The sequence below is a fragment of the Spea bombifrons genome, chromosome 5 (genome assembly GCF_027358695.1).
Source record: "Spea bombifrons isolate aSpeBom1 chromosome 5, aSpeBom1.2.pri, whole genome shotgun sequence".
Classification (NCBI taxonomy): domain Eukaryota; kingdom Metazoa; phylum Chordata; class Amphibia; order Anura; family Pelobatidae; genus Spea; species Spea bombifrons.
Window position 1 is genome coordinate 85849009 of NC_071091.1, and position 72089 is coordinate 85921097.

At 37.7% G+C, this 72089-nt stretch overlaps 1 protein-coding gene and 1 long non-coding RNA gene across 2 annotated transcripts; both read left to right on the forward strand.

The window, feature by feature from the left end:
- Positions 1-3470: 3470 nt before the first annotated feature.
- Positions 3471-44655, forward strand: LOC128496966 (uncharacterized). The gene is made up of 3 exons (XR_008354270.1): positions 3471-3663; positions 21904-22029; positions 44133-44655. It is a non-coding gene; the product is annotated as an uncharacterized LOC128496966 (long non-coding RNA).
- Positions 44656-59194: 14539 nt separating this feature from the next.
- FAM110B (family with sequence similarity 110 member B) lies at positions 59195-61870 on the forward strand. Its single transcript, XM_053467183.1, has one exon. It carries the CDS (start codon positions 59473-59475, stop codon positions 60583-60585), a length of 1113 nt encoding a protein of 370 aa, XP_053323158.1. The 5' UTR covers positions 59195-59472; the 3' UTR covers positions 60586-61870.
- Positions 61871-72089: the final 10219 nt, after the last annotated feature.

A 72089-nucleotide genomic window follows, 5' to 3' on the forward strand; every position in this document is an offset into this window, starting at 1 on the left:
ACATTTGTCATAAAATATGGGCTGATCTTCATCTAAGTTAGAATAATGAACAAAACATTTTTTTAACTTATAACACACGAATGATTTTATTGTATTTGTCCATATTGAATATATCATTCAAACATTGACAGTGTGGGTTGAAAAAAGTTTGTGAACCCCTAGGCTAATGACTTCAACAAAAGCTAATTGGAGTCAGGAGTTAGCAAACCTGAGGTCTAATCAATGAAATGAGATTCAAACATTTAGAGTTTGCTATTCACAAGGAATATCAGGTGATGTGAACCATGTCTTGCAAAAAAGAAATCTCAGAAGACCTACGATCAAGCATTGTATATTTACATAAAGCTGCAAAAAATTTAATAAAAAAGAAAATCTGCCTTTTGGAGTAGCCCAGTCAGAACCAAGACCTTAACCCATTAGAGATGCTGTGGAATTGCCTTGAGAGCTGTTCACACCAGACATCCTAACTATATGCCCAAGTTTCAGCAGTTCTGTAGCACTGTGAATATTTACTGGGTGTGTAAATAAAGGCATGAAAGATTTTAATTGTTTGTGTTTTATTAGCTTAAGCACATGTCTGTCTATACTTGTGCCTTAGATGTAGATTGGATCACATTTTATGGACAATTAATGCAGGAACCCAGGTAATTCCACCGTGTTCATTTACTTTTTCTTGTCACAGTATGATTTATTATACAGAAACAGCTGATAGAAAACTGCATTGTCAGGGATATACTGTCTACTTCAATTAATCTCTTTTTATATATGTCTCTTTTTTGCAGTCTGTGTGTGTTTTATTCCACCAGCTAAAGCGTCATCCTTGACATAAATACTGGGTTGCTCTAAAGCTTGTACAAAAGTATATTCCTTGGAATTGTCTGTGTCTTAGAATGCGGAACTGTATGTTTACATTACAGTATTTTTTTTTAATTGCCACAATGCTACATAGTAAGTGATACTATGTTAACTCTGCTTGCCAGTGGCGTTATAACCCATCTTGATCGTTTTTTAGCCATAAATGTTTAACACTTGATGCCTAACTCACTGCCAGAGAGACAGTAGTAATATGACTTTCAATTTCAGGGCTATAAATCAAGTTCCACCATACTTGTACATTCCTTTTATGATTTCATTAATATATATGAACCTAATACTCTTCCTTTAAAGAAATGGTGTGTGCATGTAAAAACCTGGTATCGTGTTTAAGCAAGGCTATCATAGTTCACTGGAAACCCCTAATAATTTACAATAAAAAAAAATTCTCCTGCAGAGTGCTTGTGCAAGCCCATCAGCGTGACCCCCTGGTGTCCCACTGCACAATGGCTCACTCACAATCGACATCTTTGATGTCCCCAACTGTTTTATTTATGCTACGGAGGCTCCATAGATGGCATTAAAAGGTGACTCTGATTTCCCACTTTCAGTTTTGTGTCAATCAAGATTGGCCTCCATAATATTAATTTTCATGATAATATATGTTTAACTTGTGTTAACAAAAAACTTTTCTAGATTATATTATCAAATACCTACATCATTTATCTTAAAATGGAAATACACATATTATTAAACAAAGGGGTCACCAAATGTCCCCACATTCAGGGACCATACCCTGATTGAACCTTTTCTTCCCTGTTACTATTTGTTCCCAGAAGTGTCATCAGAAATCCTATGAAGCCGAATGCCTAAACTATATTTCATACTGATCATAAAATTCTGTACCATAGTCAACAATATTAAATGTATATATCATAATGAATCATTCAACAAACAATATATAGAATTGAATATCACCCTTAAATACTGTATTTATTATATGTATTTTACAAAAAATTCATATTTAAGAAAATGCATTCACATTCTGTTTTAAGGTCCAGGACAGATTGTTGGTAAGTATGAAGGGGTGGGTGAAGTAGTGTTGTCAGTGTGACCCAAGCCAGAACAGAGCCGGGTCCCACGCTTGGCTCAGGAAGCTGTGCACATGGAGAGTAGAAAGTGCCAGAAACAAGAGGAAAGTCATTACATACATCTCTATGGACACTGTGGACCACCAAAACATGACCAGACGGGGAGTTTCAGATGACTCAGTCTGAGCCAACATAGAGTTGCATAAGAGTGTCCTTGGATTTTGTCTTCAAGTCACCTTAATTAAAACACATCATACACTGCTCTGTTTTTCAATTTTTAAAAGATCCGAAAAAACAGTGCAAATGAACGTTTCAAACATATATTAGAGAAAGTTTTTTTAAATGTTGCTATTCCTAGTATACCCTTGTATCAAACTGAGATAACAATAATATATATACCTGTTGTTTCTGTAAGTCAAGTTGTTATGTTACATACTACTTGTTATGTCCTGTCTACCCAGTGTACAGGGGCACGGAATATGATGGTGCAATATATATAAATAATAATAATAATAATAAATAATATGTCTTACATTGTATAAAACATGTTTAAAAGCCTATTTGTAAAGGTTATGTTAGTATTATGAAACATCAAGCTTATTTGTACTTTTTTGGCTAACCCAGCTCACCGCCACTGCTGTCCCTTTTGTGTCGGAGTCATTAATGCTGGGTGCCAGAGTATGACATCATGGTCCTCCATAGCATTTGGGGAGATCAGTGTTCTCCCGTTAACATGCATATTGAACAGTGGTGCTACAAGAGGCCTGATCGCCCAAAAAAGGTAATTGGCTCCTTGTAATTTGGCAGATGGCCGGTTGCCCTAGGCCAGAATAAGCCTCTGACTTTGGCACAAAACACATTGGCCAAATTGTTTATTGAAAATGAACATATAATTTTCAGTGCTGTTCATGAAGGGACTGGAGATGATTAAGCAGCCCTGGCACTTTAACACCACTGGCCGCTAAGTAAGCTATGTGCAGCCACCAATCGTTTTTATACAATCGCAGTAAGTGTTGCTGTGTATCCGGCCTGTAGCCGTACACTGTAGGGCCAGTGCCATGGCATCGGTAAGCATATGTCCCTATCGGCCACCAGCCCAATGGGCCCCGTGTGTAGAAGGGCATGTTGCCCATTATTGAGCGCCATTGGATCCCTACAGACATAATGAACCATATTTGTGCATAACATTTTATAACAATGTATTACTGGTTATTCCAAGAGCACATGCTGTAATTGTAATAGACAGATACTATTTCTATTTATTTTGTTAACTCTATATTTCTCTGTTCCTGTCTTAAAGTTATATTTATTTTCCAAGGCATGATCATGTAAATTCCCGCTATTCGTATAGCAGCAACTTCACAAAATGTAAGGTAGACCGAAATAATTCTATTTACAAGTCAATTTGCTACTACAATAAGTTCTCATTCATTCATTCATACGCTGTAGAGGCCACCACTAGATGGCGCTAGCAGTTTCCCAAAATCCCAATTAAAAAGCACAAAAAGAGAAGAAGCAGCAGCTGGATGTGATCCCTCCCCCTCCCCAGGAAGTGGAAGGGTTGAGTTGTTCCTGCAGGCAGAAGAAGGCAGCCGCTTTAATTCACAGTTACACTGCTCTCTATGTGAGCTCATCTCCAGGCTTTTTTGCACAAGCATAGCGCCCAATTGTGTGTGCAGTCATTCATGCTGGCGTGTGCCCCCTCTGCCCCGTCTGAAATGCATTGAAGGTGCTAAAGATGAAGGAAAGGATCAAATAGGTGGGTTTAATGATTTCTTTTTTTTAATTCATTAATGCATGTTTGTTCTACAGGAAAGCAAGCGGATAAGGTCTATATGCCTTCTTAGGTAGACAGACATGCGCATTTGGACAAGCAGCTAGTTGTGATATGCGATCGTTTAAGGGCATCTCTATTGTTATTTGAATACTAGTCCATACTTCGATCCTTTGGTAGATTCGAGCTGTGTTTAGCACGCTGCCGGACGCCCTGGTACTGAAACGGTTAATCCTCTTGTTGCTTGCCACCCTGGTACTGAAACGGTTAATCCAGTTGTTGCTTGCCAGCACTCTCAAAACCAGTCTGATAGCCCCCTCTTCTCTATTACAGTGCCAGGAAACTATTGTCATCTTCATTTTATAATAATAATAATTAAGTATACTTGCATGTCTGTTAGAAAAATTGTTAGTATATTAGTGGGATAATAGAGAGAAAGTGCTATTTGGATTATTTGTGTGAAGGCAGGCTTGAATGTTCATTGATTGTTATCTGGATGTTCTTTTTGTTTCCCCTTTCCTTTGTCATTCTTCTCTTTTTTCACTTGGTGTTACAAAGGCTTCCATAGGTGCCCTTTATTGTTGGTTTAGGGAAGGTTAATGTTTCTGAGCCACTGTTTCATTTTCTGTTGACACAATAAGTTTTTAATGTTAAATGAATAACATGTTCATAGTGATGTCATTAATATTTCCTGGTATAATCTACAAGCCGCTGTCACTGAATCCACCGTAGCTTGTCTTTGTTCTTCTAGAAATACCTGGGTTAGAATTTAGGTTGGTGATAATATTAATTATTACGTTGAATGCTTTTATGCTGGTTTGTTCTTGCTGCATGGCCGTGATTATGATGCATAAACTAAACTGAGATAGCATTTAAAAAATAATTAAAAACATCTGAAACTTAATTGTATTCTTGATTTCCATCTTTAATGCCATTTTCAGACATGTCTGTGTTTCTTGTTGAACCGATTTAATTGCATTTTTCCATTTTACTGTTTAACTTGTGTTTGGAGTGACTAAAATCTATATTGCGTGACCCCTTGGATGGAATGGGTTAATCATTAAGCTATGGATGACCTGTCGGCATTCCCTCACCCTGTGATGCATAAACTGTCCTTTATTGGCTTGTTTATTGTTGCTCATTATACGGGAAAATACAATCAAACTGCCTTCAAGATTGTAGTAAATGAAGGTTCTCCTTGGGAACCATTGTGTAAACAATGGACCTCAGCATGGTGTGGCCTCTGCTGGTCTTAAGCCAGAGCCAATACTCTTCTTTAGCTGTTCTTTGGTAAAGTAACAGTCCAGTAATATTCTTACAAATATGGGTTCTTAGATGGCAATAACTCAAATTACCCTAATCTGGTCAGCATAATTTGAAACTACAGGATATCAACCCATACTCTACGATCTCATCGTCTTCTTGAATTTAGTGGTTGTTGTCCTAGCAAATGATGTGGGTCTAGTGGTTACATAATACACTCCCCATACCTTACAGAATGAAATTTAAACTACACACCCTGACCTACAGAGCCCTTAACACATTATACCCCCTATATCTTTGCTTTTATCTCCATACTCTTCTTACCACCCTATTCATCGTTCCTACGACTTTCATTGATCTTGTAGCATCATCACCTCTTCCCACCAGTCTTTTGTGCAATTGTCCTAACATGTCATACTTGTTGTCTAATTGTACATTGTCAGTTTTGTCATTGTTCCCTGTAATATTGCTACTTTAAATAAGCAGAATGTAATTTTTGGACTTGGTGACATATGGTATTCATAAAAAAATTCACAGTGTGACTTCTCAGTTTTTATTATTTGGGGGTAGGGGCACAAGTCATAGCTGAGTTGGTTCAAACTCCTCATCTTGTTTGGGAGTTTAGTCCTTGCGAGCATTCTTTTGCTTCTGGATTAGCTCGACTCGCACGTAAATTGAGACGCTCTGCTAGCTTGCCCACCTTTACACGTTAGGATGGTGAACCAGTGGAACACCTCTTACTCTTATCATGGCTGGTATTATCAACACTTATCTCGCATCATTACTGCGTGTAAAATGTTATTGGTTAAGAGAAGCTTAAAGTTCATATATGGCCATCGCAATGAATGAAGTCGTCTGTATACAGTGTTCTTAATATTCAACTGATATAGCATCAATGTCAGCCTTAATATGTCTTCATCGCTCTCCATGTCTAGATTACTGAAGGTTCAGGTATACTCTGGCAGATACTTTCTGACCGTTTAAAGCAACAGCTGTCCATTTTTTTTGTATTTGACTTCGTTGCTCCATTTTCATAACTGCATCAGCCATCTCTTCTCCGGAGAGGTTTTAATGTGAAGGACTCAGCAGGGAGCCTCAGTTCCTCTGCTAATCGAGTGATGATCTAGCAGGCAAGTGATCCCTTGTGCTTTATGAGTGCTGGCAGGGTTTGATTTGGAACTAAGCCGAGGTTGCATTGGAGCACTCAACTAGATGCAGGAGTGATTTTGGCCAATGAGCGTTTCAGTTTACTGATTATTCATTATAAGGACCATCCGTAATGTAAAATCGGTGACGTTGAAGCGATCTCGCTGATCTACTTGTTCTAAAGGGCCAGGCCAAGGTCTTCCTTCAGTATTAGCTCACTGGCGATAACATATAGGAACACAACTCTCCTGTCAACTCTCGCTTTAGTGAATAGTCCCTGAAGAGTGGTGTTTCACACGTCTGGTCTACCACTAAACAAAGAAATTAAAACGTAATTGTGGCTTTCACCACTTTTCACACTGTTGATTTCCCTTTCCTAATTCTTCATATGTAGTATGTAGTATGCAGTAATTCTGTTTCAGAAGTGCTGTATACTGATGGCATCGACTTACAGCAGTAAAGGGCTTGCGTTGTCTTATGTCCAAATTTGCGAGCTGTAGATTTTTTTACATATGGAGTCCATTTCTTATCTTGTGTTGAAAATCTGGTGCACATCTGTCACAACAATCCGTGAAATCCACTCTGTGAGAAGGAAGTAGCTGGGGTGAAAGAGAAACATTTCTAGAGGCTAATGGATGCTGTTGCTTTAATTATAGACTTTTTGTATCTCAACAGGCTATAGGGTACTTAACAGCTGAAGTGACTTTTTTATTGTTAGAATATTAGTTTTCTAAATGGAAAGATTTATTTAATGTGTTTAAACAGAGCATTCTCTCCTATAGTTTATTTTTAAGGTTCTCCCGTGTCCTCTCAGACTTCACTCCGGTAAGTCCCAGTAACAGGAAAGCCCAGCTCTGTCACCCTTACTGGTGATCTGAACTTCTAGGTCACTTAAACTTCCTTTAGATTCAGTGAGGCCTTGGAAGTAATTGGAGACTTTTGTTTGTATCCCTACTTCCAGATTTTACCTTTTTTTCCAAATAGGATAATGTATGATACTTTTATATTAATGAGAACACAATATAACAATTTACCTGTTGGCTAGTCTCTTCACCCTTCAATATCTTTAACGTTCACATTAGAAATCTGGTAATAAAGTAATACTGCCGTTAAAGCAGACATCATAAAAGGCAGGTTTTGTGATAAGATTGCTTTTAATGTGTGATTTTATTATAAGTATTCATTAAGTCAATTCTTCATTATTCTTCACGGTTCATCAGTTGTTGGTTTGCCTATAATTTGAAATAAATGCCAAGATATCTCTGTTGTAGTCTGGTAGAAAAGTTACATTGATCCATACGTATGAGGTGACAGGTGGACAGAAAGTGGTCCTACAGGGAGAGAACTTTAGCCTGTCCATAAAGGCTTAAGAGTTAAAGAGTTTAGAGTTCTTCTAATGTGTAATCATTTGACTTGGGAACCGTTGAATTAACCAGTATGAGTATTATGTGCAGAAAACCCGGTTTCTATAAAAGAACGGAATATGACCTGTTCCTGTAGAGTAGCTTGGTGTGGACATGAGTGAATTACATCTTTATAACAGGGCTTGACGTATCACAGGAGTTAGGGAACTATAGCTCATAATGACATCTCAGCTGGTACATGATATTTTAGATAGGCCTGCTTCTGCTTTATTAAGCAACTTCTCTCCAGGCCCTGGTCAGCAAAATCTCGCTCGGCATTCATTATACCAGCATGTGGTACCACATTATTCTCCTACCTAGTAGTCATCCTATGAATGCTGTCATGTCTTGCAGTCTCTATTTGTCTCTGTTCTGTCTAAAACTGCATAGAAATATTAGATATGAAAGCAGATAAGAACTTATGCCACCCAGTCACCACATTTTTCCAATTGCTGTAAGACCTCAAACCTTACGTTGTTAGCATTGTCTCCTCTAAGCCTTACGGAGGCCTATCCCAGGCATGTGTAAGTTCTCTTGCTTTATTAACATCACTCCCCCCCTTATGCTTGAAGGCTCTTTCACATATCCACCACCCTTTTCTCTGACAAATCTGTTTCTTCCAAGCCGTTTGTCTTCCTCCATGACCTCCTATCCATTCTCTTCCTTTGCAAGCACTTGTCATGATACCAAACATGGATTATTTTAACTGTCCCACAGAAGTGATATAATATTGTGTTTCTTATAGTTTAAGGCATGTGGTAGTGAATTTGTTTCCATGTGTATTTATTAGATACTTTATACTTGGCTGTCCTTTTGTGGGAATGTGTCACATGGCATCTTTCTTGAGCCAAAACAGTTCGTATTTATGCAATTTGTATGTTGGCTCGCCAGGTCATGATAAAGCAGCTTCTCAAATTTCATATTCCCTCAAAATGCGGTGCGAGAATATATAATTTAGAGGAGAGTAATAGTATGGTTTATCGGTGTCGCCTTTGAATGAATGAGAGTAAATCATAGATTATAAAAAGTTAATATCCTAGGAGGAAGTCTATGTAAGAGAAGTGGGAAGAAAAGCAAATGCAAAAAGAAGTAAGAACGCCACAATGTATGTAAGGAAATGTTAGTGCCTTCCCCCTATTGTCAACGTACATGGCAATGTGTTAATGTCTGCATGCTTGGCAAAAACAGGTCTTGATGAGCAGATATGTCCATCAAAGGTCCATTAAAACAGCGAACCATCCAATTAAGTGAACGAGCCATTTAGTAAACTAGGTTGGAATTGGACTGCAGGTACGCTTACCTTTTAATGGAAATGTAATTTGGGGAATGAATGACAAACATAAAGGAAGAAAAGTTTATTTCAAATGAGGAGAAATGTTAGAGCAAGAGGTCTTATTCTAAAGCTAGAGGATCAGAAGCTGAGATGTAATGTAAGAATGTTTTACTTTACTGAGAGGGTGGAAGGTAAGTTGAACAGCCCCCCAGCAGAAGTGATAGGTGTTAATACAGTGCTGGAGTTTAAACATGCATGGGATAAGCATAAAGTTGTCCTGAGTCTAAGACAAGATCAAGAATCGACTGGTCTGAGCCTACATAAAAAAAGGGCAAATTAGATGAGCCGAATGGTTCTTGTCTGTCATCAAATTCTGTGTTTCTATGACTGGCTTCTTCTATGGGAGCACACGCTTGGATTATTTCACATTATGAAATGCTTCAGCAACTTTTTCAGCGTATTGGATGTTTATGGGAAGATGATTACTTTGCTCATTGATTTTTATTGATGTTTAAATAAACCATGGATGCCTGGAAGCAGTAATGTCAGATGAATATCACCCAGGCCAGCCATTGTAATGACTAGAGTTTATAAGTATGTGATATACTTTTTATAATAAACTGCGTGATCCATCGGTCAATTTTATTTACCATTAATACACATTTCTTATAGCTGAATTATTTTTCATTAATGGAATACACAAGCCAGTTGGTAAGCTCCTGATTTCCCGCTTCTTTGCTTGATAGCTCCATCTATTGACCTGGTTGGTTGGAAGGACTTGTTGCTGTAGCATCAGAAAAAGTTTACAGATTTTTGTCTGTAAATGTTTTTTGTAACCAATGTGGAAAATTAGCTACCCATTTAAAGTTTTTAAAAGTAGTATTGGCCATTTTGACAACAATATTGTTTTTTTCAATTTTTGTAAATATAGAGAAATATTTATATGTTCACGACGGGGATTAATTGCTCACAATTATTGCCTGGAGTGAATGTTTAAACATATTCTGTAAAATGTGACCACTTCAATCTTCTTTGCCTTCTTTCAGCTTCTGAACTAATCTTCTACCATTTTGGATTTGCATACAGAAAGACTGTTGAATATTTCGGCCTGTGATGTATTGAGGACATCCAGTGGAAAATCTGGATTTTGTCCAACATTGCTATGCATGTTTTCAGACTCTCTGCTTTAATGCCATTTAACACTTGGCCAGATCTCTGTAGGATGATGCCAAGATTGTATTTTCATGCTGGGCCACAAACCCCCAGTTGGCACAGTCTCTAGACCACTTGGCTTCTCTGAGTCCCCACATACATATAAATATGCTCATTGATAGTGCCGTCACGCGTACCTGACAAGTTCAGCATTGATATGAGTATAAATTGACGTTTTGGATTCCTTAACCTGTAATTAGGACCATACTAATTGTTTTACATGGAATCCGCTTGATACCAAAGCCTTTTAAAGGAACATGTTTGAAATGAAATCCCTTATAGAGATTTAATTAAAAAAAACAAAACAAAGAAAAGAAAACTGCCCTGTCCACATGAATGGTTCAGCAATTAGAAGTTGCGTGTCTCTGGGATCTGCTCCTTGATAATTCTAATATTAGAGTTGTGGTTATCGCAACCTACTATGGTTAAGTTGTGTAGGTGCAGAACATGTTAACCTGGCTCTTCATGAAGGAGAGTGCAGCATATGAAAAAACTTTTCAGAATGCTACCGAATCAATTATGCATTAACCCTCAGTTGTCAGCCCTTTATAATGCATAACGAAGTCGGGGACCTGAAATGGCCAACTCGCCTACCTGTGAATAGATCCCATTGTCTCCCTATGCTGTAAAGGGCTAGTTCTTGTGTCTTTCATTGACAAGAAGGGCTGTTTTGCGCCTATGTAATAAATAGTTTAATTAGGTTTAAGGGAATTTCACATATTTATTCTACTGGGCGTGACCAATGATAAGCTGCCGTGATTGTCCATTGAACTTACTTAGTTATGTTGGTGAGGTGGAATGTTTTATGACATCTCTGCTCACCTGGAACCCCCTATGACGGACCCTGTAGAGACGGATGGTCTCTGCCGTCAATAGTTCCAGTGGTCCCCTCGGTATACTCCAGACTTCCAGTAACCAAGTAGTTACACTCCACGATGAAGTGTCCCTTGTCCCCAAATCACAGACATGGTTTTAGGCTTGAACAAGTAAGAATCTGCTTTATTATACACCAAACACCAACTTTATACATGAGACCATCTTGATAAGAACAGGGTGAACAATACATAACTACATTAGCTTAAACACTTTAACTGGCGAGGGAGCAACCGATCACAGTGCAGGGGGTGTGGTCAGGGGCGGCCCACGTCCCTTTAACTTAGGGACCAATCAAAAGGGGAGCTAACCTCCCTACCATATATGGATATCTGGGGGTGTGGCTGTAGCGACCAATAGGGAAGGTGCCTACCTAGCAACCTTGCCACAGATGCTCCTATGACACCCCCATTTAAAGGGGGGAAATGGGCGGGCAATGGGGTGTGTCAGGACCCAGGTTCTGCGACCCTCAGGATTCTGGTGTCGAATCGGAGAAGTGGCACGTCTCCCGGAGAGTCAGGGAGAAACCTGGAAACGTCCTATGTATGCCCATGAGGTTCTTTAAAAGATCTTTAATAAAAATAAAAAAAATCCAATTCTAAAGATGCTGCAGCAGAACCCCATCTGCGCTGTGCCATTCATGACTGAAAGCTCACTGACCGGAAAGCACTTCCATGGCAATCAGTGTTAATATAAGATAATTTTTTTAGGCAGTTTACTAGCATAAACCTGTATTAATGATCTTTACCTTTAATACTTACGGCATAATATACTGCTCATTTAAATTAACCCGTATTTTCCGTGTTCATTCATTGAGTGCATAGTATTGACATCGGAGCAAAGTGCTATTGATTTGTGTTCGTTTCCTTTGTTTTTATTTTAGCAGCTTCTCTACCCATTTTGCTAATCTGCCTGGAGATGAACAAGAGCTGTAGAGTAATGCTAGTTATGGAGACCTGTGTTTATTTCTAGGTCCTACTAATTTTTGGTATACAAACTCATATTTAGTATGCGTGAGTTTTTGCTGTGCTAATCATGCAGAATAGCCCAGATTTCTTATATTTGTTATTGCGTAAGTAGCAGTCATATTAAAAGGAAAACCTAGTGTTCCAGACAGTCTCATTAAATAAGAATGTATATAAGTACTTTGTGATTTACTTTGATCCAAGGGTTGACAAATTTGGTTTAGATCCATGGACTATCTAAAAAATGTAGGAGCCAGTTTTCTTTTTTGCTAATTGTTTTTATTTTCATTTATTTTACGTTTCAGCCATAGCCCCCCTCTCCTTTCTGATGCTTTGCCATCGTAAGTCACCTTAATATACATATATATATATATATATATATATATATATATATATATATATATATATATATATATCTAATTAAGAAAAATCCTATTCTAAATATATTACATAATGTAATAAATAATAGAAAAAAGCTACATTAAATATTACATTAAACGTATTAATTATAATCCCTTTCATAAAGAATTGATAACTTAGTGGAAGCAAGTAATGCATGGGGTTTGTTGAGCCCTCCTTCAATATGCATTATTTAAAAAGTGTAAAAAATATATATATATCAATCACTTACATTTTGGTGAAGCTGCAGCTCCCTTTCTCCTAATTAGAGCGGCGATGATTTTCGCCCCTCTAATTAGCTGCTTGAAGCGGAAAGCATTCCCGTAGAAGTTAGTCCCCGACAACACCGGCCGAACCAGCGCTGGAGTTTGTTTACTTCTACCAGCTCAATTAGCAAAGGATCTGCACAAAGGTCATTATCTTTTCTCCATAACTTTACTAATATCCACAATAACTGTGCGTGGGAGTTTGGTAAGTCCGTGTTTATTTGTTTTCAAGCAATCTAATAAACAAATGTTTTGAAACCCTGTAAGTAAATAAAAGGAGAAGGTCTTTAAGCGCTATTTATTTTGTTCAGTGGGCATGCTTTACAAAAGAATTTAACCTATTTTTACAGTTGAATATAATTATCCTGCATGCATTGGTTCCCACAATCCCACATTTATAGTGTCCAGTAAATTCCTCATGCTTTGAATGCCTAGGTTAATGTAATCATAGGATCTGCCGTTGTCTCGCGTTATTAAAGTTCTTTGGGAACTGGTCCAATTGATCAACGGCTAATTGAATGAGAGCCTAGCTTTTTATTCTTTGCGTTCTTGTCAACACGAGAAATGTTTTAGATCTCTGAATGTATTCAAAGTGGAATTAGAATCGCATGTATCTTCAGATGTTTCAGCGCGGAAGAAAACGAGGCTATTCCCACTGCTGGGAGATGTATTAAGTGTAGTTTTCACAATGCAGAAAGCTTTATCAGCCACTCTATTCTGTGTAGGCTGTCCATGGAAGTCTTTTACCATTAAGAAATTCCCACGGTTCCTATGAAAATTAACATTAAACATCAAATTAGCAGGGTAGAGTTAAGTGAAATACCATGAAATCACCAAAAAATGCTTAAGAAGGTCCACTGCTGCTCCGGTTCCTCTGTAGACACAATATATGTGAAGACGGAAATACTCTTTTGGCTGCCAGCATCAACTTACCCAAATACCCAGCTTGACCTCTGACCTGTGGGGCATCAACCATATATATCAAATTACCCAAAGCAGTAGCTGGTCTAGGGGCACAGACTTATTTGCAAGGTTAACAAGACATCTGCAAGAACAGCATGTTCAATGATAGTGAAAGCTTCTGCTGGACAGCTAGTTTGTGAATTTATTTCCAGCTTATGATGTAGCTTTTTTAATTAATTGACGGGGCCTCAATTATAAGTAGAACAGTTTAGGAAAAAGCCATCGTCCTGCTAAAGTCATTTCATGAGCTCACTTCTAGAATTTGGACCTGCTGCATCCCTTAGTTCTTTTCTTTTTGGGACCTGAAAATGTTTATAGTTTCCAGTTGGCATCTTCCTACTCCCAACGTGCAACCGGTATCGATTCATTAGCAGAAGGCAAAGTTCTCTGGTGAAAAACTATCACTTGCTTGCCTTCTTAAAGGAGAACTCTCACAATGTTCTTCAGCTTTATATTAGTCATGTGTATGTGTTCTAGCTATGTTATCCTGCTAGACAAACAGTCTGACTCTTTATCGTATGTGCTTGTGATAAACTATACAATGCCTCAATGTTAATCACCCAGCTAGCTATTCTGACTAATGAAATTGTCGGAATGGACTTCATTACCATTTCCATTAGGCATCAGCGTACTTGAGAGTTGTGTAGAGAGAATGACAAAAATGACATAACTGGGAACAGTGGCAGCCTCCAGGTTTAGAGATAAAGGATCATTGGAACAAAATGAGATAAAAGCAGCTTTGTATTGACCATGCTAACCCACATTATTGTATACAGCGCTTTACGCTCAAGTTGAAGAATGTTTTCTCTGTGGGACTGCCTCTTTAAATTTGGCCTCCCTCTCATCCTCTGTTTACATCTCTCATTGCCCCATTTATTCATTTTAAAGTACTTATGGACTGGGTTTATGAGTGTAGTTTATTTATTTTTTTCTTTATCAGTGGATTTGTAATTTTTTTCCAATAAATGCTTATGTTACAGAATTTGTGGATTCTTCAAACTACAGGAAGCATTTAGCAGTAAGTGGTAAAATACATTTTTAAGCTGTTTCTTCTTACCTGCAGGTGGCAAATACTATTTCACAGTCCAGTTGTTTACTCACAGTGATAATAGCCTTTTGGTTTACGGGACTTTAATTTAGCCTTACTTTCAGCTGAACAAAGTCTTTTTTTTTTTTCTGTTACTTCAACATATAAATTTGTGCACCAATTTTTTTTAAACGTCAACTTTTTTTTTTATTTTTGCAGTTTCTGTCTAATTTTTATCTCAGGTACTACTGCATTAGTTCTAAACACAGACCTTTACAAGTCATTGGGTTTCGTTTTATTGCCTTCAAGCTCTTTAGATCTTAATTTTCTAGCATATATATCCTCAAGTAGTTCCCATATTATTTTTATGGACTATTAATGTTTAGCAGTGAAAGCACTCCCAAAGGTCTTCGTGTCTTGGAAGTTTTTGGAACTCCACTGCTCATTCCTCCACTTCCTACTGATGGAAAGTCTTGGAACTGTTGGGGGAAACTCGTTTATTTGCTGTTGTGGTCATTAAGAACACCCGTAAGCTCCCAAATGCTTTGAGATCGATCAGCCTTAGGTCATTGAATCACAAAGTCTTAGTTAGTAGAAAGTTTTAAACCCGCTCATCTTGGAAAATAATGGACAATAGCGTGGTTCCTGTAGAAGTAAGGTGGCTTCACCAGAATCGCTCTTTATAACCCTCATCGTTTCCAGGATTATTTGTTTTTCAGAGAAAATGAGACTACTTGAAAGCTGACATTTCACTCACCTGTTACCATATACCTTTATACCATAAAATATTTACCTCTACAACAATGGCAAGCCAGGGGTCCATGCCTAGAGGACATGTAGGTCATAAATATATAGATCTACTCTACTCTATCCATTAGTTGTTACATTACACCCATGGATGCTTCATCTCTTATTTTGTAGCAAGAGATTAAACAAACTTTCATGTAATTTTGGGTTGCTTTATTTCGGGGTTTTTTTTATGACATATAGAATTCCCCTATCCTGTACATGCCTTTCACCAAAATGGGATCAGAGAGGCAAACTTTACTGATGCCTAAAAAAGAATATTCTGCGTGACATCCCCCTAAAAAAAAATATTACAACGTTTAATTCACCTGTATTATTCAGACTTTTTGATTAGATATTACGTGTTGGATGAGACTTCTTCATGATGAGCATCCCGAATGAATCATACTAACTGGGTTTAGAGATGATGTGTGGGTGGAAGAAACATAGATTTTATAAAATTACTCATGTTTGAAATAGCGAAGAAGTGTATCTCCTTCTCTTCTGTGCACTTCTGACTTTTTAACAGTGGTTTAATTACAATTTCTGTAAATGTCAGGCTAGAATTATTAAGCCTCCGTCGTGTTATCTAAGTTCTTACTCATTCTGCTTCTGTTAACCCAAAAGTGGTTTGAAATACAATGAAAAGGCTAATCTTGTGTAGGTGTATATTTATATTTTGTGTTCTTGGTGAGATAAATCGGAGAAAAGAGACGGTAGGTTCTCATGTCAAATAAGAATATTTTAATGGAAATATTAGTGCACTCTAACTGGCAAAATTTAAAAATTAGATGGCTGATTTATCTTGAAACCAAGCTACACTAGAGAAGATGAACTTTGTGAAAGGAACCATCTCACCTTTTCCTCCCCAAAATATTAGTTTTGATGACTTTGAATGAATTATTATTTAATTATCAGAGCCACTGAAAATTGGATCCAGCTCTCTGAAATGTAATTCATAGTGACTTCTCATACCAGGGCATGTATAGACATAGAAGCCTGGAAAGGTTTGGGCAAATATTTGTGCCAAATACATTTTTTTTTCATTTTCATTTTTCATTCTTTGGTGCGTGTATTTGTCGACATATTCAGACCCGTTGATGGCTTGAAAAGAAAACCTTTTTATTGAGTTTATCTTATTATTTGTTCACATACAAGGCTTGGCTAGAACAATGAAGGTAAAGCTTTATACACTACTTAAATCTTTGTCATCTCCTCACTATAACTGGGTGCTTGGCTTTAATGTATACGTTGCCTGTCTTGACTTTTAAATTCCCCATCCCCCATTTTATGGAATTGTATAGGTTTTCTACAAATATTTTAGGAATTGGACACATAGAGTATAATGAAATGTAACAGCATGTTAGAAATATAGAATTTGATGGCAGATAAGAACCATTTGGTCCATCTAGTCTGCCTGTTTCTTTCCTTAATCTAAGACTCAGACCTTAAGTAGTCCTTGGTCTCATCCTAGGTTCAGGATAACCATACGTCTATTCTCTTCCTCTTCTGCCGAAGGGCTGTTTATTAAAATGGTGGTAGATAAGTAAAGTAAAACTTCTTTAGATTACAGCTATTGTAAAGCGAGCTCCGGTGATGATGATGTGGAAAGCGGACAATAGATTATTGGAAATAATTGAAGATCAAAGTATCTGATCCACTTGTCAATCTTAGTTCCCTTTTTATGATCTGACGTTTAGGTGTACTGTGGCAAAGGGTATATAGTTTGTAAATTTGTTCTTGTAGCTTGCTCATTTTTGCCTTTTCTTTAAATGTTCTTTGTGTTTAATACTGTTTGGCCAATGGCGTGCATTTTACCCAATATACAGAAAAATCAAGTGTTTAGATTTTTTTTTCTTTTCTGTAAAGGAAGCCAGCTCTGTGCATTGAGCTTATTGCGGGGAAACATACACATGTTTTACATTAGGCATGTGCAGTTTAGCTGATTAAAAGTCTGGAACAAAAACGAACTTCCTTCTCCTAACTTCTGACTGAGCAGAAATGTGATCCGATTTTCTAAATAAAGCATCAATGCCAGATATGTGACCTCAGATCAGCAGAAGAAAAGCAGATAAGGTTTGGTTACAAGTTTTCTGTTTTATGTTAATGGTCCAGGGGAAGCGCTACTATATAAGCAGAATTGGAGCTGTTTGGGTCCTCTGTTGGCCTAAGGTAGGGCTTGACACATTTTGTGAAGATGTGGTAGCCATTGGTGCTGCTCTACTACATCTGTGGAGTCAAGTGACATTGTGTTACATGACCCCAGTGACCACCTAAGAACCGGTTAGTGTGTCAAACAGGGGAACCTATATGTGTCAAGAAGCCATTCCTAGTTGCCATGGCAACCTGGAGCCCAGGGTTAGCTGGTTTAAGGAGTCTCCTCAGGCTGTGTGGGAGAAATATAATCAGATTTCTGAAACTATGTTCCTTACTTTTTGTGTAATTATTCTTTGGGTCATTTGTTTTAGAAAGGTCTCTTTTAAAAAAAAAAAAAAAAAAAAAAAAAAAAGGCCCCTAAAAACTTGGGGAATCATTTTGGAAATTGTTTTCAGTTCTCACTGATAATGTGTTTAGTTTAATTTCCGTAACTAAATTTCATTTATTGAAATTACCTATAGCTCGTGTTTCTGGTTTTGGAGATATTTGAAAGGACACCATGTGGTAGATGATATCGGTGGCTGCAGATGGCAGAGTCAGCATTAGGTAGTAATGCTTGTGTCTTGAAGGCCCTCCACCCCCCCCATCTGCTTACATGGGCTACTTGAACCAATCAACAGCAATTTACAATAGGTGACATAATTTAATGGGGAGGAATAGTCATGCAGGTCTTGATAATTCAACCATAACAATCCACTTAACGAGCCAATGACAACCATAAGAAACAAGAATTAGGATCTGACTGTTTTCATGGACACTGCTGCTACAGTCAATCTTCACAGTCGGGCTACACAAAATGAGCTTTTCTTTTTTATTAATTGCCTTTCAGTAATGACTGCACAAAACCTAGTTTTAATTATTTTTATAATAACACTTAAGCATTAAAGGAAAAAAGTGCCTCTTTAATGGGGAGTAATATTGCTCCCAATGCATGTATGTAAATATACTGTATAATATACATGTTTTTATGTGTATATACAGTATACACACACTTAATGTGTGTTTGTAAGCTTGTCCATTCAGCAGATTGCGTTTGACTTCAGACACTGGTACGGACGAAGTTGATGCCAGAAACACGATTTCTATTTTTGGGCTCATAATGATCGTGCATAATGTGAAAGGAATTTGTAGTTTTTTTTATAGTTTTGACAAAGCTTTGACAAAGCTGTTGAATCTTATCTCTGTGGTATGACACTGCTGTTTCGTAGCACGGGGGTCACGTGAGAAACAAAGCATGAATTGTTAGTCCAACAAAAAACTAAAACCACTTGTGTGTTGGGAAAACGCCATATCCATAAGCATGAAAATCAAGTACAGAAGCGGTTTTGTATGCTTTCTATACTGATGGCCCTTGTGTTGGTGAAGATCAGTCCTGCTTTAAAATAATCTGTTGCAATATTGTCAACTTTTCATTCTGCCGCGGAGTTGTAAGCCTAGCAGTATAGCATGGGGGGACTGTGGACAGTATAATAGGGGGACTGTGCCATATGCAAGCTATGGTCCAAGGTTAGGCAAAGTTTATACAGAAAGGGGAGCGTACAACCTAAAAAGCATAGAAGGCATGCATATTCAGTTTACTTACACTGACACCAGTTTAATCGACAAGGCTTATAGAAGTTATTGGTGCCAATGTGCCATTTTGGGAAAGGTCTGTTACGAAGTATGAAGGAAGAGCCACCTTCTGGGTCTGAACTGCAGAGCGTTGCATGGTGGCCGTGCTGGAGCTGCAATGATGACCTGTGCTGCAACCGCTAATCTCCCCAGCTGGCCCATAATCCTTACTGCTCATAAAAGCGGGATAGTGGAGAAGCTATTTAGGATAGTTGAGGTTGTAGTGGCGTTTTGGTGGATTGCAGCTGACTTTAAAATGCTTTATGAATTGCCAACGTCAGCAAGTGCTCAGCCATGAACAATACATAGAGATATTGGTGAGAAATATGCATTGTGCTGTGCCAGCTTTGACCTTTTTTGAAGAAGAACGTTCTCAGCCTGGCCCTCAATAATGCATTCTTTTGAAGAGCTGAAATTTTGCAAGTAACCTGGAAATTCAGTTTGACTTAATTGGCATGTGTGTGAAACACATATAATTACTTACTTCCTATGCTGAAGGGGACATACCAAGACATGTTGGACAACTTTGTGGAAACAGTTTGGGGCAGACCCTTTTTTATTCCAGCATGACTTGCCCCAATGCAGAAAGCAAGCTCCATAAGGACATGGTTGAATGAGTTTGGTGTAATAGAACCTGGATTGGCCACATAGAGCCCTGAACGCAACCCCATCGAACGCCTTTGGGATGAACTGGAAGGGAGATTTGATACAGACTTCTCGTCCAACATCAGTGACTGACAACACAGATGATCTACTGGATGAATGGGCAAAACTTCCCACAGAAACACTCAAAAATCTTGTGGAAAGCCTTCCCAGAAGAATGGAAGCTGTTATAGCTGCAAATGGGGGACAAACTACATATTAATGTCTGTGTTTAGAATGCAATGTCATAAAAGTCCCTGTTGGTGTAACAATCAGGTATCCCAATACTCTTGTCTGTAAAGTGTGTGTGTGTGTGTGTGTGTGTACATGCTTAATTTTGGGTGCAATTTGAAATCCATTCTTAAACCATAGAAATTTTGGTAACATTTTATATATAGACTATGCATTGTTGAATAAATCTTGAGCTGGGGGGGGGACGTCGACTCATGTTTAGGCCCTTATTGTAGAGGTTATTGGTTCATGAGAATGTAGGCATTTCTTCTCTCAGTTGTGTTGACATGCTCATTTAGGTCTGTGTATGTTGTTTACTATATTCTATCTATTATTTGAAGCTGAATGTGGCTAATTAGTACTTTATGACCTGCCTAAAACTGACTATCCATTTTGCCTCCAGGGCTCGTGAAAGTTTTCTTGTAATATAATCGTTTTGTTAATTCAGAAAGCTTCACAACAACATTCTTGGTGTTTTCCCTGTGGCGGTAAACAGAAATTATAGCTCATAAGTAACATTTGACAGCTATAACAACATTACTCTGTGCACTTTGATCTCCTGGAAGTGTGTGCCAGACAGCTTGATTCTGAAATTCTTCTCTAGAATATTTAATTATGCGATTATGTGTTAAATAAAGTCAATTAATTTGCTTATGGTTTGTAGTAATCATTCAGATAAAGCATTAAAAACCTGCTTTATAACCAGAAACATTTGTTGAATTATGATTTCAGGGCAGATCAAAATGTTTGGCGTGTGTAGTCTTTAGGTCTTCAGCCATTATTGTGTTCAACATAACCTTAGGCCTTTCCCATTAGAGATTACATTCCATCACTGATTATGTTCTTCCATATTAAAGGGAGATAATTTCACACAAGCTAATTCAACTCTCTTTTTCAGACTTGCCCAGAAGTAGGGGCAAGTGCGTCCACCACCATGGCTCATTTCTTAGGAGGACCCTGCAGTGCCGCTCCTCAGCTCTTTTTCCTTCTTGCTCAGGCTCATATCCCAGTAGTGCAGAGACCGTGAGGCGAGGGAGAGCAGTCTCCTTTGCCCTTTAGTAAGAACAGTGTGGCCTGCAAACATCAGGAGGCTTATATATTAACGTCAGTCCTGCTGACCCTGCGGATACAAGAACTTGTGAGAGTCTGTAAGGACGCCGAATAATAATTGAAATAGGTTGTAATGATTCCCTCCTTGGGTTTGCACTAATTCCCCTAGTCAAGTGTCTCATACTGCCCCACCAATAAAGAATGCATACTATAGTAACTTTAATATTTTTTAACAGTTTTTTACCATAATGAGCTAAAAATAAAGGTCTTTAGGAGAAGCTGCAAACACCTCCTGGTCTATTTGTCATGCTACCTTTTGGCAGCAATTGGGTGGCAGGATAATCAGTGGCTAGTGGTGGGTATATGATATACTTTATGGACCTTCAGCGCCCCCCCAGTTGCAACCTCCTCACTGTTTTAAGTTGTGCCGTGCCTTTAAGACAGAAAGGGCCTGCAAATGACATAATATCACGCTCCATGTCTTAAAGGTGCATAGCGTCTTCTAATGTACATTATAGTGTCCGTGCGGAATCGACACAGCCTCCATAATGTAAATGGGCTGGTTGAGGAGATCAAAGATCTCCCCTGTAACCAGCCAATTCAGCAGCGGCATACTAGGGGGCCTGATCGCCCTACCATGGTTTGCCACCCACTGGACTTGCTACCCTAGGCGTAGACCTAGTTGGCCTAGACCATAATTTGTCACTGACTTTACATGATACATCAACATAAATGAGGATGTTTGTGTTCTGGACTACTCCTACCAAGAAGACTGTGAAACTAATCATGATTTTTAAGTTGGCTACAACTTTCAATAATGTGTAATTTTTGTAGAGCTTACGGAAGTACAGGCTGGTTTCCCCTTAAAGGTACCCTGATCCAGCCAAACTGTTCTGTCGTCTGCGACCTGTCATTTCAGACACTATACTAATACATTTGCTTCTTTTGTCCCTTCCAGTTTGTTCCAGTGCACGCCATGCTCTAATTTGCAAATATGATGATTTAGAAAAAATACTTCGGCTTGCACCTGCTGTTACTTCAAACTCAATGGATCACAAGATTCTAGAATTCTGGATTTAAACGGGTAAACCAATGACAACCATTTATTTTTTTTATGTAATTAAATGGCATCTTAACTTTTCTTAACTTTTATGAAGTCAGTTTGTTCTGATCTGTGCTTCTTTTGCTGGTTACAAAAAAAGAAGTAGCCTCGGCTAATCTAAACGTGCTAGAAAATAATTAACCCTGTCCCAAAACATATAAGTATTATCAATCATTGGAACACAGGGCATTGCCATGTGTGCACTTTGTTTTTTTTTTCTCCTTTTTTTTTTTTTTTTTTTGAAAGAAGCTGTTACATTTTTTTGTCATTGGTGTCCAACACATCCTACATGTTCCAAACGTTCTTTTATCCGGTATTTCTGGTGTGTTACAATGGTAAAACTGTTTGAGAATCTAGGCTGGTGTTCTGAAAAAAGAAAACGGGAAAAAATAATTTGCAAACCTCAGCTGTAGAAAAGGGAACATGCGTGCGTATAAAATATATATAAAGACACATATGAACATAGCCCTCATTATTTTGCATAGTGATGCAGAATACAGTGTTGCCAGTTAAATCAATAAATCGTAAGGAAATAATCAGTTGACCAGTGTTTCTTTAATCATTTACAAAATGTTACAAATTGTCATCTTTGTATAGGTTTTTTTTTTAAACATGTTATCAAGCTAAATGGATATGAGATGTTGGTTGTTGATTCCACCGTGCAGGGGAAATTTGCCTTTTGGTTGTGGACTACTGCCAGGATCAGACTGATATGGTGATGTTCCTCCGTAATGGCACAAGTGGGGACGCATCGTAGGAAGTGGCTGTCCATTCTTGGCTGATGCGTCTCAAATTTGGTTTTGTTAATATTTCAACTCTCAATGGATCTCATTGGGCTCACCCCAAGTGTAAAGGTGAATCCTGAAATGTAGGCTGAAATGTATATCTGGGGTTTGTTGCTTACCTCGTTCAGTGCAAATTTGCCTCACCTCTCGGTTTTTGCCTGCCCTTGGGGCAGAATCGGACTGATATGATATGATTTTTTTCCGTTGTAATGGCACAAGAGAGCTAAGACTTGAGGTGCTCCCAAGTGAGGATATACCTTGAGCAGACTAAGAAGCGCCTGTCTGTTCTTGGTTGGTGCATCTCAAATTTGTTTTGTTGAACATTTTAGACTGCCATAACATTTATTTGGAAGCTGCATTTTGATTAACTTGAAAAATACAAAATGAAAACAGTTAATTAGGCATTCCAGCCTCAGAGGAATCAGTCATCCACCGATGAGTGCTTCCCAAGGTCTCTGTTATGTGAAAGGTTGAGATTGATCTATGAGTTGTATTAGTTGAAATTCTATCAAATGTAGGGATCAATAGAACTCTTCTGTTCAGTGGATGGTATGCATGCATGTGCAATAACCTAGAATACACTTTGTGGCTGTAGCGGCTAAAGCCTTAACACAAATTACAAATAAAAATGCTTACAGCAAAACAAGAGTCACCTGAACCAAAGGCAGTCAAAAAAAAAGTCGACCTTTAACATTTTAAGATAATTCAGGCTTTGCTGCTTATACAAACTCACAAACTTACATTGCATAGTCCCAATAAAAAAGGTCCTTAAGATGCAATTTGACTGTTTTTTACACATATATTAATATACTGTTTCCATTATTATATATCGTTTTCTTTTAAGAGTTAAACTGTTATACATCAAGATGCAATGAGGCAGATATTTCCTACCTAAACACGTAAGCGGGTTTGTACAAAGCTACAAAAATACCATCCATGGCACAGGCACACTTACTTGGCAGTCTGTAGTTTGCTATTTTATTATTATTATTATTTTGCATATTGTGGATTTCTTTAAACTCAAGCTGTTATACTACTAAGGGGTTCTTCTTGTCTGTCGAGGCTCGATGTGCCTTGTCTTAATGCTTTTATGAACTTCTGATTTGACTATTTGCATGCAGTGTTTTATAGTTTATTGTTATGTTTTCTGGACTCATGGCCTCCTTAAGGCATGCAAGACCAAATAGTTTATTTAAAAAATAAATAAAAGGGGTTCACTACTTCTGAAGAGCACTCACTTGTACAAATCAACACAAACCAAAAGGTACTTATCTTTTTGACAGTCTGTTCACTAAAGGGAGAGTTGTGTTTCAGCTCCCTGACTGCACTATACATTATGAAGATTCAACTCAAGTGAGCGTCTTCTACAAGAAGAGCTTGACTGGACCTGTATAATGTATAGTTACAGCAGTGAGTTACAACAGCAGCTTTAGAGCTGCTAGGAAAGCACCTACTGCCTCTTATATGACAACAGTCTACATTACATTGATTTAAATAACACCAGCAGATTCTGTAGCGCTTTCTTTAAAATGTAATTTAAAATCGCACACAATAACATAGTGGTACAAAACGAGAAGAGGGCCCTGCTCTACGTAGCACAATGAACCACATCATTCCAACTAAAGGATTTTAACAACCGTTTCCGAGTAATTTTTCAATCTAGTACCCGCATCAACACATTTCGCTAGCAAGTACCCTGTACATTTCACCTTTTGATATTCTGATATTAAATTAACCGGTTGTATAGCATGAGAGTTCATTAAGAGGCCACAAGACCCTGTTTATGTTGTGATAGTGGTGATAAAATGCCACGTGCTTGTAGGTTATAGTTCCTGTAAGACTCATCAAGCATTGTGATTTAAATTTCAATTACGATTTCAAGTTTTTAAATTCAATTTATTAAGTGAAGTCTTGGCTCTTCCCATCAAATGGAAATGCTATGCATATTTCAAAACTTGATATCTCTCCAGAACGATCGATAAGAGGAAATAACATACAATGACCTCATTTATCATTGACCCATTGTGGTTTGCTGATTCCCTTCCTTTTTTATTATCAATGCACTTGGTTTGGTACAGGATTATCCATTTTGAACATTCTTTTATACCCCTGTGCCCAGCCTTCCCTTCTAGGGTATACTGAATACTAGATTTGAGCAAATTTTGGTCGGTTTAGCAATTTATGTGAAAACTAGGACAGTCCCCCACCAGTTGGACAAATTTTTTTTCGTTGGAAATATGTGGGCCCACATTCACTATCACTCACTCTCTTACATTCTCATTCACATTTCTCTCTCATGCTCTCTAAACATTTCCCTACCTTCTCTGCTTCTTTATATCTTCTCCCTTCTCTTCTATCTTTGTCCCCATCTCCGCCATGATGGGAAGTTTCCGTCGGGTTATATCCGCAAAGATGCACATGGAGTTTGATGAAGAAGTGGTGGGAAGAGAAGTTAGGGAAATATTTAGAGAGTGTGTGAGAGAGAGTGAACGAAAATGAGTTAGTGCGAGTGAATGATGGCACAGGGCAACAAATTTCATTCCCCAAATTAAAATCTCCTGGAATTTTTGGCCGAATGGACAGGGAATTGTCTGAATCGTTTTTGGCCTATTTGCACATACACGGTTATCAACTAGTAGAATCGCACGTTACCTAGCTGGTTAAAATATTTTTACCTCCTTTACATCCCCACCTTATAAATCTTGCCTAAAACAACGTATGTTCTGGGAAGAACACTCTACCTTGCATGCCAAAAGTCTCTTCTATTTGTTGATACTAGCTTAGTTAAAGAGCTAATATACCCAGTAAAGAGTTAAACAAATCTGGCTTCTCTGGCAGAATTCAAAGTTGTTTGTCAAATTCCCCATTAGAATTCTTAGAAAACAAAGTATATCTACCGCGATAGACTTAATTTTCTGTAGCTGTCTGACTGATGCTCAATGATGCTTTCAAGGCACATCTCAGCCAGTCATCTGAGACCAGATGCTGACCATGTGACGTATTCTTACTGCTCCTGCAGTGAGGAACGCTCCTAAATGGCAGTGAGGATATATTTAAGTTTCCCCTCTGTCTGTGAAAATCACATTGTTCTTATTGTTTTATGTTATTTTTCAGATGCCTCCGAAATTTGGAGACAGCAGCTTGTACTTCAGAAGCCGCAAGCAGCCGTCTTGCAGACTGTGATTTGGTGGCTGCTCCTACATAATTCCCATAATATTGTGTTTGTATGAGTATAAGCTTGCAAGCAGGACCCTATTTACCCCAAATATCACCCTGTCTTAGTCTGTCATTTCTAGCTGTGGCGTACCCTTTTAACTTATGCCATGTAACAAGCACTTTGTAAATTGTTGGTGCTTTATAAATAAACGATAATGATGATGGCAGGCAGTGTGCGATTTTGGTGTTTTGGCTTATGAGTACCAATATGGTGGTTATAAATGAGACGCACTCCTTTTGCGTTGTCGGAGTGGTATTTGGCATTCCATAGTTAGTTACTTAGAATATTTCAGCTTTTTTCTCAGTCTGAGAAAAGCAGTTTCAAATTACACGACAGATTGGACAACATTTCATTTTCAAACCAGCTGCAAAACCTTTCTTTACATTCCCTTCACTCACGTTCTCATTTCTATACCCAGCTTTCAGTTTGTATGTGCCTCAGGAGGGTAAGATTAATAACACAGCTCGCTACAATATGCCATGTGTATTTAATACACGGTGTATTTTTACACACCTTATAGAATATGCGTGTTTGTGTATGTAGATGGAATAGATTTGTTTAGGGAACTGTGAAAACGTGCCAGACTTGATACATTAATGGATATAATCTGTTGCCTCTGATACAGGAATTGTTAGTTTATTCTATAACTGCATTTAATGGGTGATGCTAGATTCTACCAATTGATAACATTCGTATAAGTTTTATGAGAGAGGCACAGTTCCAAACGTTGTTGCGAGTGAGATCTTTGACATCCGTTCCTGAACATCTCATGTGGTCTGCATCTGGTGTTGTTTCTGCTCTGTTGATGCTTTGACACAGTCCAGAAGCGGCTTTTCCCCCCAAAGGTATTGAGAAATAGTAATTTCAATCTGCTGGATCCAATCCTTCTTGTGGGTATTTTAATAGTATTTTCCCAGTGGGGATATCTGTTTTACTTCCTTGTCCCATAAGCTGGCTGTGAAGAGAGAAGGGGGAGGCTGATCCAATTGGTGTCATGGGAAGCAATGCATATACACATCTGTTTTCACATAAGGGCAGCTTGAGTTGTTGGCCTTCTTGAATGTTAAACATACATTTGGTGGGATTTCCTTGGTAAGACTTTCCATTATTTGATACTTTTTTTTTATGTTTTTTTTTTTGAATGATGTAATGTTAGAAATGAATGGAGTTTATTCCTCTGGATATCTAGTGTGTTGCGTTATAGCTATTGTAACTTGATGGAGTGTGTCCAAAGAGTCAAATTACTTTGCTTACATTGGTGGCAAAGGTCTCATGCCCCGTGGCAGTTCACACAGCTTACAATGCTGTGTCTCGATGTAGTTGCGTCTATCTTATCGGACTAGACTAATCTTGGCCCTTTCAGTAGGATAACTAAAAGGAGGGAGACATCAATAACCTTATTGTTTTTTTTATAATTACATTTATCGTGTTTGAATCTTTATTAGTAGAGGAAATGAGAGAGAGAGTTTTGTTTTCTCTCTCTAACAATGTACAGGAGAGATGTTAATTTCGAGGGAGGAGAAATGTTAGAACAAGAGGATTAGATGTGATGTAAGGGTGGTAGATAATTAGAACAGCGTCCCAACAGTAGTGGTAGAAGTTGAGTCATTTTAGACATGCATGAAGTAGGTGCATGTCCTGAATCCGAGACAAGATCCAAGAAGGATTAACATCTTTAAAGAACAAAATACAGACAGACTAAATGGGGGGGGGGGGTTATCTGCACTCAAATTATGTGTTTCTAGTACGAAGTATTACTCAGTTTAAAGGGAGATATACACCAATCAGCCATAACGTTATGACCACTGACAGGTGAAGTGAATAACGCTGATAATCTTGTTATCATGGCACCTGTCAGTGGGTGATATTAGGCAGAAAGTGAACATTTCGTCCTCAGAGCTTGATGTGTTGAAAAATGTATAGGTGTAAGGATCTGAGGGACTTTTGTGATGGCTAGATGACTGTGTCAGAGCATCTCTAAAAATGCAGCTCTTGTGGTTAAAAGTGGTCCAAAGAAGGAAAAGCGCTGAACAGGCTCATTCAAGGAATTGTTCATTAAATCTTTATGTACATATCCATTCTCGATAAAATCCAGTTTAGCTACATTTCTGAGCACTTTCTGGTGTATGTTTGGTAACTCCAGGCTCTTTATGTGAGTGCTTGTACAGCCTGTCATAGAGAGCAAATAATTGTTTTTACATGAGAGCACAAATACTGAATTTTATTTTTAAAAAAGTTGTAAATATATATTTCATTATTTGCTACTACATTTTCTATTAAGAGCCACAAACCAAAAGTGAATCTAAGCCATTTTTGGAAAATAAAGATTATTTGAATACTTTCATGTTAAATGCACTTAATGCATGATAAGCAAAATATTGCTCTGTATGGGTCTATGAACCCAATAATGTGTCCCTAATTGGGAGTGGTATTTTTTGTTTGTTTGGCTTGTTTTACTTGGTTTTCGTAAATATAAAGTACTTACTTGGCACATTCTTGTGAGTCCTGTAGACTACATGGAGTGTCCTTGATGAATGTTATTATCTGTCTTGAATTACATATTTTTTGTACTTATTAATCCGTTTTGAAACCGCAGTAGTTCCAGCTACCGCCTGACCCCTAATATTAGGGGGCCAAGCCTCTGTATTAGAGGCTCATTGGAAGGGCAAAGCTTAACACTTAATATATTTTGGGGGGTATTGGCCTATTCCAATAGACATTGGATTGGCATTTTTTATTTTTTATTAAATACCTTAAGTCAGGTGTACTCCATTTTCATGATAATCCTAGAGGTGACCTTTTTAATATTGATCTGTGATTGGTAGAAGTCACAGTAAATGTATGCTTTATGCCAAGAATGTTAAACGTCGCTAACACGCATGCTAATATGTTACGTGACTTCCCTAAATGCATCATCCTACATGTGTGTCTTTGTATTATAGGCATACCTGGATTTTGGAACGAGCCGAGATAAAATGGCGGTTGTATGGGTATATTAATGAGATACTTCTGCTTTTGAGTGACAAACGCAAACGTTCCCAGGAGCAGCAGATAGTGTTGAAAGTTCCCATAAACGGCAACGAGAAGTATATGTTTCACAAAATTCAAATCCAAAATGCCATGCATAGATTTTCATAATCTGTATTTTTCACATGAGCTAGATAACAATGGCTCTATTGTTGCTGTTCAGAATTCCTCCCATTAGCTTTGACTGTGACACGGTAAATATAAACCTCCAAAGATTCCTATACCCCCAGATGTTCTGGATGCGTTCACACAGCTGAAAACATCTGCTTGGATTGATGAAATGTTGTGAAAAGGCAAAATGTATAATGGCAAAAAAGAAACTACTTAAGTGAATGGGTCACAGACTTTTTAAATATCGTTATTGTTTGCTTAATACTTTTCTCTACTCCCCCCGTGCCCAGTTATCCTTCTGCTCTGAGAACAATCCAAAGTTAACTGCATGAAAAGTTCATACCCTTATACCTCTTATAACTCTTCTGCCGTGTGTTCATCAACCAGTTTTTGGGGGCAGAGATGTTTAGATGACAAGATAAACGTACCCTGACTGTATTCAGCTCGTGCGTAATTGACTCTGGAGGAGTTACAAATGGCATCATTTAGAAAAATAGAAAAGGCGGTCTTGCTCCAAAGTAATGCATTTTAATCCCTCCGGTGGCAGAAACTGCAGAAAATGATTCAACAATGTGTAAATTATGCCTGCTGTTCATGTGTACACAATACAAAACTAGCTTCATGCATATCTTGTGAATAAAGTGCTTACAGGCTTTGTTAAATGACAAAAATGACAACAAGAAAAATCACCTACGTCTGTGATGTCACACAGCTGCTAGGGAACATGCGTATCTTGAGTCCCATAAAAAAAAAAAAAATGGAAGATGGTCGTTCAGATTGGTTCCATTATGAAGACACTTTGGAGTAGTTAACACTTTGCCTGTTTTCCACTGGACCCTCCAATTGTTTACTTTTTTAGGGTCAACTGGAAAAGAACCAGCTAGAACCCCAAATGACCACTTAGTATTCAAGAGAAAATGCATGCAGTAGTCAAGATGTAATTATGTAATATGATTAAGATGGCGCTTAGGAGCATATGCAGGGATTGCGCTTCTGACACCTGGCGGTTAACTGCCCTGGGGCGTATACGTAGCGGACAGGTGAATGGAACCACCACTTGAACTACGTGTTTTAATGGATTCTTAACCAGCTGCTATACAGTAGAATGATATGCAGAAAAAGTTGTTGGAACATGGTATTTTTCCTCCCCTTGAATAATATGCACTGGTAGCCCAAGCTGATGACCATTTTTATTGTAGACATTAGATTTAATTCTTATTCCGATAATCTGCTGTAAACCCCCCAAAAATATTATATATATAACCAGATTGCTGTATTCCAGGATGAGTCCCATAATAAAGTCTGCTTTCTGTTATTGTTGTCTGCAAATGTATTGTTTGGTTTTATTATTATTTATTATTATTGTTTTATATAGTGCCATCAAATTCCATAGCGCTGTACAATGGGTTAATACAATATAAAGAAAATGACAAAAAAACATGCATTTACTGATAACAATCCCTATGTTTTCTTTCTGATGCTACGGGCAAATGAATTAATAAGAAGTCATGGACCATTTATGGATTTGGTTTTGCGGCCCAGACGCACACAGATGATTTATGTCTATATTTTGATTAGTTATCTACCCCATGCCAGGAAGAGCTTGATGTCTCTTCGATGCTAATGATCTGTCTCAGAACTGTCTAGCAGTGAAACAGCACTTTATATTTAATAACTTCGTGAATAACTGTGACTAGGGTAGTCAGTACCTGCTACTCACACATCCTCCTGTTTCCACAAGATGGGTTGTGGTTGTATATATATGCTTCCTAATGGACAGATGAGCATCATCCTCGGGTTGTTAGACGCTGGAAGCAGAGTTTGCCGGGACTTGTAGTTCAGTATTAGCTAGAGCATCGCAGTTGGCTAGCCCTGATGTGAAGAGTTTTTGGTTTCATTGTGCCATTCCCCCGAGACTCTAGCAGCCTTTCTGCATGAAACACTATCCTTTTAGGTCACCACTAGGCAGCCATCTGATCTGTATAATTATTGCATAGTATGATGTCATAGCCTGGTGCTCTGCAATGTGGTGTGCAGACCACAAAGGAGGAATTGCTAGTAAGGAGGATCTAAGGGGCCGCTGCTGTGGGCCCTGAGATAATTCTGGACACAGGGCAGCTGCATCTTTTGTCATGCATAAAAGACAGCCCTATATGAAGGGAAAAAGCAAGTATTCAGCGCATACCCATCCGTCTCACTATATGGCCATATATTGCTTGGGCTGCCACATTGTCAAAGTACCCCAAGTTTGGCGAGTCCTTTTCTAATTAATGGGAGTGTATGCGCTGGGCTCCCATACCATAGAAGAATTTGAACCCCTGCCATACCCTGCTACCCACTGACCCTACACCTATCACAACACTGACTGTCCATAGGCAGTCAGTACCTGGTGATCCACAATACTAATGCCTGGTCATTTTCATTTTTTATTATTCTACAAGACCATTTAAAATGTAAATGCTAAGAAAACATGTTAATAAGACATGGATTTTGCAGCAATGATCTCCTGTGACACAGGAGCCCTCAGAGCACAGCTGTCTAATGGGAAATATTCTCCTTCTATGGCTGTAAAATATGCCTGTAATCCTGGCATTTCTGTATGGTGTTGACATCTGTCCAGTGGAAGCTGGTACAAGTCTAGTCACATCATATCTTCCAGATAGACTATAATGACTAGGAGGCAGTAATGTCTAGCAGAATTTCAACTGATCCAACATAAACGCTTGTACGTCTTGGTACCCTGCCCTCCGGTTACCTGCTTCCACCCTGCTGCCTGTCAGAAACCGCTAGCCATTGACACGAAATGCAAAACTTTCCCTGCAAGCCCAAAATAAATGATCCTATTCTCCGTTGTGTAAATGATTACTAAATAGGGAAAATAGGGAGAAAAAAGATTATTTGAATGTCTAAAGAACCAGATTAAACTCCCCAAATACTGTTTTTTTTGGCAGAGTGATTGCAGGTTAATTAATGACAAATTCTTAAGATCCTCTGAACTGGTCGTTAAACTGTATTCTCTATTGCTTGGCCATCCGCAAGTTGGCTGAGAGTGATGATCAGCAACTAGATAACAGTAGTTTCACTACCTTGGGTTAAAAAAGGCAAACATTTATTTTTATTATTATAGGGACGAGGGTGAAACGCTGCATGGCGATGTAGTTTATAAAGCACAAAGCAAATAAATTGACACTGAAGGCAGAGTTTAACATCAAGCAGGGACCTTCGTATTATCTAAAGGGTTTTACTTATTAAAATTTAATTTGCTCTTGGGCTCTGCTTCAGTAGTACGGTGCGAGCAAATGGCTATAATTAGATTAGAAGCTTGCTGAGCGGCGGTGACAGTATCGGTCTCAGAGAGCATGTGCCGATTCTCCATACGCCTTTCATTGGCTGCTGATGTTGCTGCTAGCCTCTTCCTTAGCTTTCTCACCGTAATCTTTGTGCTGCATTAGAGACGGAGAGGTATTGTATTCTTGCGAATAGAGGTGGAGGTCCCTTTTTGAAGCAAATAAAGCAGAAGGAAGACATCTCTGGCCCCTGGGGAGGAATAGTGTCCATTTCGGTCACTTGAATGCAGGCAAAGGTTATGGAAAAAAAAGCTTAGTCGCTTGGTAATTACTTTCTGATCATTATTCTTCTTATAATATACACCCATGCTCTTAACGAATACGCATTGTTTTTTGTTTTATTTTTTTTATTCTGGTTTTCCATTGATTTGATTTTTTTCTTTTTGTTTTCTAGAGAAGTCACAGCAGGGGATATCATTTTGGCAGTATAATTGCAATCTTATGCATGTTTTGTGTTAAAGCGAAGCCTTTAATTAATATGAAATTTATGTTCTATAAAAGTGTTTGTTACGACTTATTTATATACGTGCATGGAACAATTTACAGCTTCATGATTCTCTTTGCTTGGAGCGTAAGATGGAAAATATGTAGTGACTTCATGATTACTTCCCAGTACTGCTGGACCTTGCTGTGCATTTGTTTGACATCACTTGTTCCTGGCATGTTCCTTACTAGGTAGGTTGCCTTTAAATTCTAGGGAACAGATTTATTTGCAACAAATTATTAGTATGGGGCCATGAACCCTCCAATGCAGAGCTTTTTTATATATATATATATATATATATAAATAATTATATTATGTTTTGTCGTTTTATTTCTCTTTTGCAGTTGCAATGATGGAACTGTATATAGTTGGCTTCTGTAAACAATTTGTTCTGTTTTTCTGTATATGGAATACATTAACGGATAATTCTTGTTTATGCTTTAAACTTTATTTCTTTAAGTTCCTTTTTTTAATCCATGGCCATAGCACAGCTCCATTTTATCCTGTTCTCGTATAGACTTAACATGAGATGGCAGTTAAAACGGTGTTAATGCCCCTTCTTTCACCATTAACCTTTTAATTCCCGGATATGTTTAAGAAATGCTTTGCAAAGCTTTCCATATCCCATCTGACACATATTTATTTAAACAGGCATTCAGGTTGTCTACGTCTTTAAGTCACTAGGTCATACTGTTGGCCTCCTGCCATCATGCGTCTAAAGTAAGGTGACTTCCTTCAATAAAAATGAAAAATTGTTTTGTTTGTATCTTAAAGTACTTACACGCCCCTAGTGCACGAATGACATCACTTTCATTCGGAATGTAATGCTTCCATTCTGAAGTTATGTTGTCAGCTATATTTTAATGAAGCACTAAATCTTTTGTTCCAGTTTGTATTTTTATTTGTCTCTAAATATTGGTATATTATAAAGCCTCTGTTTTAATAAATTGAGTTTAATTTGCTATCACAAATATTTTGTAAATTAGATTTTTGTTTCCGAATCATGATGGTAATACTAGGTATACTTTTATACCTAGTTCTTTACAGTTTACAGAGCAATAAGGGGGTAGGTATGATAAGCGCGTATAAGAGGTATACAGGCCAATAAAGTATTTCTATGTTTACCTTTTGTATCAGGTTCTATCAAAATGATTAACTTTGATAACACAATTTGCAGCCTTTTGAGGCCATTTTCACTGTTTTTTTTTTTATTCAGATCTTGACAGTTTTTGTAAAATTTGGCATTTAGGGCAGAAGTATTGGTTCAGGAAGAATTCTGCTGTCTTTTGTATGAGCAATCAGTTTAGAAGTAAGAGGGTTTTGTAAACCTCTCCATTTAAAGGGACACACTAGCAGTTTAATGCATATGATAGCTGCATGGTCCCTTTAACTTTTTCTTGTTGTCCATTTTGAAGAGACATGGGAGAGTTCTTAAGACTGCCCCCCCCCCACATATACATTTGCTCCGTTCCACATACCCCAGCTTAATACCGTGCAGGAGATGTGAACGGCTGAACACCTCACCCTCCATGTGATTTACTCTCCTCCAGACAGCTACAGCCCTGGCTTAGTGAACGCTGAGTGCAGGGGTTTGTTTAAACCCAGTGTGAATATGTTGAAAGTGACGTCATTGATTTAAATGTGAGCACTTTACTGCCACTGATAGGCTGCTTCAAGCAGCCTATCAATGGCAAGAAGTGTCGGACCAGGGAGGAAGATGGCAGCTGCTGCAGCAGGGCTGCAACCTCTAGGTTGTATTGTTTTTGTTTTACTCACAGAGTACTTTAATATACATTCCTCTAAAGTGCAGGTGTAATGGAAATTAAACTGTTCGCTTAAGGTATTTTTTTAATTTGAGTAATCGGGGTACGAGGGCAGTGACACAGTCTACTGAAATGTCTGTAAATCATATCCCTAGCAGCTTGTCCAAGTACTTCTTAGGTCTAATAGCCAAGAGATAACAGTGGTAATCGCCACACAAGTACAGGTCCCAATTAATTGCAAAGATGATGCATGAAAAGATAATATATTTTAAAATATTACTGACTCCATGTTCATATAGAAAAGCTTGGCATTCCTCTGAGAAACACTGTGCTTTGGTCTTTAGTGCTACCTTGTGCTTGCTCTGCCATCTCTCTCATTATATGTCATCAAGCAGGAATGGGGAGTTGCAGGGTTTATTGCTGAGCTTGAGGGGAAATTGCATTGGCAGGCATGTGAGTGTACACGGATACTTGTCACGGGTTTCTCATTCAATAAGACAACTTTTGGGGTAAATAGTGGTGCTGCCTTTCTCAGAGTATCTTGCCCCCCATCTGATGCACCAGACTTTTCTTGCCCCTCACTTGCACTAGTGTATTACCAGAGACATCATATCCTTGTGCTGGTCATCATTTATGTGAGAGGTCACAGTGGTAGTAATCCTTGACCTCAAACTATGAGAATATCCTGAATGGTGTTTTACATAGAGCTTTAATCCATTCTGTCTTGAGTCTGTTGATGATATATGGTCAAAAGGGCTTCAGCTGTATAGAGCACCAGAATCTCCCCAGCCCTCCAGGTGAATAAATACTATATGCTATATATTGAAGGGGGTCATATAGTATGCTCTTGTAGTGAACTGATACGCCATCCTTGTCACAAACTGCTAGTTGTGAAGCTCTGCTTGTCTGACTACTACTAGATCCTAAACATTAACAAAAGGGCCTAAGCATCTCAAACATAATATACGGTATACTTTATATAGATTATTCATATATAGTTATGTTTTTTTTTTTATTATTGAAAATGTCCTTTTTTGTGAATAGGCTTTTGATTTTCTGCTTCCTTTTGATATGAAAGGTTTAATTGGTCAGCTTTTCAGTTCAAAACACCCACACTGGCATCTTAACAACGGATCTCTGTTGAGCTGATAATTCTTATAACAACCAATATGTTTGTGTATGAATTACTGAAGTTATGAATAGGCTCTACTATGCATTGAATTATTCGTACAGAACTGCATTATAGTAAAACACCAAGACTACTATTCATTTTATTGCTCACACGTACTCCTTTACAGCTGTGAAATCTCTCCAGGTATTTTCCAAGATAGATAGATTGTATTACTGGCTTATAAACGAGTGAAAATACATTTCATGTAGGTAACTCTTACTGTAAGCTAGCCATGTAAGACATAAGTTAATAGGTGTCAGACTGAAGTGTGAATTGAAATCTTTGCTCGTCCAGATTTATTTTCTGTTCTTTTTGCAAAACATAATACGCATCGCAGCAGACATTTCACTGCGTGTGCGCCGGTTTCGTTTTACCAGGTCAAGTCATTAGAAGTTTACAATACGGTACGGAAGAACAAGATGTTGAGTCGCATAAGCTCTTATGACCTCAAAGGTCTCATCTGTACATGTAATGAGGTCATGAAAGCTGATGTGATGTTATTGGAAATAACGGAAGCTTGCACTGTGCATGCATGTGAGGGGTCTCGTTGGACTCCCTGGAACACACTGGCGAGCCAGTTCAGCAACTGGCTAAAGGTGAGTAAATACCACGCAGTGACACGCAGGACGCATCTACCACTAGCCAAGCTATCGGAGAGCAGGGCATATTGTAGGTGCATAGTGAGATTCTGATGAATTCCTTCATGCCTTTGGAAAGACTTTTGGAAAATGTAAAGGTGAATACTCGGCTATCATAGATGACCTGAAGTGCATATGATGGCGGGAACGTTCCCTTCAACTTTGCTTCTCAACATTATTTAATATAAACTCTGTGACTTGTTTCAGTTTCATAATGTATTTTTTATATATATATATATATATAGTACCTGCTGTTAAATTACAGTGTGAATTCTGGGATTGGATATCAGGTCCATGACCCAACAAGGCAAGGAGAAGAAGCTTGGCTGAAGCTAGCTCTCTTATCCTCCTGTTAAGATAGGCTGAGCCCGACATTAGGCTTAAACCCACACCAGCTTATCCAGTTCTGGACCTGTGTATGAATCATGTGATTTACCCCAGAAACAAAGATGAAGTACCTAAGGGTTAAAGGATGTTGTTTTTAACTGGAGAGTCACATTAGTAAGTGCTGACCCGTATGTTCCGCCAGTTTATGTCAAAGTTATGCTTTGTTTAGATATGACTGTTACTGAAATCTATTGAGAATTTATAACATTTTTCAAACTGGACTGTCAGTCATTATCTAATACAAGTGTGATAACTGATGATTAAAAAATGAGCGGTTCAAGAATATTTTGTAAACTTTGTTTTGTTTACCTTTGTATTTAATACTCTGTTTTAGATTGTTTGTAGGCATTAGTAAAAGTTCTGTGTGTAGAATGTTTTAGAATGGTCCATCATCGGAATTACCGCTTCTGTGGCAGGCAAGCGTTTCATGATCGCAGCAGGGCTCAGAAACAGAATGTGATTTGCTCTATCTAGAGCTACACTTGCTTTGTAGGAATGTTATGATTTCTGAGTGTTTTAAAATTTTGTTGATTGCCACAAAATGCTAAAACCATGGTTTAAGTGTTGTGTCTAATGGAATAGGATATTAAGGTTTAGATTAGCTGGATGTTTTCCAGCAGCGCATGGTTAATGTTTCCTCATTAAAAATCTGTGCAAGTGCCTTGTGTGTCGGAGCGTATTCCTAAATGATCTGTATAGGGTATTGACCAATTTTCTTTAATTTTTGTGCTGACTTCCTACCACTTTCTTTACACAAGAAATGTATGTTTGTGCTATGTTGATGTTGATACTAATTATTAGTATCATGATTAATTTTATAATACTTTATTATTTTTATATTACTATCCCTTTTTCCCCTTCTAGATGTACCTTCCCAAACCCATCTAAAATGTTACTTTTTAATGTATATATATTTTCCATCTATGGAGTATTGTATTCAAATTACAAATACATTTCGCCCCTTTAATATACTGAACTTTTTTTTTTTGCCTGACTTTTTAGGGAAATAAGTTTTGACTGTTGGCCAAGTGTCCCTCACAGAATGGCACCAGTTGACTCACAAAATGGCACCAGTTGCAGATGTATCATTTGGTGCCATGTCCTTTGAATAATGAATTCCAGCTGAAATAGTATATTGCAAGAGCATGCCTTATAAGGAAGAAACAGTCATTTAATTTGGAGGGTCGAGGGGAAAAATAAAAAATGTACCTTACTATAGACAACCAACTAGGCAATTCTTTACAGTAGGAGAACCTGATGACCATTCCCCTACCTAATGCATTATTGGAGCAGTAAGCTGAAATTCTTCATGTCACGTGCTGCGTTTGAAGGTAAAAATGGTTTTTGAGAAGATGCAGGGGTTAGGAATCTATACAGTATATAAGTATGAAGGAAACATATTTTGCTTTATCTCCAGACTGCTTTTAAGATTCATTCATTCATTCATAAATTCTTCCTTCTTCTAGGTATCAAACTATTTTATATAGGATGTGAGTCACTCATTGACTAACAGGTGGGAAATAGTCTACTCCTGCATTCCAGGAAGTGTTGATTGCTTGTATTGAAGGTATAGTTTAACTCATAGAAGCCAGCATTATCTAACTGATTTCCCGTCTTGGCGTTTCTCCTTACCTACTCACCCAAACGCTGTATGAACCAATCTGCAATATTCAGCAATTAACCGGCAGGGCATCAATAACATAAGAATGGTCAATAACCATGTATATCATGGAAATCTATTACATAGGTTTAGTTAGTGCATAGAACTGTACATTGTTGGAGTCAGGAAAAGTGAAATTTCCTGTTTAAGTGGGGATGTTTACTTTTGCAGTTCACCCATTTTTCTTTATAAGATAAAAAGTACACTTCTTTTTGACAGATATTGAAGGTGTTAAGTATCCATGTTAAAAGGACACTCCAGCCATCATATAGAGTTAAGTTCCTAAGATAGCTGTGTTGTCCCTTACATTTTGTTGTCATTTTGCGAATGCATGGAGGAATTCTTTAGACCTCTCCCCTAAATGGCCCTTTCTCCAGCCCCTCCCCATGCAGGAGATGCATTTGGCCAAATACATCTACTTGCATGTGATGTGTTCAGCTGCAGTCAGCTCAGCACTAGCTTTTTCCAGGGGTCTCTTTAGGTTTCAATAGGAAAGCTTTCCTGCTATTGATTAACAGCTTCAAGCAGCCAAACAATGGCTAGAAATGTCAGATCGCGGAAGAAGGAAGACTTAGGCTGTAAATTCTGTGTTGGGTTATTTTATTTTGGTTTGGAAGAATCCATATTAAAGTACTCTAACGGTACTATAGTAGGGATATCAGGGACATTAGACTGTCCCTTTAAACACATAATACTAAGACATCTTTATTCATACATCTCCAAAATTCTAACAGGATGTCAAATATAATTATTTTATATATAATAGGCTACACAGACTTTGGTCATAGATAGATGATGCTATATGAGTAAAATTAGGAATCTCCCCCAGCCTTCTACTTGTGTTCCTAGAATTCTTTGTTTCTTCTTTATATGTTACCCCCTATATTCTCCATAAATTCCACATTCCGGGTTTACCTGTCTGAGCCATCTTTCTTGCTTACGAGACTACCCTTTTATATATAGATAATTACTTCCTGCTGAACATATTGATTTGAAAGATAATATAACATTGAGCAAACTGTGAAAAAAATCCAGCCTGTTAAGTAGATTTTTGATTATTTTCATTTATTGTTTAATTTATTGGGGTAATGATAATAAACAGAGGAAACACGTGCGAAAATCTATTATTCAACTTCTTCCAGGTCTTTACAGGAATTTTGCATTGCACTAACGCAAAGGCAGATGAACTTTGCCTTGCGTTTCCGTGGAGTTTCCTCAAGAAGTTGGCTGTTTTCTCTCTTGTTTTAACTTTAGGTGAAGGCTTCTCTGTGTGTGAACGCCATTCGGACAGCGTAATCATATGAACACGCCTTAATCAGTTCAATCAGTGCCTTAAAGCAGGATTTTGGCACCTGGGTGAAGGGTAGAGGTTGTGCCCCAAGCTGATGTCATGTTTGCTTCTGGAAGTGGAGTGAGTGGTTTTGCCACCATGTGGTTTAAGCAAACCCTTTACCAAATTATGCCTGAGTCAGCTACACTTCCCATCGCAGCCCTGGGAAGAGAATTGCTTGTTCCCACAGAGTGTATTATTGGAATAGTATGGAAGACTGTACGGAAGAGGCAGGGTCCCAAAAATAGACTGCGTAATCTCTAAAACATGATGTATGGAAGGGTGACAGTAGACTGGGATGAATGCCTGTGTTGTACAGGTCACAGTGGTTACAAGAAGGGCCACAGTTTGCTCTGTGTTAAAGATAAAAAATACAGGCAAAAACGTCACACTGGTATGTGTATCTGATCTGTCCCACGAAAGGACACGACCATTCCTTGTTTAAGATAGGCCATGTCCGGATCACATGTAATAGTCTTTAACTCTGATGTTGCTGCTGACCAGCTGGAAAAAGACTGGTTCAGGAAGCAGCTTGAAATCGAAGTTTAACTTAATTACCCTGGTTGGTTACTTGATCTGTATATGGCCTGTTTTACTTCTGGTGCGTTGTTTGTACCTTGTTTGTATATACTTGTAATTAGTCACCAAACTAGAAAGCTGGTTTCTCATATACAGGAAGTATAGTTCAGTCTTTTCCGATAATCGTTCCCGTTTCATGCTATTCTGCGTTTGATCATCTTGTAACATTTGTGTAATGCGAATTTATACGCTTGACCTTTTGAAATGCTTTATAACCCTATTAGTTCATTAATGCCCAGTGGCCATCTTAAATAGACATTAACATATTTCCTGTGCAGCTGAACAAATCAAATTGTGGATAGCAATGCTGTGAGTTATAAAGAGGAATGCATTTGAAATCCCACTGAGGATTTTTATTCTAGTCGTTGGTCCAAATCTGTTTAAAATTAGCTTTCCGTTAAAAACAGGCCTATAGCAGTTTGAATACTGGCCTAGAAAGGCTGGCTTCAATTGAGGTAAATCCTAAAAAAAAAGTTTTCTGGAATTCTGATTCCTTAAAAAAAAGTGAAATCCTATATTCAGTAGTTCCAGTGTTTACAGTATAGTACACAATTCTTCAAGGTAGACAGAGAAACCAAATATTAGGTTTGGAATTTACAATTCTGCACACGTGGAGTGCCGCAACCATTAAGAGGCAAAAGGGGCAGAAGTCCTTTGTCTGACCTTGACCATTCATTCGGCAACATAGTGTAATAGTGGTGCTTTTCAACTAAATTCTGTTGGAACCTGCTCCTGATTAAAGAGAACCTATAATTGAGTTTTTGGAGCCCTGTTCGGTTGATGATTAAAGTATGAAAACCTGGTCAACTAGTTGAATTGCTTTTTCTGTCAGAACAGATATTGGTGTTTTTAGTTGAACACATGCTTTAAAACGTTAGTAACTTCTAAGCTGCGTCATGGGGCAAACTGTGACCTAGAAGACATTAATTCTCTAAACAGGCTCAATGAACTAACCGGCCTTTTATTACCAATGTGCACTTGGGCTATGTCTACTCAATTCTGCATTCTCCCAGTAAAGTGGGCCCCTGGTAGAGAAACCTGGGACAGCAGGACTTGAGGTCCAAAATAAAGTGTTTTGTACCAAATAACAATTACAAGGTTTAGGAAACCCAAGCTTCATGTGTCCTTGGAGACATAAAGAATACTCCACAAGGATCTACCATTTGAGAGTAGGTTCTGCCTCTGGGTTAGTGTCAGACTTTTAATCGGATTGAGTATTTTGCCGTTCGTTTTAATCTGTGCTTTAAGATCTGAATATAGAATGAAAATCCAGATTTTAAATCTCCAAATGCTCTCGTATATCCTTTAATAACTAGTATCCCTAGCTAATTGCCTTTTAACCTTTTCCTGTTAAAGGTGTACTTCCTATAGAAATCTCTTTTATATTGCTGAATCCTGTAAAAAAATAAATAAAAAAAACGTATGGCAATACAATATTTTCAAGGTTATTTCAAAAGCTCTTGGTGCCAGCGATACTGGTTCTGACACAGTCCTTGCATCAGATTGCATACGTATTACATAATGAAGCTATGTTTTTCAATGGAGAAAGAGGGTCTGTCTAAAAACCACCTTTATCTAATGCTACATAATCTTTTTAGAACTGGGATCCGGGCCTCTTGTTGCCAAATAGGCGTTCAAGTCATTGTAAAGCGCTGCTCTCCTTTATGACACTGAAGAGATAAGTGAAAACATTACTGTGTTGTGAGTCTCAAGACACCCGCAGTGGCAGCATTACGCCTCTGAATTATACATGCAAGATCGCTAGTATCGGCTTCTCGCATTTCACTTAACCATGGATACAACTTGGCCCCTTTCAATGAGCGATTGCCCGGACCTTTTAAGGAGAACTTAATCTATCATAACTTTATTTTAAGGTGAAGCAATATTTATATTTATGGAAGTTGAGCTTTGCGGCAAAACTAGCATATTAACCCATTTGAGTGACGGTTATTTCGTGGCATATGTGGTTGGCACTATGGATCCAGGAATTCATATGTGGTGTGCTCTAGTCTACCTACAGGCAAAGCTTCTTGTGTGCATTCAAACAACGTTATACATCCGCTGATTGCTGCCCTGATGATAGATTCATGCCTGTTAACTCCTTCTCTACGTTTGAGCCATTCAGCTGCCACAAGTAGAGAGAAATAACTTGGATGAGTTTTCACCCAACAAGAAGGTATTACACGTGTGGCGTGTTTCTAAGAAGTAGATCCAGTCTTTTCTAATCTGTACACATCATTACGGTATTGAGTTAAATGTATCATTCTGAGAATGATTCAGATCCACTTTAAGCTTTGCAGAATGTTTATTCCATACCAGTAAGTTAAATACTCACACCAGACAAGTATGTACGGAAATGACAATAGCACCTTGGGTTTGCTCAAGGTTTACGTTGTATTAGAGTGTCTATCGTCTTTAAATAGACCTAAACACAAGTAAGGCTGCACTTTGTGAGATCTGTCTATGGAAATTACCACTCTGACCCCTTTTAAATTTGACCCCCCTCCCCCCAAATAGCCCCCCAAAGAGTACATATATCCAGATCCTGTTTCCTGTTTCAATTTTGTCATACCCATAATTTTATAATAGTAATTGTCCTTGACGTTTGGAGAGATGTGTATATCTATACATTTTGCTGTCCTGTTTGTAATTTACAAACACAACATTTTGTTCATATTTCGTTCTCAGTCTTTATAGCTTTACATTAAATGTATATACACATATATTTTGTGTCCAATATAAGGTATATTCTAATTATAAATGTATATTTCTTGACTTTAGCCAGTATGCATGATGGTTAATAATAAATATATAATATATATATATTATATAATTTGCTGTCCTTGCAGTGAAAAGGAAAGTGCATTAAAAAAAATATTTTTATAAGCACTTTTTTTGGCACTAAATGTACAAGAACAGTGATATTTGATATTTAACACCTATTTTATGTGGTTTTGGAATTAAAACTAGCATCTATAACTCTGATGAACAATCTCTTAGGAGAGGACAGTTCAAATTATGATCTCAGATGTATTTGGAAGAGTGATTGTGGTTGCGGCAGCCATAAATACGGTCAGCAGTTCTATAGGAAAAGTATGGTAGGGAGACGGCTCTAGCTGCGAGGTTCTCTGAAACTTTGCAGTGCCAGCTTAATATGAGAAGAGGCCTGTTCTAGCGAGATTTAACTATTAAAGAGCACTTTTCCCTGCTATCATTTTTGCATTGTTACCGCCAACCACTGCCTAAAAAATTCTAAAGGTTATCCCATTTATCGCTTTACACCACAGTTTATACAGTACATTACCTGCCACGTATCAGTCTGCAGCATCATTAGAGTGGCTGCCACCACCTATGGGGGTTTTTATGTCTATTACTATACTTTATGCCACACTGCATTAATACATACTATTTTTGTTTTCTCGTTGGTGTCCTCAACAGTTGGCATTTTGGCGTGGTTTCTCTCAAACACTTTGCCATATGCATACAGTCTCAGAAATTCTATACATGCTGGTACTGCAGAATATTATTTATGGATTTATAGTTAATTAGCATGTACAGGTACTAATTGAAAATGTTTGTCTTCCAGACCCTCAATCCTTTGAACAGCTAGACATAGAAAGACTTGATCCACCTGTGCATCGTTGGTTGAATGTGAAGATCATTTTGTATTATTACCGGTTTTCACCTGGTAAGTAAAATGAAATATGAACACATAGACTTGGATGTCTTGGATGTTCTCCTGACTTTTTTGTTTTTTTTTTCTTATATTGTACATTAATCTCTTTATATCTGGATATTCCATATCCATTATGGCTTAATATGAGGACTGTGATGTAATAGTGTGCTGATGAGGAAGATGTTTGCTGGTCCATCAACACTAGTTAACGTTGTTTTGCAGTGCTTTACATGTAATTGAATAACAGAAAAGTGATTCCACTAATGTTACCCGCTCAACTGAATTTCTCTTGTTGTTTTTTTAAGGCTGTTTTATACATTTACAACCTTTCATATTGATATTGCTTTGTTTATAGGAGCTGTTTAGATGTTTAATTACTGTAATTGGTTTATGGTCACTGAACAATGAGTTTGTAGGCAAATTGTGGTGACTTGCTTTGCCTGTGGGTGAATACATTAAGAATTAAAGGGGAAGTCGAAAAGGGAAAAATATATTTTTCCTTTAGCATATACGATGTATATAGTAATGTAGGTTGAGAAAAACCCTATTTTATCTAATTGTGTCACAACAATCATCCTTTATCTGCAGACCTGGAGGCTGCCATTGTTGTCAGTCATATGATATTTTGGGTGACTTTTACTGCAGAATCACCACATTGAGCTGATTCTTTATGGCAGTCATAGTGGAGCCCCTTCCTAGAAAGATTTTCATTAGTCTGAGTGTCCGGCTAAGTGCCTGTTGTTTACCATTCCAGTACAGTAAAGAGTCAGGGTGTTTGCCTAGTAGTTTTGGATAAGATAACTGAAGTAGAACATGTACAAATGTGTAATGTGCAGCTGCCTGAAAACATTATATTCTTTTTTTTTTATTTTTTTAAAGAAAACAATAAGTACAATACATTTTGGAAACTTGATTTAAATTTATACTAGTAAAAAAGTTATTGGTGGAAGTTTCCCTTTAAGCCAATAAAATAAATATTAATCCAGAAGAATGCTTGTTTTTCGGATTTATGTATTTGAACTCTTCCAATGCTTCCAGTTGCTGTAAAGTCGGAATTGCCAAGATATGGCATCAGATCTCTGTACTCAGCACAATGCAGTGGTGCGAAGAACAAGACATAGAGATTCAACGGACAAACATAGATCTTTCTTCACTTATTGCTCTGCAGAATGATTCCAACATATTCATTTAAATAGGTACAGTAGTGATTTATACCCCATGAAGGGGGTAGTATTAAACACTCATCTACAGACACCAGACAAGCCAGAAGGCTTGTTTTTCCCTCAGAAATCTCATGGTTCTGCCTCAGCCACAAGGGATTCTGGGTAGGCACATGCAAATAAGGTCAACAATAATCACCTTTTAATAATGCTTCTACTACCCCATGAAGGTATCACTAGGATACTGGTCTATATTATTTTCCATTTGGAACTGGATCCAACAGAGATGCTAGATCCATCAGGGTCTTGAGAGTCTACTTACTGCTGCCAAGCTGCACCAAGTTAAGCTACAGAATTTGAGTAGCCAACTGTGTAATTACCTCAGGGTTTAGTAAATAAAGCTTTTTGGCTTCATCTTTTTAATAGGATGTGACATGCAATCAAATTCAATTAAAAATCCCTTTTCTAGCTATTTTAAGGGTCGTTCCAGCATTGATGCTTGCCAATACCGTAAGTGCTTTAATCACATCTTGAAATTCAACCAAGTCACTGCCGTTTAGAGACCTGGTCAAAGTTTAAATCATGGTTTAAGGTATATAATAGCTGTACGTGGCAACTGCATGTTCTAAACAATCTAAGCTGATATTCTATATATTAACAATGCAGGTTATGTCAAGTAAGCCTCCCACATGGGCTTACAGTGGAATTCCAGTACAATTTTTTGGGATCACTGAAAACGAAGGCCAAAATGTTCCTGTAATGCCACCATGATGGTAGAGCCAAAAAATAGACTTCTGAATAATTAAACATGTGGCACAAAATACAAATAAAAACAAAAATATGGACTTCTGTGCCAGGTTCAATTGTAGTTTTATGTGATTAGTTCCTTTTAAAGTGAGATGATATTGTCACGCCACATTAAAATATAATACACAGATGCAGGCAGACCTAATGTATCTAATAAAGATAACAGCTCATCCCAGTTTTGTGATTTGCAAAAAACCTTTATTATAGAAATATACAAAAGCCACATTTTCTAAAACAAAAGTATGTTTGGGATTTTTATTTTTGCGTTTTTTTTAAAGGGAAAAGCAGAGCGGCCGTCCTTGGTGAAATTTCGACAGATCGTACCGTGTTCTTGCTGTGAAATACGGTAAACAGGATAGTCCCAAAATATAGTTCCTGTGACTCACAAGGAGAACATAATAGGCATAATTGTACATTGGTGTCTAGAAGGCTTCAGTTATGTAAACTTCTGCACAGGAATATGCATATTTCAGAAATTTATTCTCAAAATAAACATGTTAAGGGAAGGGTGGACCTTTTTTTAAATGTAACATAAGTATTCATACTTGGGTACCCCTGTGAAAAAAAGCCCTGTAGGAGGAAGTTACAACTTAAGGTCCGCTTAAAGTCTGTGCTTTTACAAAGGGATTAAGAATGTTCACGAGTTTACAACGTATCTGTGGAGATAAAATGTAAGGTCTTTTTAGTAAATGTTGCAAAGAAATTGTAACATATATTTTTGGCAGCACGTGTGGAAGCCAAGAGATGTAAAATATGTAATTTTAAAGGGCAGACACCTTTTGCTAATGCATGGGGGGTGTTTGGCAGAATCCCCCACAATGCATTTGCCCCATTCCCTTTCTATTCAGACATATATACACACACACACACAAATTGTACACACGTGTTAGTGTATGCCACTGGGAGCAGTTAAATTAACTTCCTGTCCACAGGAATACCGGCAATCTCCCTTGGTGTCTCCAAAACAATTACACTGATTGGCAAGCAAAAAAAAAGTGTCATCAAATCAATTTATTATGCCGGGTTTGCTAATGGTGGCGGTTTACCTTTTAGCAACCAGAGAACAGCATTTGAAGTATCTTGGAGAATCCAGCAGTCAAGTAGTTAAGTCTTCAATACAATCATACTTTGAATGCTTTTGCTGCTTCAGCATTATTGCCCTGAATGAGTGCAGAACATTGTTTTTATAATGAACGTGCTTCATCAAATTCATTGTTTTTCATTCCAGGATACCAACTATAAGTTTAGTTCTGGATTGTTTTAATTTTCGTAATTTCGTAATTTTCGTAATTTTTTAATGTCTGTGTGTGTATACATAATATACATAATATATTATATATTATCTCCAAAATAGTTAGTGACTTAACCTACTACACTAGTTAATTGGATAATGCTATTAATGTGATTAAGGCGCTAAGAGACATTTTAACCACAATTAGTATTAAGGGTACTTAGACAAGGTACAGTTTCCTGTAAACTTAATAACCATTTTAGCAAACAGCCATACTGTGCATTTTTTACATTTTGCGTTCATCATTTCATTGCCAAAGGGGAAAATGGTAACACATTACAAACAACCCCACGGGGGCAATATGTTCAAAGAGCTCTAAGAACTCAATTGCAGTTGCCCCAGTATATGCCCCATTTGTTTTTTTTATGTTACAAAATATCTGTATATGAGTCAACCTCATAATTATGTTTTATCTGGTGACTTCTCATCATTTGACTAACGTGTCCCCTTTACCCCTCCCCCACACCCACCCACTGCCACCTCATCCCCACTCAATCCACCCCCCACCCAAAAAATTCAGTTGTCTGGTTGCCAAATATGTGAAAGGAGTTCTCTTAGTTAATGCAGTCAGTTACCATAGAAACGCACTAGTTGGAAATCCCTCTAGGCCTGTTTCAAGGAAATTAACTCCATGTACCAAATAACAATAAAGTCTCGTTTTACATGTGTTTCTGTTTTATTCCAAAATCTACTTGTGGCATATTGTTAATGTATTATTAGATTATCTTATTTTTAGTGTAAGTGGTTTGTTTATGCAAAAGGTATGATATCTGCTCTCGTTTTGACCAATTCTGGCCGCGTTCGATAATAATGAAATGGAGTAGATGTAGACGCACACATAGAAACCATAACTCATAAACGGGGCTCACGAAATGCGGCCTTTCTTGTGCTATTAGAAATGAAACGCCTCGAGTTAAGTATGTATCTCCAGTTAGTAGATTGTGGGGCCGGTAAGGGGCCCTAGACTGTGGGACATATTCATCATACCTCCCAATGTTTAAAATAACCATAGACGGTCACTCGGTGGCAACCAAGACTTTGTGGCCACTTGATAACTATTTATGTAACGCAGAAATTCTAGCTTAATTTTGGAAAGGTGTCTTTGAGGACATTTTCCACATTATAGGCTATTCAACCATGTTAATTATAATTGTGACTTTTTAGACTGTAGAATGCTGTGATACACTTACACTCACCAAATAGAAAAACTTGAGTCTGAAAGTGGGACCCTTGAGTAGTACCTATTAATTCAAATAATTTAGCTTTGCTTAATGTGCTAACCCATACTATTTAAATCATTAAATGTTTCGACAACTTAAAAGAATCAATATATGTAAACCCCTACAATATGAGCCTATTAGGTACACACCTTATCCTTTATGATAACTTAAACGTATATTTATTCATTTATTATTACGAAAGTAGTTAGAACAATGTATATGGGGAATGTCTTTCTTCTTGCGTGTTTTTTAAATTCCTGAACCATTATTGTTACAAGGAACCTGTTCTGTCACTCATATTTCCTTCTCTCCTCTCACTCTTTTACAAACTGTCATTGGCCTTATTTTGACTTGTCAGTAGCATGGTTCAGTGGTTAAAAGTGCATTTAAATGTCCAACTATTCATATATTTACACAAGTTCAAGAAAAGGTAAGGTTTTACTGAACCTTTCCTTTTTCCATTGTTGCTACAGACTGCGATAAATCAAGAAATGTAAAAAAGCTACAGCACCCCTACAGCTGGAAAAGTCAGACTGTATCCTGCCAAGTTCACTTCAGTAGTTTTGTTTTTTGATTATATGTATATCAACGGGTGGATCAGGTGGACTGCGCTGAAGGTGTTAACTACAGATTGGATGTTTTTAAGGACCATTCAGGCCATTATATTTCACCTTTTTATCATGTACAGTCAGTACTTTAGAAGCCTGTTTCATAGAACTTAGTTATTACCCGATGGCGTAGCTTGAAACCACAGGGCCTCGCTGCGAAAACTGCCCTGGGACCCCCCCCCCCAACTTCACCAAGCAACATGTCCCACAGTGCCATCTTTGTCCCCCTAACAGCTGGTCTGTGCTTTCTTTGCCCCTTGCAACATACACATTTGCCACACACACGTAAAGACGCTGACCAAAATTTACACATGCTAACATACATACTTACTCATACTCACTACCACACATGTACACTAATTCTAAACTACACACTCCCTCTCACACAACTTATATATACACATTCATGCTCACACGCAAACACAACACATACATCCATTTGCTATTACAAACACTTACCCACTCATGTTAACACCACTTACACGGACATTCTCGCACTTAAACACATGCTAACCTATGCTAACACACACATTCATGCTCGTACATACAAACGCTTTCACATACAGATTCATCCATGCTTATGTACACTTATACAGAGACATCCATGCTCAGATACACTTCTACAGAGACATTCTTGTTCACATACATTAAAACATACATACCCCCTGTGCCAGTTCAAAAAGTTGAGAGAGGGCTCTTCTGAACTGGACCAGCTTACAATTTTGTGCGAGAAGAGACTAATGACTGATTAAGGTTTGAGTCTTTACAGCAGGAAAATGGACAGACTAGATGGGTCGAATGGTTCTTATCTGCCGTCACTTCACAATTTGTTTAAAGCCTTGTCAAATTCAACTAAACTCGGCAGATCACAATGGACTTGTCATTGAACCTGGCAGGGTGTGAACTCCTCGGGGATCTCATCACATTTAAATGCAGTAGTCGTTTATTTAGGGAATCCTGAAAGTGACTGACGGACTATTATCCAGTTGCTACCATACAATTTGACGGTAGACAAGGACTGTTTGGCCCGTCTAGTCTGCCCATTTTTCCTAATGTAGAAATTCAGATGTTTAATCAGCTATTTGTTTTGGATTCAGAATAGCTTTATGCATATCCCATGTGTACATTCCCTCGCTGTATTGGGCTCTACTACTTCTGATGGGAGGCTGTTCCATTAATCTACCACCCTCTTGAACAACCATAGTGTTCAAGTTGTAACTCCTTTGGAGTGCCACTTGGCATTCATAATATTAATTAGGTTCTAGACAAACAACCATGTTGCATTGTGCAAGTATTAGCATTAGATCAAAATGTTTTAACATGCCATAATAGCAATACAAGGCATATATAACTCAGCATAATATGGCAGCAATCCTGAACTACAGACTGTCTGTGGAATTCTGGGAATGTCTACTGCATTAATTATAGACCTCTCATTATGCATTCAACATTATTTCCCATTTGCAATTGTAAATTGAGTCATCCTTTGAAACAGTGATTCTGTTAATGATATGAGCCACTATGTAACCTATGTAAATTGTCATGATACAGTGCCGTGTAATAGGAATTTTGTTTAATGTGTGATGTATTTGAGGATGTAAAATGCTTGGAATGATTCTTCCTTAACCCCTTAAGGGCCAAGGCTTTTTTACACTACAGAACAGCAGCAATTTTCATGTTTTTACTATGTCTGTGTCAGTTGACTGGCAGGGATTGATCACCCCTGGTGGCAAAAGTCCATGGCAAGAGTACCTTGCAGAAGGTCCGGCACGCACTGCACTTCATGTTGATGGAGACCGTTGGAGCTTGAAATCATATCCCAGCTCCAATAATTATTCATCGTCTCAGCAGGGGGCCACAGTGAAATATAAATATCTTTGCTTCCAGACTTGGTACCTTCCAGTTTACTTCTAGTAATTGCTGTCCCTATATTTAGCAATATTGCAATCATATATCTAAATCTTAGATTTTAAGATTCAGAGAAGAGCCCTCTACCCCGTGCCTCTGTTTGCCCTTTCATTTTGAATATGTTGCACTGTATATGTACATTTTGGAGCAGCATAAATTACATTTTGTTGTCATGTACATAAGCCTCTATTGTTACAGGCCTGTCTGGTTAACAACCACTTTGCATCTTTAAACGTAATATGGCAGTGCCATAAAAACTCACGAAACAAGAACTAAGAGGAGTATTTGAAGCATAGCATTCCAGCATTCACAGAATAGAGCTTTGTGCCCTTTAAGTACACTAATTGCACTTATCTGTTTTACATGTGTTAACGTTAGTACTGTAGTAGCCCTTCCACAGACAGTAATTAGGTGGTGAGGGTGGTGGCCTTCCAAGAGACATAAAGACAATGGGTGAATTAAGACATTCAAAGTCTTAAAAAGCTCTTTTAAAAATAGGACAAATCTTGTTTTTTTTTTTGTTTTTTTTTTTTTGTTTTTTTTTAATGAAATGCAGCTTTCTGTAGTCCCTACCCAAAATCGATACCATACCATTCCTAGTACCGAAGCAGCACATGGCAGATGCTTGGAGACTACATAGGAGATGATGTCAGATTCATCAGTCTTTGATTCTGAAGTGCTTCCAACTTCGTTTTTATGCATGTGAAGTTTAATGCCATAATGTAACTGTACTAAATTAATATAATATTTATTGTATGGATTTTGGTATAAATGTACAGACGTCCAGTAAAGAAATATAAGCTCGTTTTGAGCAAGGTTCTCCTTCCCTGTTATTTCTGTAAGTCAAATTTTTGTTATATACTACTTGTTATGTCCTCTTTACCCATTGTACAGGACCTCAAAAAATGATGGTGCTATATAAAACAATAAATAATAATAATTAGAAATAATGCATTGTGGGGCTGTCATGCGGCCCTCTGAGTACAATGGCTCAGATGACCTCTCTGATAGAGTTAAAAATTAGAAAGAACAGCTATGTTTTCTTCTGAACGTGACTTTACAGGAAGTATTTCTAGTATCGCCTGTAAATGTTAAGGGCAAACAATATGCAGCTAATAGCAGATCTTTATGTAATCATAGTAATTGTGGATCTATGTGTATGAGCCTTGACAGCTGCTCACTAAAATGTTTGTGACACAAACTTAAGTTATTTTATCCACGCTTTTTTTCAAGAAGAGGTAATGATAGTGTTATTTGCTAGTAACGTATGAAAGCATGTCTATTTTTAAATTGTTTTGTGAAGGAATCATTGCCATTTTGCAACGCATCATCGTAAATTAAGCTAAATGTATTAGTACTGACAAAACTATTTCATACGCTGTTAATGTTTGCCATTATATGCTAAATATAACTGCATAGCAGCCTTATAATATGGAGAGGCTATAACCTTATTAAAAAAAAACATTTAAATTGTCGCTTAGCAGCAAAAAAGTTTTTTTAAAAGCAAGTCGGGGGGGAAAAGCAAAAAAAAATTGTTTTTCAAAAATCAGAAAAGGAAATAAGTGGGGGAATGAATGGTGTCATCTAAAGAACAGGAATCGGCCTTGTCTTGGTGGTAAGGGAGGTTAGGACCGAGACCCCATTACGAAAATGAAGGTAGTATAAGTGGAAAGAACAATTGGCAACATCATGTGAAATGTAACATGTGAAATTGTCCAATAGGGGAAACCAGCCTCTATAAATAAAGCTTTTCATTTACGCTTGTTGGTTCCTTGTTTATCCAGGAGGCCAGTAATTGCTTGCACTATAAAAACTTGAACTGTCTTGCTTGTAAACACTTTGTAAAGATAATGGTTTATTGATCAAAAGATAAATGCAAACACAAATGATTTTCTTTATATATATATATAAAAAATGCTTCCTAAATTTACCCCAGCAGATTACCTGTAGAATTATTTGAAATTGCAACTATCAAATACCCAGCGAACTCCTGTTAATGCAGAATATACAACAGCCAGGAGTACAGAAAAAAACACAAATCCCTCTCATTTACAGCCTGACCATAACCTTTAACTGGTAACAGAATCATCGGCAAAGTTGCTCAATTCTGTAAAGATCACTGAAATAACTATTTCTAGTGTTAACCTTTAACCGTGTAAAATGAGATCCTGGCTTCAGAATCTATGACTTTTAAATCGGTCCAATATATGTTAAAACAGGCTTCTTCAGAATATATTTTGAAAAATGTGTCAATAGTTTTTGGTCCATTTGCACAAATCTACCTAACAGTGATGCTTCGGGTATCTGACAATATGCTGAATGAAAGTACCTTACTTCTGGCCTGAAAGCACATCAGAGCTATAGCATATCTTCAAGCCTTTGGAGGAGCCTTCATTCCATTTGGCAGTAGCACAATGGAGAGCCTTCCTTCTTTAACCAGGGTTAACTAATTGCTGTCACATGTTTCACGGGTCATATGTAGTTGTTTGACATTACATTACTTTGCACCTCCTGACCCTGTAAAACTGCAATTAATACTGTAAATGAGGAAGAGGAGAAAGAAAGTGGCTGGAGTTCATTACCATTATGTTTTTTTTAGTTTTCTGTCTAGAAATAATGCTTAAAACAAAGAAAGAATTGGCGAGTTCTATCATTTTTTAGCATGGCTATATTGCCTACCAAGGAGCTGAATCAATGTTTTACACATAAGGGACTTTCTATGTGCCCCTGTGACATGCATGGGCCAAAGCAGCTGTCCCTTTTGCCCAGTGCTGAAGATGGCTTCCCAAATAAAGGGTTATCCTACTGATTAGACATGGTTTTCTCAATTAAGAGTTCAGCTGGAAGGTTTACTCTATATTATCAAAGAGTTACAAATAATCCTTGGAAATGCTATTGCAATTTAAATGCTGTTTAATGAGATTATTCTACTTGGTAAATACCAGGTTATTGCAATACACGCTAATTCCCACTGGTTAGATGGGAGGGGGGGGTTCTGATTGCTTCAAGTAGTACTCTTGAATTACAACAGAATCTCCGATGCTTTTATATTTTGGCACTGTCGTTTGTTGCTGTGTTTATAGCTTTTAATAATTCTGTGATTGATTTTTGCTTTGGCAAAACTGATCTAAACAGAAGGATTAGAACATAATGATGTAGGTGCGTTGATCAAGGCGTCCTCTTCAGAAATATTCCTGCAGGGAATATTTACAGCTCATTCATCATCGTTGTAATATTAGTCATTGGTGTTTGGGGGCACACATTATAGAATAGCCACATTTGCATTCTGCATACTATTCTTTTTTTTAAGCCTTTAACATTTTATCCAAGCTTTTACAGACAGAAAACAAGAAGAAAACTATAAATGTATAATTTAAAAAAGCCAGAACCCACCATTATGGATGCAAATAACATGTCTAAGATATAGATGGCTTATATCAAGACATAATGAACATACAAGATGACAGCTGGTTCAACAGCCAAGTGGCTCAAAATGTGATCTGTAATGTGTAAAGGAGACGCTTAATACAGTTAGGATGTGTGCATGCATTTTACGTGCGCATTTCAAGCAATCGTTTGCCTTCATTCTAATGTTGGATTCAATTATGTATAAATGCAATGTTTAACTTAATGCGTCAAGTACAGTATGGTGGAAACATTATTTATTATATGTACATGGTATGGAATATATCATAGAGGAATGTGACCGAGTGGAAGCCGCTGGTTACTCTACAAACTGCACATACTTTAGATTTGTGTGACAGCAGGATTATTACATGAACTTTGCACTCTATAGGAGGATTAGTTGTTTCCAGCTGCGTCTGAGTATCTGAAAAGCAGGGTTAGCTTTTTTGCAGCTGAGTTGGAAAACCTTATGTTATTTGTAATTATGTTTTGATATTGACTATTAACCTTCTAGTAAGTAAATACCGTTCAATGCCATTAAATATGAGTGTATTTTTTCAGGGGCAGTCTACTGGCCCAAACGGTGTTGCCAACAAGAATATATATTAAAGTACTTAGTGCTTGTGTTTTTAGATTATTGAAAAAAGGCACACATACTTAACTTCTCAAGATGATGCAGAGAGATGCCACTTCCATTTTCCAAGAGTCCCACTGGTTTGTACATTGGAAATATTGTTTAAATCGAACATAATGGATCTTAAAGTTTTTTTTTTCCTTTTTATATCTTACAGTATAATAAAGGGGAGGAATAACAAGTACAGTCTTTTCCATGTTGCCTAGGAATTGCGCTCCATACTTGGCCCTCAATGGTGTCTGGTTGTAGTGATTCGCGAAACATATTGTAAATGTCACCAGTAACTCCGAGTTTTTAGTCCTTCTCCATTCCAGCTATTAATCTCCTATAAATTATGAGCTCTAAACGGTGTACAAATATGTAAGCGAATGAACATGTAGACCACAACTGGTTAATGCTATTTGCCGTATGTCAGTAGGTGGATTATTGAAAGATTTAGAATTTGTTTTCTCTTGCAGCCAGGTAATCCAATTGGAAAAGTAGATTATGTTTTACAGGCTGTTGGTTACATTTTAAAGTGCATTAATTGCTGCCTTTTTGCTTTTAATACAGGGCTTTCAAGTATGTCTAGGAATATTGGAAAATCATAATCTCTTGGTTTACTGAATATATAAAGTGTGCTGTCTCTGTTTTCTCATGTAATACATACCAAATAACTTAATCCCTGGTGATTATTAGTTGGTAGGCAAAGAAATGTTAGTTTAATTGAGTGGAAAATGGAGCTGTATTGGTCCAAAGGAAGATGTCTTAGGTGAAGACCGTGCCTTTTCTTGGGCCAGCATAGAAAAATATGTCGATTTGACGTGATGGTCTTAAAGATATATTATCCCGGCGGCATTCCATTTGGTTTTGTATTGGCTAAAGAAAAGGTATCGCCTTTTTCAAAGACTAAAACTGAAAAACTGTAGATTTTTTAGAATTATGTCATTGCAGCTGTCAGACGTGGGAGGTGAGTTTGGGGTGTTTATGGTTTCTCCTTCCTTTTAAGAAGGTTGGGGGAACATACCTTACATGATATTGCTAAACACTTTTTAAAAGTTTCAACATGTAGTTTTAGGCTTGGGCAACTTTTATAACTGTTTGTTGGAGCAGTTAATCTTTCCCCCGTGGCTTGCGCTGCCAGACAGTCTTGGGAAGGAATTAAGTTGGAGTCACTAGAGGCTAGAGGAACACAGACATGATCAGTCTACATATAACTGCTTATTTCACTGCATGATGATGGCATTGCTAGAAACCAATGGGGGTAGGGTGCAGTTTGTCTGGAAATGTACAAAGTTTAAGATAAAAAAAAAGTAGCCTCTACAGTGAGACCAAATTACTTTTTAGATAAGTTAAGTAACTCAACCGAGGTATAAATCTCAACAGACACCCTATTAGTGATCTAGTTAATTTCAAAACCAACAGGAGGTCTGTTGAGATTGATAACTCACTTGAGTTACTGGAAATACAAAATAAAAAATATTAAATTACTTACTGGCTTGCATTGCACCCTGTTCAGTGGATAAATCTGCCACATGCTCCATGTTGACAACAATTAAACTTTTTCTAACTACAATGTTGATCCTGTTATGCGGCAGTATGTGGCATTTTACAAATATGTATTTCAAGTTGATTACACCATGGAGATTTTTTCTTGTTGGTGGACTGACAAGTAAGAGTCTTATGATCCCATGGCCTTCAATGTCACCGTGGAATGTCCCCAATCTCCATAAAACCTTATGAGTACACAATCACATTCCTTGCAAATAGAGCATTTATAAGCGGCTCTTAGGAGAAGAATGTCTTAACCGCCCACCGCACTTTAATAAGACCTCTAATGTGTGCCATTTTGCAGTCCATTTCAATTATGTTTTTTATTATTGCGAGCCTTGAGGGGGAAACTGGCTAATGTTTTCTGCTCCACTGAACTGACCTTTAAATCTCCTGCTGTGCGCGTGACGTCTCAGCTTGTGATCTGATACTAGTGGTTTGTCTGTGGATGTTTAACTTCGTCCCTTTGTCCAAGTGTCTGTCTCCTTAGTATTAAATTAAAAGGTTTTCCCTGGGGTAAAACTAAAAAAGACAAACCCTTATGACAGCCGAACTAATGATCACAGAGGTGTCTGTTCTCAAAAACTTAACATTTCAAAATAATAATGTTAATAATGTAAAGGCCCTTCAGTACTTGGATTAAAACTCCCATAATGCTCAGATAGTCTTGTGCCCCAAGCCTAAATGCACTAAATGGGAGACCTTTCTTAGCTTAACTTTTAATGTTATTTCAGTTTTTTCAAGTTAGAGGTATCTTGGTGAATGGGTTGCACTGAATAGCACATAACCTTGAGATTATTCACATTTGGGGCATGGGTCGCGTTTAAGGTCTCCCTTTAGAGTACGAAGTGAGCATGGGGTGACGTGATGAAATGGCAGATAACATAATATATCATATTAATAAAAATAAAAAGTATAGCGTAATTGAGCACCTTTAATTTGGTGTAATGTTATTCATTGGGAATTATTAGCCATATCAAGCTGATTTTTTTCATGTATTTCTTTATCGGTTACTTAGATTTTTATTTCCACATATTTGGTAGCAATGTATGAACACGAGTAAGTTTCCGCTGTTATTAGGGAAAATCCAAGTAGCACATTTAATGTATGTGTGTGTGTGTGTGTGTGTATGTATGTATGTGTGTGTATATATATATATATATATATATATATATATATATAATACCGTATTGGCTCGAATATAGGCCGCACTTTTTTCCCCCACTTTAAATCTTTAAAGTGGGGGTGCGGCCTATTGTCGGGGTCTGGCGCCGGGCAGGCAGCCGGGTTAGGATACAGATCCCCCGCAGCGGTGCAGGGGACCTGCATCATACTCCCCGATACACTCAGACAGCCTCCCCTGCCAGCACTTTCCACGGGGGGGGTGCCGGCACGGGAGGTTGTCTAAGCGCATCGTGCGCTTTGAGTGCCAGGGGGGTATGAAGTGTTACAGCACGATGCTCTGTTCAGTCTTGCTTGCAGTTATAGGTTTAATAGCTGCTCGCTACATTAATAGGCTTTAGGAAAACATACCCCAAAGCCACTGCTGAAAGTTATTTTAATATTTGAGAAGTTATCGTTAGCAAGGTATACGCATGACATTCTTACAGTATCGATTGTGGCATTAGAATTCAATACTGTAATATCAGTCAACATTAACATATAAATTGCATGTAGCTGTTATAGGTCAAAATTAGAAAGATTCATTCACATAAAACACTTGCGCATAATCTGATTTTACATAGAAATTCATTTTTGAAGTTAAGTCATCTTTCCCATCACGATAGAAGTTTCTTGTGAGATCCACTCCAAAAACGTTTGCGTAATATAGGCAAAATGTTGTCTTTTAAATGGCCAGTGCATTAATAATCATTCATAAGATTAGGAAGATGTTTTAGATTTCTTTTTTTTTATCTCAAAGTTTTAGTTCTTTTCTTTTTATTACAAATAATCCTATATTTATTTTTTTGTAAGCTCTAGTTGCCAGGTTAATGCACTCTTGTTCCATATTTGTCGCAAGGATTATTTCCCTGCCCCTCTATACCTGGGGCTGATGTTATCCAGAACGGTGCAATTTTTCTGTGAGATTAGGAAAATGTAGCTGTGTTTTAATATTCTTAAAAATTTAATCATTACACACTTTGTCACAACGCCATGTTGAACAAACACCAGTAAATTTTCTAGTCTGTGGTTTTAATGTCTAGCAAATGTCTGCTAGTTCAGAGCACTTCTGCTGCATGTTTGGGGTGCATGCTCCTTTACATCAATTGTTAAGAAGAGGTTAAAGCCACCAGATGCTGCTCAACTGCTTGCCTTAATGGTACAATATTGCTCTGTTGCTATCGTGGTGATGTCACACGTTGATACTGACATGTGATTGGTTCTTTTGTGTTTCAGATCTCTGCACAAAGAAAGGACAAGGCTTCCCACATCCTTCAGTGTGAATAAAGGATTCCGCTGAGCAGATTTAATACAGACTTCTGTCTGGGGGTCGTTTTGTATCAAGGCTGCCTTTAAACCGATAAATAAAAGTAGTATTTAATAAGCAGCGAGATGAAGAGCTGCTGGTAACTCATTTCAAGATTCAGCTGCTATTTATTTGTGCTTGATGCACATGTTTCTGCACAATCCGTTTAGGGAACACAAGAAGAGAATCCAAAACGGCTGCGGGGGAACATTCAGCAAACATGCCTACAGAAACAATACAGACAGGTAGCATGGTGAAACCAGCTAGCCCAGCTATCACGTTCACGTCTGCGGTCCCTCTACGCATATTGAACAAAGGACCTGACTATTTTCGCAGGCAGTCAGAACCCAATCCCAAGAGACTCAGCGCAGTGGAGAGACTAGAAGCTGATAAGGCAAAATATGTCAAGAGCCAAGAGGTTATCAATGCCAAACAGGAGCCAGTAAAGCCAGCAGTACTTTCAAAACCTCCTGTGTGCCCGGCAACTAAAAGATCCTTGGGTAGCCCGACTATTAAAATGTTTAACAACAATTCAAAGACTGAAAGCATTGTACAAAGAGAGAATTTAAAGCTAGAAATCCTTAAGAACATTATCAATAGCTCTGAAGGTTCTAGCACAAGTTCGGTGAATAAACAAAATTCTCGAAATTGGCCTCCAAATAGATCTGACTCAGCTGACCTAAATCGACATTCATTCGCAGAATCATTAAAGGTTTATCCCACGCAAAGTCACGGCAGCCCTCAAGACAGCAACTCCAACATCAGCAGAAGACTCCTGGAGAAGTCAAGCGATACTTTTTTACATGTTTCTCACAGTTCCTCAGACATTAGAAAAGTAACCAATGTGAAACAAATAAAAGCAATACCGTGCAGCAGTTCAGCACCACCCCTGCCTCCAAAACCCAAGCTATCCAACCTCACTAACCTAAAGCCACCAGAGAATGACAATCTGGAATCTGGATGTGGTGTGAACCGACGGCCCTCTATTCAACGTTCAAAATCTGATTTAAGTGACAGATATTTCCGTGTTGATGCCGATGTTGAAAGGTTCTTTAATTACTGTGGATTGGATCCTGAAGAGCTTGAAAACCTTGGAATGGAAAACTTTGCAAGGGCTAATTCTGATATAATATCTCTAAACTTTCGAAGTGCAAGCATGATCAGCTCTGATTGTGAACACTCTCAGGACAGCAACAGTGACCTTAGGAATGACGACAGTGCCAATGACCGTGTGCCCTATGGCATTTCTGCCATTGAAAGGAATGCCAGAATCATAAAGTGGTTGTATAGCATTAAGCAGGCTAGAGAGTCACAGAAGGTATCTCACGTCTGAGAAAGTTCCAGCTGTAGTTTAAAGAAAGAGACTGTACCTTTTGTCTGTGAATATTTGGTTGTGAAGGGTCGTAAAGTCTACTTGAAGTCTTGTAAACTTTTCAAACTGCTCTGTGTTGCTTGTTCTGCAATGTTTTTCAAGTTGCATGCCTGTCAACATGTGAACTGACCTGGCTTCCACTTGAACAAGACATATGAAAGCCTTGTTGAATATATACACACGATATCTGCCAAAAGTTTAAGACCAATTCAAATGAATGGCTTTTAATGCTACACTGTTTACATGACTATGAAGGGTAGAGGTAGATAACTTCCTGAACATTCATTACGTCTTATTGTTTTATATATAAATATATATTCTTTGTTAATTCTTGAGTTTTTTAGATGGCAAAGGAAAACCAGAAGTTGTCAAGTGTTTGTTTCTACATAGGTTTTCCTGGTTTTTTTATTATTATTATTTAAAACAATGTAGTTGGAACAATTCAGCTGAATATCTAAGACATAATTTTCTCTTGCCCGGTATGGGGCTATCTCTGTTAAATGGGGCTTAGACCGAAGATTATCTGGTATTCACATTCCATGTAGTGTAACGGTAAGTTTTAGAAGCAATGTTACAATACTGTTCCCAACGCAACTTTATTTTTGTACCCATTTTATTTCTTAGTCTTAAACTTTTGACAAGAACAATGAGATGCAAACTTCTGTAAGTTGCCTTTAACAAAGTAAATCATCAAACGTCTGTGCCGTCATTTTTCCTAGCTATATCACGTGGAATAGTGAGTGAACACAAATGGAAATTTACAGCCATATCAGTATATATAAATAATTTAAAAAAAAAAAATGAAGTACAGCACCTGGAATCAAACAAAAAAATTGTATTTGTGGATTTGCATACGTTAACATCTCTGTTTATGAATGCTTGTTCCACTTGAAATGTACCGTCTTTATGCAAAATAGATTTATTTTATTTTTCTCATGGCAGTATCTGCTGCACGTCATCCTTTTGAATTATTGTTTATTCTCCTGGCATGTCTTTCCTGTGAGCTATAAGCTGGTATTCTATAAAGCAGCTTTTTCCAGTAGGAATGACTTGGAGATGAGTGTACGCTACATTGTTACAGTACCTGTGTTATAAAGGTGTTGCAGTACTTTGTAAACATCAGTAGGCCAATCAAACCTTTTTTATGGTGTAAATGCTGTAAGGATTTGTACATACTTCATTTGCTATTGAATCTTTGGGAAAAAAAAGTGTTATGCTAATAAATAGCTCTTGTTGCAGCTAAAAACATGTCTTTGTCTTACTGGGTGATCTATGTATCGGGTGGTCACAGATCCGCACACAGCTTCTGAGAGGTAAAGAAAACCGTGTATGTTAAACCTCTATCGATACCCTTCGAATCCACCTAGCGCAGTATATAGATCACATATTTTATAGCCTAAAAACAGAGGTCTGCAACTAACAGAACGAAAGTACTAGCAGTAGTATTCTATGTACTTTGAAATGTAAAATAATCTTTGTTAATCATTAAAAGCACATGGCAGGGGAACAAAGGTAGAAGAATTTTTTTCAGAATATTGAAAGCAGTATCTAAAGGCGACCAGATGAGCTACTCTGTGGTTAAGAACTGTCCAGTATCTTTGTTTACGAACATCTTTTCTTACCCTTTTATACTTTATTTTGAGAAAAGTGGATTTTTTTAATATTAACTGAAAGGTAACTTGATACTGCGGTTACCGCATTCTAAAGAATTTTGTAATTAGTTTGATTTGTTGCAGTTAACTAGGCTGGGATAAACCCCTTAGCCGATGGTCATTAAAATCAGTTCTTTTGGGTAAAGCACAATCCTCGAGGGCAATAAAGCCTAAGAACAGTAACTTTATGTGATAACCTGTAGTTTCATAAGTGAAACAAGCTCCAAAACAAACTAATAAAAGCCTAGCTCTCATTGGAACCCTCTGAGGCCTGTACTTTGCTAGCCTAGACTGGCCACCTTAAATATTCAATAACTTTGACTCCCTGCCGGACCTAGCTAAGCCAGGCTCTTGAAAACCTTCCCCAGACAGCACACGCATGTCCAGGCCTCACTTGACTCAAGGGTCCTCTTTCAGGTCTTTTCTTTGCACTGGGAGCACAAGGCAAAATCATCTCTCCTCTACAGTCTGAGGCTTGAGCGAATTTAAATCTCCTGCACTCTCCCAGACTTCATCAAAATCCTTAAGTTTTTTTTTTAAACCTGTAATGGATTAAAACAGACCAGGGTGACAATAAGTGGTCTGGGTACGGTCAGCTCGCTGGCAGATAAAAGTAAGAAGAGAGGGAATCTCTAGTTACAATAAGGATCCAAGAGTCTATAATAAACGCAAGAGGATCTTTAGCCATGTTGGACTGCCAAACATCAGTTTTTTGGGTTTTTTTTTTATTCCTAAGAATTTTTTTTATTTACTCTTTAGAAACCTGTTTGGTATGGTAAAGAAAAAATATTTGCACTTTCAACTGACTACAGAATGCGTAACTCAAGCACTGTGTGTATTTGGGTTAATTAGATCAATGACTGAAAAGCTGACTTTTACAGAATTCTTCTCGATTTATAAGAAACCTAATCTTAATGGTTCCCCTTGAAAGCAGACTGGTCATCTACAGATGAGAGAATGTCAAGCCTATTTGCTTAACAAAAATATTTACTATACTATAAGGATATAAAATCTATATTTATTAAGTCATCCTGCTTTCCGGTGGTGAAAAGGAATGTTCTTGTAATTTTCTACCCTATCCCAAAATACAGGCAATGTCATGACGTTCCTAATAAAAAGAAAAAAGTAATGTATTCTTCCTAGAAAATACTTCTAAATAAAACCATTTGCATAAAAATGTCTGTACATTATTTGCATAAATCTACATTTAAAACATTCAATTTAAACATTGTTGGTTCAGCTGGTAGATCACACGGTTTGAAATACACCGGTACAATGTTGCATTTCATATGTGTTTTGAGAACAAGAGACAATTTACAGCTAAACGGGCTGTGTATGTATCCTGATTAAACATTAAATGTGGGGTCTCATAACTACGGTACGGAATATCACTATCAAGGGTATTACCAAACAAAGATAATTTAAAAAGCAGTATTTCAAATTAAGCTCGTTTCAGCAGGGCCCTCATCACCTGTTGTTTCTGTCAGATTGTTATATACTACTTATGTCCTGTCTACCCATAGTACAGCCCTACGGAATATGACGGTGCTATATAAAACAATAAATAATAGCAATGCTGTGGAAAAGACACGCATACTAACAGATCAGATGGAGCAGTAAATGCTGTATAAAGGACACATCTCGAGCATGTACATTTTTCAGCTACAGCTTTAAATCAATAGTTAACGTAAGGATCTGATATCCCTTATTGCATATTATTGCGTATAAGTGTTACCAAATAAACTTTTCCCTGTAGTCTGTGGAGGGGTCTGCCTGTATTTCTGGTAACCCAACTCAGAACCTCTCCAAGATCCATTACTCCCCTACACTGAAAAGGTCAAATCTCATAGAGTGTAAGAAATAACACCAACCACAGTTTTAAAAAAGTCTTACTTTCTAAGAAAAGCACATTTCATACATTTCTTTATTATTATCCTTAATGATAAAAGATATCCTGTATCTCAGCTGCCCACCACACCTTCATCTGTAATGACCTCTGTATACTGTAGAAGCAAGGAAGCCCTACACAATCATGATTATCCCATAAATTGGGTTTCCATGGATCACCGTCTAATTGTCTCCCAGGGTGACATGCTCGATGAGTAGCTTCAAATATCTTTACAGAAAGGAGAAGGAAGGAACCATGAAGGTGTACAATTCCTACATTTTCTCCTTATGCATAAAGCATACATTTGTTTCAAGTCCTGTATTGTGAACACTCTTATCCTATACCATACTAACATCTGAAGATCTCCTGCACCAGATCATATAACCTATGTGTTATTTTGGAAGACATTCTGCTCCGGAGCAGATGTTATGAAAGTTGTATTCTCCAAGCAAGTAACTTTGTTGGCCGATTGGTTCTTCATATCCAATGTTTTGGATTTCGGTTTGTATTCCCTTTTCCCTGGCATTGTGATATTGGTATTACATACAGTATATTAACTTTATGATTAATATATGACATTACATCATCAGCAGGATATAACTTATGCTTGAGAAACATATGTGGCTTATTATTAATTCAGAATGGATTTTTGTGGTGTCATGACTACTGTTTGTTATGTAATATATTTCATAATAAACAGAACATTCATCTAAAAGGGAGAGGAGGATTTTTGATACGGTTTTGCACATATGGTTACCATTTAGAGGCAAGCATTTAAACAGCTGCTTTTCATTTACGTCTGAGATGAGAAGACTTGTTTCAAGGCAGATAATAAAGGAAGCATCTATTGCCTTTGTTATTTAGCTAGTCTTATGTAAATTGTTTTTCAAGCGTTTCAACGCTCATTCAAAATCTGTATTATTTATGTCTGACAACATTTTTTTCCCCGTATATGAAACCAAAGTCATTTTGATGAATGTTTTTTGTTTGTTTTCTTTTCAACAAGTACCGACCTACCATATATACAAGGGAATTTTCTACAAAATGATAAATTGCATAAAGAAAAATAAAGTGTTACATCAACTACATTATTTTCACAGTTGAAAAACTAAATCTTAAATGGGGACAGGATATTACCTGTGTACGCCTACTTACACAGAAGAAAACACAATATCCTGTCAAAATAAACATTGCCAATGAAGAATATTTGGTTTTGGAAATAAAATTGCATATATTTTGCAGAAACCATTGAACAGCCAAGGGCCAGCATCCCTGACCAGAACTAAAAATTAGAAACAAAGAACTTCACGTTAGATAACAACCATTCTTCCCATCTAGTCTGCTTTTCCTGATGTAAACGTCTTTTGTGTTTTCGTCATTGAAAGTTTGAGGTAACTTTGGGCTTCTTAGTGTTTCCAGGCCCCGCTCCTCTCCAGTATAAGCACAATACATCACTGCTGGTGGAATACATTTCCCTGTCTGAAGCAAACACAAGTATCCCTAGGGCAATGGTGCCCAGTCATTGATGGCTGTGAACAGGCCGCAGTTTTTGGATACCAATGCTTGAGCACAGACATCTGAATCATTCCTTATATTAAATGATCCAAAATTCAGATTTTCCCAGATAAGGGATATTTACGACTGAGGGGGGACCGGAAAGAGGTGTCTGACTTCTCCTGTAGTCAGTAGATCCTTTCCCGCCTCCTTTTTGCCATTCTCCCAGAGCGCTTCTGGACAGGCTGCTCCAGATTACTCCCGCTCCGTTTTCCAGACCAGAAGTGCTCTGGGGCAGCCTAAACCACGGACGTGAAGTGTTTTGGGCTCCACGGGGAGAACCTGAACAACGGAGCAGATACAGGTGAGAAGATACGTTACCCGAGAGGGTCGGTACACCGAACTGATCAATTTTTTGCCACAGTAAATATCATAAGAAGAGTGTTTGTCTGGTGAATTTGGTTAGGATAACCAAGGAATGGCTAGTGTGCAGCTGCCAGAAAGCATTATATTGTGTGAGAACTGTTTTAAAATGAAAACAACATTTTGGAAAATGTATTTTTAAACTGATAATAAAAATTTTAAAAGATGGAAGTTCCCCTTTAAAAGTTTATTACAGCCTTCAGTGCCGAGGGTTTTTCATACCCTAAATATGGGAGCTTTTTTTACATGTAAAACAGCATATGTATTATGAGTTAATTAATCCAAACTAACCAGGACGTGTTATAGCAGGACCAAGATACAAAGTACAGTAATCCCACAACAAACTCCACTTTGAGAAGCCAAAATTAAAGATTAGCGTATTCTTTAATTGCTTTGTGCAAAAAAAAATATGTTTTTTGGATGAATATTTAGAAAACTTATATGAATTTTTCTGCTTAACGGTATTTTGACTGTGAAAATAATTATAAATGTAAGTATTTTTAGTTTTGTATTGTGCAATGTGCAAATGTGCAATTTAATTTTAATTGCTATTAGACAAGACAAGGTACTCATTCATACGGTTTGAGTTAGTTAAATCATTCATTTTATGCTTTTGAAAACAGCAGTCGTTTTTATTCTTTCTTCTTAGGGTTTATTCCCATAACAAAAAAAAGAGGGCTTTTAATATGTATTTAATATATATATATTGGATGCACAAATTGCTCTTAACTCTAACTAGACCTGAAAAAATATGTTTCCATATAAGATTGTTTAGAACATTGTCTCTTAACTACACCTACTACAGCTACAAAATACTCGGATACCCATTGGGAAAAATGTGTCCCAACCCCAGGCACTCAATGGCTTAAAGAAATCATTATGTGAAAATAAAATAAGCAAAGTGGTTCAGCATATAACGAGCCTGTGTAAAATCTATTTAGTTTGCATGACTTATACTTGTCAATTATATATGTTGTCTTCTGGAGCATAAACAGCATCATGAGTTCCGCAGCCATTTAATGCATTAAGTGGTTCTTTTGTAAATTGTAACTTATTGAATAAGTCTTGTATTTCTCCAAAGAGATAACATTTATTGAAAACCTTGAAACATTTTCTGTCATGTGATAATGATAGTTCCATATGAGGAAGTTCCCAAAACAATGTATTCATTGTGCATGCCAAAACCTAGTAAATATAAAGATCAGCCTGCTTGTGCACTTATGTATTTTCTACCTAGTGTTTGCATCTTTAGCATGATTATAGAATGTACCTCTTCCTATATGTGCCCATGGCACTCTATATTGTGTACCGTAATGAGTGTGCAACTTGCATGTATGTCCATGGGAACATCTGAGGCTAAGCTACCCACCCAGGGGGCAAGGATACCCAGTTATATTAAGTCTACCCTTGCATGGGGTAGATCTAACACTCAACTTGTGTAGGAGAATAGATGTGGCCGAACTGGATACATTTACTAAGAATATTATTCTGTTTCTGTAAATCTTATTTGATTTCGTAAATAAGTAATGGGGAATAATTCTGTGGGTTTTTGTTTAGCTATCTATGAGTATGGTTTCTGTAACTATATTACAAATCATTGGACAATGTGCACAAGATAAGAACAGGAGGAGATGGAGAACGGTATAAGCTACATACTGAGAGGAAAGAGTGAGGGTGTGTGTGTGTGTATGTATCTATAAATGTGTAAGTGTATGGGTGTGTGTGCATAAGTGTACAATGGTAGAATGTTTTTACTGTGTGTTACTGTGTGTTAGTGTGTGTTAGTATGTAGTATTAGCACGTGTATTAAAACTTTGTGTTAGCATACATTTTGGTGTGGCCCTCAAGACCTAGCGTTTGACTCCCCTGAGTTAGACCTTACAAATACGTCCTGGCAGTAAATTAGTTATTAATTGATATCATTTTTTGGTTCACTCCCAGCATGAAAACAACAAGCCAAGCCACTTCCTTTTCGCAGATTGTGGGACATCTTTGCAAAATGCTTTCTGTAAAAAGCCTCATTTCTTTAACATAGTAGCTGAGATAACTAATTAGCTATTTCTCTCTTATTTATGAATGATTATATTGGCTTGATTGCACAGCATGTTGCCCTATTAATCTTCATTATTTCTACTTGTAAATACATTTCACAGTGTCAGGAATGTTCATTTATTTATAAAAATGTGTCTTCAATTCTGCACAAAGCATAATAACTGATATAAAATATTGCAGTAAGCAGTACACAGTCCAATTTATTTTAAAATATGATAGGACATACTTGTATAAGCTAGCATTATTTCCACATTCAGTGAATATATCTTTTATATAGAGATCAGCTATGAGCCCAGTAATCCTGTATTCTGATCCGGAAAACTATATTTTGCATTTTGTGAATGTTCATTTCCGATGACCGTAGTATAGAACACTAATTAATAATTTGTTTTACTGCAGCTAATTTGGGTAGATTTAGAGGGCATAGTGGCCCTGTGGCATGCATACGTAAATGGCTGCGATCTCTTGTGTGACTGCATAATACACGGCCATCCATCAGCCCAAACCTGGTAAGAAAAGCCTGCTGACATTTACCCTTCTGTTTTAATGGATACATTCCCTCTAGGCTTTCCTGGGACATGTATTTTACCCATCAAATAAATTCTCATTAAGTAACTTTTGTAACTTCTGGAAAGTAGCACTAGTAATGATTTCTAATGCTGCATTTAGTTACAAAAAGGGTTATACTCGGCAGAGCAGATGGAACAGCACCTTTAATGGTAGTGATTGTATAGAAATAGGTACACTACGTTACTACTTCACCTGTATTACAGTCCGTATTTCCTTTACTACATTTTTTATTCGTTTTATGTCCAGACCTGCGTGACGATTGTTTGTTTTAAGATGAATAATACATAGGGTCAGACTTTTCGTGTTCATTGGTAGGATGAGGCTATTTCCATTTTAATGATAATTGTCCTATGTATTCTGCCGCTTAAACATGTCATATTTTGGCAAGTCACTGTTACCTTCTTGGTACTGGAGCCTGGAGATATTGTATATACTTTAGATTATATACATTTAATACAGTATGTATATACATAATGACCATGGTATTGATTTTAGCTGAGAGCTGTAGAGCAGAGGAGCTATGACAACACGAGGTAGGAGTGAGTGGCGGCATTGTCAGTGTGGGATGGGTTGGAAAGAAAAGAGCGGGGAGGGAATGAGAAACATTGAGCTTGTTACATGGGCTGGGTCAGGAATGGGTGACCCTTACTATGTTTATGGAAGGGAAGATTCGCTGATAGTCAAGGCTTTTGTCACAGCTATTTGTAAGGATGCTAAATATGCATTGCAGCGATGAGATAACATTGGTCAATTTGCAGGTTATATTGCGGTGGTGGATCTCCTCTGGAGATGGGTCTCAGGGGTAGTCTTTATAATTTGTACAATTCTAGAGAGGCACTAAGCTGGTATGGTTGCGGCTTACGGCCGGGTGGAAGAGGACTTGGCACATTACTGTTGGAGAATCTTGGGTTAGTTTTGAGGCAGGATTCTGGTAGTGCTGTACAGTATCGGTGGGTACAGTTGTTGTGTGTTGATAGAATGTTCATTTATCTTTGTTCCATGTGCAATTATGATGTTGGTCAATAAACCATGTGGCCGTTTTTTCCCCAAAACGTCATGTGTCATCTCTATTTCAGATTGGGCAGTAAGGGGGGTAAGGTCTTGGAAACCAAGGGAGAATCGATGCATGCAGATGTCAAGAAGGAATTGTTGGTTATCATGTTTTCAGTAACAACTATACAAAACCATTGTGGCATCCTGCTGATTACATGACCACCAAGTTTCTTTGTCTTTTGTGACGTGTGCATGTACCGTACACAGATAGTAGTGCTCACAGAGAACCTTTCTTACGCCACTTCTTTTTACAGCACTGCAACAATAAAGAATATGCCTACTTAGAACGTTCTCCCATCTTCTCATGTGAAAACAAATAAAACAGTATTAGTTACTTGCCTTTAGCTCCTTCAAAGTTAATGTAGATAAACAGACTCATTTGAAGAGATTGTTTGGGAGTCTCATTGTAAAGCATTGTTATTGCTACTATTGTTATCATGGATGAACGACTAAAATAAAAGCGGGCAGCTTAGTTCTCAGATGTTCATATGTTTACATTAGAGCATGTTAAACCCTTTGAATGCTAGCGCAATGAGTCACGCATTGCAAGGCTGAGCACACATCACCATCCTCTGTCACTTCAAGAATGAACACATAGAAGATGACAGAGACTGTACACATTGTTGTCATAATGATTATATTCTGCTGAGTAGGATCCTTAAAAACAAGGGCACATTATGTCTCTGCTCAATCCTAATTTACAGGATGACAGCAAATTAAGCTATTTTTAACAAACAAAGAAGATCAAATAGCAGCAATCCAAACGTGCAAATAAACACTTAAAATAAATATCAGACTTAATTATATTTTAGTCGAAGTACACAAGTTGCCCTCTTACACCAAGATACCCAAGGCACGCAAACTCACTATAACACTCACTTCAACACCTACATGGCAGCTCTAACTATACACATACGCACTCACACACATTATGTCCCTCCCTCCTGTCCCTTGCACTACTAAACTACTAGGCTCACCCCTGGCTCTTGAACACAATATGCTGACACACACTCACAACATCATATCCTAACATGCTGACACCAAATACTAACACACACTCTAACATAATACAATAACATATAATAACATGCATAGAAGCGCTAACACCATATTTAAATATATATACCATATTTAAATATATACGCATGGACAGGCCACTGCCATGCAGAAACACACATACATGCTAACCCCGTACTTTCACACATATTGACTTTAATATCATATGCTTATACATACAAACATACTCTCCAACATTGCACATTAACACAAATGCTGAAACACTATACACTTACGCATACATGCATACGTACATACACACACGCTCTTGCTCGCACTCTCCCATCATCAGTGCAGCTTGCCAACTCTCCTTCTTAACTTGCACGGAGCCCTGTCTTCACTGTAGTTCATACTCACTGTGTAAGCTGCCGTTCTGCTGCCCTATTGCTACAATGTCACAAGACCCATGAGGTGTCTAAGATGCCATGCACTCGCCTTACCAGGCCCCTGACGTCTACCTTCTTATCACATATATTTATTTGGTCTGGAAACCCAGCCATGATACGGTTATGGCTAGTCCATGTGTTCTCATTATAGTCTTAGCTCTGCATGTTCATGTTTGAATATACTTTTGTACATTACAATGTGTGTTGGTCTCTAATATTTTATGTTTGAAGAATTCTTTTAGAATGCATTGGGCATAAACTACCTCCCTATTCTATGCTATTTACAGTTACAGTAAACAAAAAAATAAGATAGGATAACTTTAATTTCATACAAACTTTAGTTATATGATTATCAGTATAGCCATGCATTTGCTTTTACCACCAGCCTGGTACCTTTCAGCGAGAAGGGTAAGGCTGGCCTGCTTTTTTTTTTTTTTTACTTATATCACCAGGGTCTGCTCAATTGTTTCCTAGAAGTAGTAACCATGCCTGGGAACTCTCAGGGTTTGCCCCAAGTCTGAGGATTTTTGTCCCAATCTCAGGGGGAAACAGATTCTCAGCGACACAAAGTCTAGAGCTGACAGCTTCCTATTCTGCAATGCTGTGATCATACCTAAGATTAATTGGTGCTTTTGCTACATTAGTGTAGGTGATTCAATTAAGTACATTTGTAAATAATGACAAGTCAGGGTTTCCACGAGGACAGCTATTAGAGCACATTTGGAGAGTCACTACATAAAAATGCAAAATGATCTATTAAAAGAATACTATTTTAAGAGTCTCAGGGTCAACTTATTAAAGCGTTCCCAGGTAGGGTAGTAACAAAGCAGATGTTTCATTGATAATAGTCTAGCGGATGGAACATGTAGAAGTGCTCGACCTTGTGGCTCA

Excerpts from the sequence above, each read along its gene's own strand:
- FAM110B (XM_053467183.1), top strand. The coding sequence starts at position 59,473 with ATGCCTACAGAAACAATACAGACAGGTAGCATGGTGAAACCAGCTAGC.